Source organism: Equus quagga, chromosome 14, assembly GCF_021613505.1.
Source record: "Equus quagga isolate Etosha38 chromosome 14, UCLA_HA_Equagga_1.0, whole genome shotgun sequence".
NCBI classification, from domain to species: domain Eukaryota; kingdom Metazoa; phylum Chordata; class Mammalia; order Perissodactyla; family Equidae; genus Equus; species Equus quagga.
The window spans coordinates 21,059,180-21,131,268 of NC_060280.1; the positions used below are offsets into that span (position 1 = coordinate 21,059,180).

Below are 72,089 nucleotides of genomic sequence, written 5' to 3' on the forward strand. Positions count from 1 at the left end.
ATTTTTTATTGTAAGCAATGTTGCGTGTAACATAATTGACATTCCATTTTTGTCAGGATATAGGCAAAATAGAAAGTTCATTAGGTCAAATTTGTCCTTAGAGAAATCAAAGGATTTTGTTAACCCTTTACCATAAATAAAATGATACATGTCATCTGCAATCTTAAATTCCATGTAGAGTTCTGAACAAATGCACTGCTTAGGATTCTGTACTGGATCACAGGCAGAACATAAGGACCCTGTATGGTGGTATTTGAGAAATGGGCCACCTACCCTGCATAACACACACAGGGTTCTCAAAGAAATTATGAAACGCCTTTGGGTTTTATAAAAGGCGAACTACTACCAAGTTTTTGACAATCTTCTAGTGTTTCTTTGGCAAAGTTGTCAAGTCTTTTGCCAAAACTATGTACCTATTTACTGGTGAGCCCATGCTGATAATATAAGTTTAACAAAATATTTACTTGGTTGGTCTTGATGGTTTTTATAACAATTACTCAGGATGTCTACACAAATGTTATTGGCATATGTTACCTCTTTTAGTTAAGAAAAAAATTAATAGCTGGGGAAAAGTCTAAAACTCAGCTAAACCAAATTAAAAGGTGAAAATCTGATTTTTCACAATAGATTTTAACACAACTTTCCTAAGTAGTATGATGTGCAAAATCTGAACCACAAGATTGACAATATTGAACACATATAGAACATACATGGACACAGCAAGCAACTAGACAATACATTATTTTTCAATAAACAGTATATCATTTTAATCAGGCAAATATTAGAAAATAAATCTAATCTCAATCTATTTTCATAGTTTTCAGTTTCATAAATATCTTCTCCAAATATAATGCAATAAACCCCGAATTAAATAACAAAAAGATAACTAGAAAACACCTATATATTTGGAAATGAATTAATTCACCATTAAGTATACCATGACTCAAAGAATAAAAATCAAATAGAAATTAGAAAACTGGATGATACACACAAAAATTTGTGCTATAGTTATGTCAGTTCTTGGAAGGAAACATACTAGAAATACTAGAAAAGGGAAAAGTCTAAAAATTAATAATATTTGCATTCATTTCAATAGGTAGAAAAGAATAGTGATATAACAACCAGAGTTTTAGAAGGAAAATGATCATAAAATTAATAGTAAATATCGATCACATAAAAAATCAACACACAATAGGAGGACCAAAAACGCCAAATATTTGGTTTTTATAGTGATTTTTACTGGACTTATCATTAAAAGTTTTTTAAAAAGAAAGTCCAAATAACCAATATAAGGAAGGTAAAGATGGTATAAATACAGATTTTTAGATTTTGATAAGAATATAAGAGTAATTATGAATCCCAGAGCAATTAGGCAAGAAAAAGAAGTAAAGGCACCCAAAGTGGAAAGTAAGAAGTAAAACTGTCACTATTTGCAGGTGACATGATGTTACATATAGACAACCCTAAAGACGCCACCAAAAAACTGTTAAAACTAATAAACAAATTCAGTAAAGTTGCAGGATATAAAATCAATATACAAAAATCAGTTGCATTTCTATACAGTAATAATGAGCTATCAAAAAGAGAAATTAAGGAAGCAATGCCATTTACAATTGCATAAAAACGAATCAAATGCCTAGGAATAAATTTAACCAAGGAGGTGGAAGTCCTGTACATTCAATAAGATAGTAATGAAATAAACTGAAGGCACAAATAAATAGAAAGATGTTCTGTGAGGCGTGGATTAGAAGAATTAATATTGTTAAAGTGTCCATACACTCAAATCAATCTACAGATTCAATGGACTTTCTATCAAAATTCCAAAGGCATTTTTCACAGAAATAGAATAACTATCCTAAAATTTTGTAGTATGGAATCATAAAAGTCCTTGACTAGTCAAAGCAATCTTGAGAAAGAAGAATAAAGCTAGAGCATCATTTTTCAAACTATATTACAAATGATAGGAATCAAAACAGTTTGGTCTTGTCATAAAAACAGACACATGGATCAATGGAACAGAATAGAGAGCCCAGAAATGAACCCACACATTTATGGCCAGTCAAGTTGTGACAAAGGAGCTAAGAATATACAATGCAGAAATGGATGAATAAATGATGTTGGGAAAACTGGACAGGCACATGCCAAAAAATGAAACTGAACCCCTATCTTCCACGATACACAAAAATTAACTCAAAATGGACTAACGACTTGAATGTAAGACCTGAATCCATAAACCTCCTGAAAGAAAACAAGTGTGGTAAACTCCTTGACATTGGTCTTGGCAACAAGTTTTTGGATTTGACTCAAAAGTGAGGCAACATAAGCAAAAAACAAGTGTAACTATGTCAAACTAAAAAGCTTCTGTATAGCAAAGGAAACCATCAACAAAATGAAAAGCCAACCTACCAAATGGGAGAAAATATTTGCAAACCATATATATGATAAGGGGTTAATATCCAAAACACGTGAAGAACTTATACAACTTAATAGCAAAAATAAACAATCTGATTAAAAAATAGGCAGAATTTGAAGTATGAACAAGGCCTAGACATTAGAGAACTTAATAAAAAGATGAGCAGAGGATCCGAATAGACATTTATTTTTGAAAGAAGACATACAGATGGCCAGCAAGTACATGAAGAGGTACTCAACATCACTAATCATCAGGGAAATACAAATCAAAATCACAATAAGATATCATCTCACATCTGTAAAAATGGTTATTATAAAAAATACAGGCTATAACAACTGTTGGCGAGGATGTGAATAAAAGGGAACCCTTGTGCATTGTTGGTGGGAATATAAATTGGTGCAGTCACGATGGAAAACAGTATGAAGAGGTTCCTCAAAAATTAAAAATAGCACTACCATATGATCTAGCAATTCTACTTCTGGGTATTTATCTGAAAGAAATGAAAACACTAACTCAAAAAGATATCTGCACTCTCACGCTCATTTCTGCATTATTTACAATAACCAAGACACAGAAACAACCTAAGTGTCCACCAATGGATGAATGGATAAAGAAAATGTGTATATATGAATGTGTGTATCTATAGATAGATATAGATATACACACAATTGAATATTATTCAGCCATAAAAAGAAGGAAATCTTGCCATTTATGACAACATAGATGGATCCTGAGGGTGTTATGCTAAGTGAAATAAGTCAGGCAGAGAAACACAAATACTGTATGATTTCCCTTATATGTGGAATCCAAAAAAAATAAGCTCTTAGTTACAGAAAACAGATGGGTAGTTCAGTGCTGGGGGTTGTGGGGTGGATGAAACAGGTGAAGGAGGTGAAAAGCTGCAAACTTCCAGTTACAAGAAATAAGTCCTGATGAAGCAATGTATAGCATAGTGGCTACTGTTAATAATACTGTATGGCATATTTGAAAGTTGCTAAAAGATTAGATCTTTAAAGTTCTCATCATAAGAAAAAAATTATAACTATGTTTGGTGATGGATGTTAACTAGAGTGTGCTGATCATTTCACAATATATTCAAGCATCAAATCATTATATTGTACACATGAAACTAATATAATGATATGTCAATTATATCTCAATTAAAAACAACCAAAAAAATATTCTAAAACACGAACAGAAATTTCGCAGAACAGGATATACAGATGGCAAATAAGCTCAGGGAAGAATGTTGAAAATCCTTAACCATTAGAAATACAAATTGAAACCACCATGAGAGTTCGCTCAACAACAATCAGAATTGTTGGCTAAAATAAAAAATAATGAAAACACCAAATACTCACAAGGATGTAGAGAAACTGAATCACTCATACATTGCTGTTAGGAATGTAAAATAGTGCAGCCATCCTGAAAAACAGTTTGGTATGTTTTTATATAAAAACTAAGCACATAATGATTATGTGAACCAGCAAATGTGCTCTGACATTTCTCCCAGAGAAAGAAAAACTTACGTTCACCAAATACCTGTACATGAAGGGCTGCAACAGCTTTATTTGTAACAGCGAAAACCTGGACACCACACTGATGCCCTTCAATGAGTTTTTAGTGAGATAAACTGTGTTATAGCTATACCATGAAAGGCCATTCAGTAATAAAAAAGAAATGAACTATAGATATGCACAATGACCTTGATGAATCTTAAGGGAATTATATTGACCGGAAAAAGCCAATCCCACAAGGTTACATACTGTATGATTCCATTTATGTAACATTTTTAAAAAGACAAAATTTTAGGGGGCTGACCTGGTGGCACAGTGGTTAAGTTCGCACGTTCCACTTCGATGGCCTGGGGTTTTCTGGTTCGGATCCCGGGTGCAGACATGTCACAGCTTGGCAAGCCATGCTGTGGTAGGCATCCCACATATAAAGTAGAGGAAGATGGGCACGGATGTTAGCTCAGGGCCAGTCTTCCTCAGCAAGAAGAGGAGGATTGGCAGCAGATGTTAGCTCAGGGCTAATCTTCCTCAAAAAAAAAAAATGACAAAATTTTAGAACTGGAGGAGAGATTAGTGGTTGCTAGGGGTGAACGACTGGGCCAGAGTCACGGGATGGCAGGGAAGGAGATGGAGGTAGATATGATAATAAAAGGCCAACATAATGGAAGCTTGTGATGGTGGAGTGTTCTGTATCTTTACTGTAGTGACTGATACAACAACATATACAAGTGACAAAATTTTTTTTTTTAAGATTTTATTTTATTTTATTTTTTCCTTTTTCTCCCCAAAGCCCCCCTGTACATAGTTGTATATTCTTCGTTGTGGGTCCTTCTAGTTGTGGCATATGGGACGCTACCTCAGCGTGGTTTGATGAGCAGTCCCATGTCCGCGCCCAGGATTCGAACCGACAAAACACTGGGCTGCCTGCAGCGGAGCGTGCGAACTTAACCACTTGGCCACGGGGCCAGCCACGAGTGACAAAATTTTTTAGAATTAAATACATTCATACACAAATGAGAGTATTACAATGGGAGATCTGAATAAGATCATTGGATTATATCAATGTCAATATCCTAGTTGTAATAGTGTGCTATAATTTCACAAGATGTTCGCATTAGGAGACATTGATACACAAGAACTCTGTATTATTTCCTAAAACTGCATGTGAATTGACTATTATTTCAAAACAAAAAGTGTACTTCAAAAGGAGGGCCAAGCTGAGGAAGACGCAGGCACGACGGTGTTGTGAGAAGCCATTCCTGCTTTTATCTACTACAGCACTCATCCAGTGAGGTCCTTGGGGTAGGAACCAGATTAGAGTCACAATGTATCTATCCATACAGTTTAGCGCATTAGTTGCTCAATAAATGCTTGTAAATAAGAATCACAGGGAGAAGGCAATTCTAACCAAGGGAAGTCATTGCTGAAAGTTGAACAAGTGAGAGCTGGAAGAGATCTCTTTGGGGGAGGAAGGGACAGTGTCTTCATTAAAAGTGTTGAAGTCATAGAAGAGCTCCAAAGGCAAAGATTACTTGAGGGTCCAGAATCCTGGAGAGCAGAAAAAGCTCACATCAGGAGCCCACCATTTTCTATGATTTTTCACCTTGAGGAATTTGCTAAATGAAAAGTAGTGTCTGAGAGTCTAAAAAGCAGATAACCCAGATTCGTTGCTGATAAAATAGAGATTTTTAAAGCTGTATGAGGCTGGGAAATAAAAATTGTGGTTCAGGCTCAAGCATGGAGGGAAGGCCCTAGTAAAAACACCTATGCTTCCAATTGGAAGACCTGAAGTGAAACACACTCAGAGAGCAGGGGCAAGCAGGAATTAGTTCAGTCATCACAAAGATTAAAACTTGAAGTTCAATAATCTCAATATCATTTTAGATACATTGTTCTACCCGATCCTGAATACCTGCCAGGGCCAAAAATAAATAGTCTCTGGATGAAATTTAAATTATCCATAGTTTCAAGTTTCCTCTATGACTTTTTTTCAATTTTATTCAGGTATAGTTAAGAAATAGGAATTGTATATATTTAATGTTTACAGCTTCATGTTTTCATATACATATTCATTATGAAATGCTCACCACAATCAAGTTAGTTAACATATCCCTCACCTCATGTAGTAAATCACACAGGATTCTTTTCTTCTACTTCATATTTATCTTCTCTCCTTCCTGGGTTTCTTCTCTCGTCCATCCTTCTTTCTTTCCTCCATCCCTCTTTTATTGTATTATTAGAGCCAACTGATATAAAATTACCATTAAATTGTTATTAATTTTTCTAAGTACCAATTCTCAAAATTCTCTGTACAAGAACCAGGACACTTTATACATAGACTATCATCCCCTTGGCTAGAAGTCATGAAGGATATTGGGGGAAAGTCATTGTGGGAACTGGGCCCTGGGTCAGAATGTTCTGTACAGAGACTAGGATTTAGAGTAGCTAAATTTATGGCTCCTCCAGTTATTCACTGTTCTAAATTGGGCAAATGGTTTTACCTCTTGTGCCTTAATTTCCTTATCTGTAAAGCAGGAATAATAGCAATAATTCCTGACCCAGGTGCCCTGCCCCAGGAGGGGAGGAGTCATGGTCACCGTGGGCCTCTCACTTCTGCTCAGGTGCAGAACCTGTAGATTCGATGTAAAGATTAAATTTGGTAATTATAATCATGCGAACTTAGCCTGAGGTCTGAGAAGTGACAAACAGGGCAAATATCCTGGATGTGGGCCAAATAGCACTGTGAGAATTAGGGTGTCAACAATGGAGATCTCTCTTTTCTTCCTCTCCACATTTATTTTTGGATCTTTCCTGGCTTCTTCCTTCCCTCCCACTTCCTTCTTTCTTCTGTTCTTGTTTTCGTATTTTCTTCCAACTCCATTGCCACCTAACTTTCTGCTTTCCCGTTTTCCTACCCTGAGAATATCACAGTCTTGTAGGGACAAGACATATAAACAAGCCCCGTGCCAAGAGAGGAGACAAATTGAGAAGCAGGGAAAGGAGGTGGAGAAAGCAGATATCAACAGCAGTGAACTATGAATTCTGGCTACCATTTAGTCCTTGGAACAATACAAAATGTTTTTGTGTGTGTGAAAATATATAACAATGGCTACTGATGATCCCCAGCTACTGAACATTGGAATTTCATTGCCCTCCTAACCAAACAAGAAATTCTTAAGTTTCATTTATTCCTTGTATAAGTCCTCTGATCTCCAGAGTCAGCTTAGCTCCAGTTCTATTCAGACATCTTCACCTGTCATTGTAAATCACCATATATTTTGAAACTGCTGAAAATGAAATTTATAGTTTTTCAAGATACATGTTGTACTCAAGATTTTGGGGGGCCGGGGGATAAAAATATATTTTTATGATTCTAAAATTGCAGTGTTGTGACTTGAAAAGAATGGCTGGGTATAACTTAATATCTGTTTCAATATACATCTTTTTCACTTAATTAAATACACTCAATTTGTTGCAGCAAGTATCAGAGACTTACTGTAAATTAGTACAAATCTATAATATATAAAACTTTTATTTCAGTGTAAAAGATAGCTAACAAAATGATTCTAAAATTTTTCTTCCAAAACAGTATGATCTTCTTTATATATAAAATTAATAAATGAAACACCAGAGTGCTTCCAAGAGTTTCACTTTCTTCATGTCTCTGGTTTTTAACCTTTAGAGAATTGGACCTTGACGTAGATGTAAAAGACTTAGATATGGTGCAAAATTGAGCCTCAAAATAATCAATGAAATGAAAAAGTTTAAAAAATTATATGAGGACATTGAGGATTTAGTGCTTTTCAGGGAGTATTTGTGAAAATGGAATGATGAAGTTTATGAAATGGGCAGTCAGAGAACTTCTAGCCAAATTATAATTCAACATTAAACAAAGAGAGACCTGGAGACCCAATGGGCTCTGACACCATCTCTAATCAATGAAGTTGTGTTAAGAATCCCAGCTGCATGCTTTTCGGAAGCTCTCCTTAGCTGCATTCACTCCAGCACAACTCCATGCTTCCTCTCTTGAGATTATTCTTTCTTTGCGGGGGTTTTCCAAAGTTTCTTTCCCTAATAATTTTATTGAGATTATAATGGTTTATAACATTGTGTAATTTCAGGTGTACATTACTATTTATCCATTTCTGAATAGATTTAATTGTGCTCACCACCAGTAGTGTAATTTTTGTCTGTCACTGTACATACTTGGCTCTTTAGCTGTTTTCCCACCCTCAGCCCTTTTCCCCTCTGGTAACCACTAATCCGTTCTCTTTATCAACGTATTTGTTTATCTTCGACATATGAGTAAAATCATGCAATATTTTTCTTTCTCTGTCTGGCTTATTGTGCTTAACACCATACCCTCAAGGATCATCCATGTCATTGCAAATGGGACGATTTTGTCTTTTTTATGGTTGAGTAGTATTCCATTGTATATATATATATACCACGTCTTCTTTATCCACTCATCCATACAAGGGCACTTGGGTTGCTTCCATATCATGGCTATTGTGAATAATGCTGGAGTGAACATATGGGTGCAGAAATCTCTTTGGATCATTAATTTCGAGTACTTTGGATAAATACCCAGTAGTAGGATAGCTGGATCATGTGGTGTTTCTATCTTTAATTTTTTGAGAAATAGCCATACTGTTTTCAACAGTGGCTGCACCAAGTTGCATTACCAAGAAAAGTGTATGAGGGTTCCCTTTTCTCCACATCCTCTCCAATAGTTATTGGTTTTTGTCTGGGTAATTATAGCCATTCTGACTGGTGTAAGGTGATATCTCATTGTAGTTTTTATTTGCATTTGCCTAATAATTAGTGATGTTGAACATCTTTTCATGTGTCTGTCAGCCATCTGTATATCTTCTTTGGGAAAATGTCTGTTCGTATTCTCTGCCCATGTTTTAATTGAGTTGTTTGCTTTTTTGTTGTTGAGTTGTATGAGTTCTTTATATATTTTGGAAATTAACCCCTTGTCAGATATTCGATTTGCAAATATATTCACCCAATTCGTGGGTTGTTTTTTTGTTTTTTTCACGGTTTCCTTTGACTTGCAGAAGATTTTTTAATCTGTTGTAGACCCATTTGTTATTTTTTCCTCTGTTTCCCATGCCCAAGTAAACACGGTATTTGAAAAGATGCTGCTAAGACCAAGGTCAAAGAGTGTACTGCCTGTATTTCCTTCTAGGAGTTTTATGATTTCAGGTCTTACATTCAAGTTTTTAATCCATTTTGAGTTAATTTTTGTGTCTGGTGCAAAATAATGGTTTACTTTCATTCTTTTCCATATGACTGTCCGATTTCCCAGCACCATTTATTGAAGAGAATTTCCTTCGTCTATTGTATGTTCTTGGCTCCTTTGTCAAACATTAACTGTCCATAAAGGTGTGGTTTCATTTCTGGGCTTTCAATTCTGTTCCATTGATTTGTGTGTCTGTTTATTCCTAGATATTTTATCCTTTGTTGGGATTGCAAATAGGATAGTATTCTTGACTTCTCTTTCTGCTAGTTGACTATTAGTGTATAGAAATGAAATTGACTTTTGCAAGTTGACTTTTTTACCCTGCCACTTTGCTGTAGTTGTTGATTATTTCTAATAGTTTTCTGATGGATTCTTTAGTGTTTTCTATATCTAGAATCATGTCATCTGCAAACAACAAGTTTCACTTCCTCTTTTCCAACTTGGATTCCTTGTATTTCTTTTTCTTGCCTAATTGCTCTAGCCAAAACCTCTAGGCCTATGTTGAATAGGAGTGGTGAGAGTGGGCACATTTGTCTTGTTCCTGTTCTTAGAGGGATGCCTTTCAGTTTTTCACCATGGAGTATGATCTTGGCTGCGGGTTTATCATATATGGCTTTATTATGTTGAGCTACTTTCCATCTATAACCATTTTATTCAGAGTTTTTATCTTAAACGGATGTTGGATCTTGTCAAATGCCTTTTCTGCATCTACTGAGATGATCACGTAATTCATATTCCTGATTTTGTTAATGTGGTATCTCACACTGATTGATTTATGGAAGTTGAACCACCCTTGAGTCCATGGAATAAATCCCACCTGATCATGGCGCATGATCCTTTTAATGTATTGCTGTATTTGTTTTGCCAATATTTTGTGGAAGATTTTTGCATCCATGTTCATCAGTGATATTGGCCTGTAATTTTCCTTCTTTGTGTTGTCCTTGTCTGGTTTTGGTATCAGGGTAATGTTGGCATCATAGGAGGAGTTAGGAAGTGTTCCGTCTTCTTCCATTTTTTAGAATAGTTTGAGAAAGACAAGTATTAAATCTTCTTTGAATGTTCGGTAGAATTCTCCAGAGAAGCTACCTGGTAATTTTGTTTGTTGGGATGTTTTTGATGACTGTGTCAATCTCTTTACTTGTGATTGGTCTATTCAGATTCTCTATTTCTTCTTCATTCAGTTTTGGGAGGTTGTATGAGTCTAAGACTTTATACATTTCTTCTAGGTTATCCAATTTGTTGGCATATAGTTTTTCACAGTAGTCTGTTATAATCATTTGTATTTCTGTAGTATCTGTTGTAATTTCTCCTCTTTCATTTCTAATTTTATTTATTAATTTGAGCCTTCTCTCTTTTTTTCTAGGTTAATCTGGCTAAGGGTTTGTCAGTTTTATTTATCTTCTCAAAAAAGCTCTTAGTTTCATTAATCCTTTCTACTAGGTTTTTGTTTTTATGCTTTTGGAGTGTTTTTTGGTGAGGAATATTGGCTCTGAGCTAAAATCTGTTGGCAATCTTCCTCTTTTTTTTTTTTGGCTTGGGGAACCTTGTCCCTGAGCCTATATCTGTGCCAGTCTCCTCTAGTTTTTATGTAGGATGCCTCTGCAACATGGCTTGGTGAGTCATGTGTATGTCCACACCCGGGATCTGAACCCGTGAACCCCATGCCACCTACACTGAATGTGCATACTTAACCACTATGCAACCAGGCCAGCCCCTTTTCTACTGTTTTTCTAGTCTCTATCTCACTTATTTATGTTCCGATTTTTATTATTTCTCTCCTTCTGCTGACTTTGGACTTTGTTCTTCTTTTTCTAGTTCTGTCAGGTGCAGTTTAAGGTTACATATTTGAGATTTTTACCGTTTGTTGAGGTGGACCTGTATTACTATGAATATCCTTCTTATGACTGCTTTTGTTGCATCCTATAAGAATTGGTAGATTGTGTTTTCATCTTCATTTGTCTATTTATTTTTAAATTTCTCTTTTGATTTCTTCATTGATCCAATGGTTGTTCAGTAGCATGTTGTTTATCTCCACATACTTCTGACTTTCCGTTTTTTCTTATAGTTGATTTCCACTTTCAAAGCATTGTGGTCAGAAAAGACGCTTGAGATGATTTCAATCTTCTTGAATTTATTGAGGCTCATCTTGTTTCCCGACATATGGGCTGTTTATGAGAATGATCTGTGTGCACTTGAGAAGGATGTGTATTTTGCTGTTTTTGGATAGAATGCTCTCTATATATCTATTAAGTCTATCTGATCAAGTGTTTCATAAATCCACTATTTCCTACTTGACTTCCTGTCTGGATGATCTGCCCATGGATGTAAGTGGGGTGTTGAGGTCCCCTGCTATTATTGTGTTGCTTTTAATTTCTCCCTTTAGGTATGTTAATAGTTGCTTTATGTACTTTGGTGCTCTTGTGTTAGGTGCATATATATTCATACATGTTCTGTCCTCCTAGAGGAAAGTCCGTTTTATCATTATACACTACTTCTCATTGTCTTTTTTAACTTGAAGTCTGCTTTGTCTGATATTTGGTATGGTGACATCTGCTTTCTTTTGTTTGCCATTAGTTTGGAGTATTGTCTTCTATCCCTTCGCTCTGTGTCTATGTTTGTCTTTAAAGGTGAGATGTTTCCTAGAGGCAGCATAATGTTGGTAGTTTTTTAATCTACCCAGTTACTATGTGTCTTTTGATTGGAGAATTCAATCTATTTATATTTAGAGTGATTATTGACATATGAGGGCTTAATACTGCCATTGTGTGTCTTGTTTTCAAGTTGTTCTGTTTCCATTGCTTTTCTTCCTTTGTGTTTCTGACTGCTATTTCATTTTAGAGGTTTTCTGGGGAGGTGTTCTCAGTTTCCTCTCTTTTTATGAACTTTGGATCTTCTCCAATGTTTTGTTTAGTGGTTACTGTGAGGTTTGCAGAAAAGATCTTGTAGATGAAATAGTCCATTTTCTTATAGCCTCTTATTTCCATTAGCCTAGCAGTTTCTATGCCCTCCCTCTTCCACAAATTATCTGTTTTGTGTCATGAGTTTGTGACTAAGTTTAAGCGTTTATTGTTACTTTTAGTGCTTTTCTGCCCTTATCTTTTAAGTTATAATTGAGTATTTTCTTCCCTGTTCTGATAGAGAGCTTCAGTTTTTTAATTTTGTCTGCCTATTTATCTCCTTGCTCAAGGCTTTGTAGACCTTTGCCTTTTTGTTTCTGATATGAGTTCATCTTTAATCATTTCCTGTAGGGGAGTTTTAGTGGTGATAAAATCCCTCAGCTTTTGTTTATCTGGGAAAGCTTTAATTTTTCCATTGTATCTGAAGGAAAGTTTCATTGGATAGAGTATTCTTGGCTGAAAGTTTTTGTCTTTCAGTATTTTGAATATGTCATTCAATTCTCTCCTAACCTGTAAGGTTTCTGCTGAGAAATCCGCTGAAAGCCTGATAGTGGTTTTATATAGGTTATTTTCTTCCACCTTGCTGCCCTTAATAATTTTTCTTTGTTGTTGACTTTTGCCAGTTTTACTAATATATGCCTTGGAAAAGATCTTTTAGTATTGATGTAATTAGGCATTCTATTGGCTTCATGCATTTGTAAATCTGGTTTCTTCCCAAGGTTTGGGAAATTCTCAGCTATTATTTGTTTGAACAAGCTCTCTGCTCCTTTCTCCCTCTCTTCTTGCTCTGGGATACTTTAATCCTTATGTTGCTTTTCCTAATTGAGTTGAATATTTCCCAAAGAATTCCTTCATTTTTTAAAAATCTTAGTTCTCTTTCCTCCTCCACCTGTGGTATTTCTATATCTCTATCCTCTAACTCACTAGTTTTTTTTGTCCATAGCATCAGCTGTATTTTTTAAGGATTCTAGATTATTTTTTATTTCACTAATAGTGTTCTTCATATCCAGATTTTCTTCTTGTTTTTTTATAGTTTCTATCTCTTTTAGAAAGTATTACTTCTCATTAATTTTATTCCTGAACTCATTGAACTGCCTTTCTGAGTTTTCTTGTAGTTCATTGAGTTTATGACAGCTATTTTGCATTCTCTGTCATTTAGATTGTAAATTTCTGTGCCTTCATGTTTGGTTTCTGGAGAATTGTCATTTTCCTCCTGGTGTGAATTGTTGCTGTAGTTTCTTATGGTGTTTGGTGAACTAATCTTATTTTGTCAGCACTTTTGTGGTAGTATTAGTCACAGATTCCACCTGCTATGGCTAGGGGGATGCAGGAGCTGAGTTTCTGATCCTACCCTGTCTACTGGAAGTTGTCAGGGTACTATGCACACTTGTACGAGCTGGGAGAGTGTTTATCTTTATCAATGTTCTAACTCAATTTAAACAGCACTTGAATAATTTGTTTTTTGAGAGCTTAGGGAAGTTAATTATGAAAACTTCTAGCCATATGGTTTGTTGTGGAATGAGAAGAATAGTTCTTAGACAGATTTTTCTATATTATTCCTAGATTTTGGTATGGAATAGACTAAAGAGACCAGAAATAACCCCAAACATATACAGTCAGCTAATATTTGACAAGGGAGCCAAGAACTCTTGATAGGGGGGACAATAGTATCTTCAACAAATAGTGTTGAGAGAACTGGATAACCACATGGAGAAAAACGAAGCTAGACCCCTATCTTGCACCACTCACAAAATTTAGTTCGAGATAGATTAAAGACAATCTCCTTAACATTGGTCTTGGCAATGATTTTTTAGATATGACACCAAAAGCACAAGTAACAAAAGCAAAAGTAAGCAAGTGGGACTACAACAAACTAAAAAGCTTTTGCCCAGAAATTGAAACAATAAAAAAAATGTAAAGGCAACATACCAAATGGGGGAAAATATTTGCAAATCGTGTATCTGATAAGGGGTTAATATCCAAAGTATATAAAGAACTCATACAACTTAATAGAAAAATACCCCAACAATCCAATTAAAAAATGGGAAGAGGGAGCTGGCCCAGTGGTGCAGCAGTTAAGTTCACATGTTCCACTTTGGTGGTCCAGGGTTCCCTGGTTCGGATCCCGAGTGAGGACCTACCCACTGCTTAGCAAGCCATACTGTGGCAGGCATCCCACATATAAAGTAGAGGAAGATGGGCATGGATGTTAGCTCAGGACCAATCTTCCTTAGCAAAAAGAGTAGGATTGGCAGTGGACATTAGCTCAGGGCTAATCTTCCTCAAAAAAAAAATTTTTTTAATGGCCAGAGGATCTGAATAGACATTTTCCCAAAGAATACATACAAATGGCCGGCAGGTACATGAAAAGGTGCTCAACATCACTAATCTTCAGGAAAATGCAAATCAAAACCACAATGAAATATCACCTCACACTTGTTAGAATGGCTATCATCAAGAGGACAAGAGATGACAAGTGTTGGTGAGGATATAGGGGAAAGGAAACCCAATTTGGGAATGAAAATTAGTTCAGCTACCATGGAAAACAGTATGGAGATTCCTCCAAAAAATAAGAATAGAGCTACTACCTAATACAGCAGTCCCACTCCTGGGTATACACCCAAAGGGAATGAAAACAGGATACTGAAAAAGTATCTGCACTCTCATGTTTATTGCAGTATTATTCACAATAGCCAAGACAAGAAAACCACCTAAGTGCCTGTCAATGGATGAATGGAAAAGAAGATGCGGTATATGTGTGTGTGTGTGTATATATATATATATATATATATATATACACACACACACAATGGAATATTATTCAGCCACAAGGAAGAAGGAAATCCTGTCATTTGTGACCCCATGGATGGACCTTGAGGGCATTGTGCCAAGTGAGATGTCAGAAAGAGGAAGACAAATACTGTATAATCTCACTTATATATGGAATCTAAAAAAGCTGAACTTGTAGAAACAGAGTAGAATGGTCGTTTCCAGGGGATGGGATTGGGGGAATTGGAGGGATGTTGTTTGAGGGTACATACTTGCAACTAGTAGATAAATAAATTCTGGAGATTTAATGCACAGCCTAGTGATTATAGTCAGCAGTACTGTATTATAATCTTCAAAGTTGCTAAGAGACTAGATCTTAATTGTTTTCACAACAAAAAAGAAATGATAATTTTGTGCGTGATAAATGTGTTAACTAATCTACAGTGGTAATCATATTTCAATATGTAAATGTATCAAATCAACACATTGTACAGCTTAAATTTACCAAATTTTATATATCTATTTATCTCAATTTTTACAAAGTTTCTATCTTCTAGGTCACTTTAATAAGTTAATTTTTCCAGAAATTCCTCCATTCCAATCTAGTTTCCATATTTGTTTGAATAACATTGAAAAAAGTATTTTTGAAAATTCTTCGAAATTTTCTCTGTATTGTGGTCCTTCCTTTATTTCAACTCCAAATTTGTGTACTTTCTCCTTTTTTGATTAAGTGAATTAGTGATCTTTGTCTCTACTCTCCCTCTCCTTCTCTTTCTCTCTCCCTTTCATTTTTTCTTCTTTTCCTTTTAGACCAAACTTTTCCTTCCCAAAGTCAACCAAGATAACAAAAATACAGACTTCCAAAACATGTTTTGATATGTTTATTACAAAAATGTGTGTCCATGTGTGTAGACATATATATCTGTATATATACATGTATATGTGTAATACATTTTAAAATATATCAACACTGTATCTGGCTTTGTAGTAGAACAGTGAGAGTAGCGTATATCAGGCAATTAGAACACACTTTAATTGCTTTGTGCACAAAGTGATGGTTTTTATTGGAATTACTCCACTTTTTCCACTTTTATTTATGAATTCTCTTTAAATCTTTTAAATGTCCTAGGCTCTTTTATTTACCATCTGAGGGGAAAAAATATACATACCTTGCCTAGTACTTTCCTTATCTGCATTTCTTTGTTTCTTAGACTGTAAATGATGGGCTTAAGCAGAAGTGTTAGCACTGTATACATGGAATGAGTTACTGTCCTTGGGCTTCAAATAGACAAATCCAGCAAATACATATGTAGGGACATCACAGTGAGATGAGAGAAGCAAGTTGAGAAGGCCATACGCTTCCTCTTTGAAGAAGGAGTCTTCGTAACTTGAACCCAATGGAGACACAGGAAATCATATGTCAAAGGTGCCCAGAAACACAAAGGTAGGGAATGCAAGAAGAACCATTTTCTGACAAAAGGTGTAGTCACAGGAAAGGGACCACAGGTGCAATGTCACAAAAAAAAGTGCTAGATAGTGTTGGAGTCACAAAAAGACAAGTTGAATACCATGAGGACAATGCCCAGACACATCACAATCCCAGTGACACAAGAGGCCATCATGAGCTGAAAGCAGATCTTTTAGGTCATGTAGATGGGGTAGTGCAGTGGGTTGTGAATGGCAGTGTAACGGTCATAGGATATGGCAGCCATGATGAAACAGTTAATGCCTCCCATGCCCAAGAAGAAAACCTTCCATGTGGCACCCTCCGGAAGAGAAAATGTCTTGCTGTCTGAAAGCAAGTCCACTAACATGCAGGGGATGATTACCATAGTGATACAGGTATACTAGAAAAGGACAGGACACACAGGAAACAATACATGGGGGTGTGAAGGTGGTAACTGAGTTTGATGGCCACCATTATAGACACATTTGCAGCTAGGATGGTCACATAGGAGAAGAACATCACCACAAGGAGGAGACTCTGCAGGTCTGAGAAACTGGAAAATCCCCAAAGAGAGAACATGCTCACTGTGATATGATTGCCCATCCTCCAGTTTGGCTTGTTATCTTTCCCCTAGAAGTGCCAAGGTGCTTGAGGTCAGGACTTTGAAATAATGCAAAATTCTCCTTCTGCACTGATGCCACCTGGACTTTAATCAGGGTACCTGGACAAGTGTAAGACAACTCTTAATGAGAGAGCCTGAGAAAAGGGAGCCAATTCCTTTTAATTCAAGGTTAGGACACAGAGTGATGAGGAGAAAGGTTCTAGTAAGAGAATCTGTATAAACGCCATAGGTTAAGCAAGTATACCTTCTTGAAGCCTTCTCATTTGGTATCCATTCTCTAATCGAAAGTCAGAATCTTCATAAAGAGGGAAATATGAAAAAAGTGCTTATGTTTTCACCTACAGGATTATGAGAAACATCATCTGTAAAATGTTTATTTGTTGTCTAATCATAGCCTGGCACATGGAAGGGATCAAAATGTTAACAGTACCAATAAAATCAATTCCTTTTTTTTTCAAATTTTGGAGAAGTAAGGACAATTTTCTGAATGGCTTTCAAAACTTTTTTGCAGGTAATTATATCTTCAGATGTGTTCCCCAGATTTTAGTGACTGCTTGGCTAACATACCAATGAATAGACATGATAAATAAATTTATAGTGTTGAAATTTGTACAGTTGTCCTATCCTTGACAATAAATTAAGGGTTGAGCTATTTAATGAATGTCTTCTTTCCAGGCATACCTTGGAAGCAAAATTGTTACGGAGAGACCACTCCATTCCAGGATGGCATATCCTTGTTCTGATGTCCTGATAAAATCTTGAGCTGTCAGGAAAACTTCCAGGATAGTTTCTGAATGACATACTGATAGAAAGGATTGCTTTGCAGCACAGACTTGACAAAAACTAACTCAAGTTCCTCAGAATATTTTACCTAGTCATATTTTTATTTCTATCAGTTCTTAAAATATCTACCTGTGTCTGAGATGGCAGCATGAAAGTAACACAAGAACTTTCCATCCAATGTGAAGTTCAGTTTCTGGCGCTGTTGTCAGGGAAGGAAAGGAAGACAGCAAGGAGATAGGGATGTGGGATTGAGGAGTTGGGAACGAAAGAAAGTTATACATTCTCACTCCCACCCATTCCATTTTCTGCCAAACCTTTCCAATAAGAAAAACCAAAAGCTTCAGGAGAAATTGACACATCTAGGTTTTGAAACTCTCACTATGATTCTGTTACTTCCTTTTCCATTTGTACTGATGATAAATTCTACTGTCCTCATAATACTCAGGAGAACTAGTGATGGAGAATGTGACAATGTAACATTTTCCCCATTGTTTCCTGTAGCCTTCTCAGTCCTTGAGGAGAAAAATCTGTGGGAGATGTTTGTGGCCCAGCATTTTGTGATAAATTCACCATGCTTGTGTTGTACCACTTCTGTATACTGAAAGAGACAATTATATCTATCCCTGGAAACTCCATTTCCAAGTTTTGACAAACTACTACTCTTGCAGGGAGATCTATTGGGCTTAAAATGTCTAATTTCTTTGAGATGGCAACAAGACCTCAGGAATTTGAGGCCGCTTCTTGATTGTAAGCCTCTTACAAAAGCTGACTCTTTTGTCCCTTTCCCGTTCCAAAACTTTGGACAGTGGCCACTGTAAATTAATCTACCTCCAAAGGGGCACCCTGGGGATGGCTTAGTCTACCTTATCAATCATCATTCCCTATCCGACTGAACTGGAGGATTGTTCTGGTAGCTCCACTTAATTGCTGCTCATGGGTCAATGTCTGAAGGTGGAGAAATGACGCATATTTATCACCAAGTCTTTGGAAAAGTGCGTTAACTTTCTTCCAACCCAATCAGAATAAAAGTCAGCATTGATCAGCTTTTTAATGTTGTTTCCTACAAAGATACTGTTATTTTAAATATTTAAATAAAGGGTACATTTTATTGAGTTGTAGTTGTGAATTCTGATCAGCAAATTTGGCCAAATATATGTAAATTAGACGTTCATGAGGTTTAGGCTCTTTCAGGTTAGATTTGGCTTCTCAAGTTCCCTACATATATGTGAAAAACGTATTTCCTGTACCTTCCTACAGTTCTGCTGTGAGCCTTAAAGTGCTCTAAAAAAAAATACAGTTTTAATAAAGATATCAATTTCCTCATAAGGTTGTTTTAGATCTACCAAGGGAATTATTGTGGCTCTTATAAACCACAAATGCATAATTATAAAATTAAATCGTCACATTGATTAGCCGAAGAAGAAACACAAACAACAAAATTGCTAATGTTTTACAGTGACAATGTTGCCATGAAGTGTGATGCCCGCAAGTTTAGATTATGGGTAAAACTGGAAATTGCATGAGGAATTTATCCCTATTTTTTCTTTGCCGTTTTTTGCTTGGTTCTTTTGATACAATGGTATAAGTCAACTGGGCTTTACATTAGACCTGTAATTACAACGGCATCCAATGTGTATTAAGATAGGGGATGGAGCAAAATTAGAGGCCTGGGTTCAAATCTCAGCTGCGCTCTTTTGCGCAGGTATGAGCAAGTAATTTAATCTCTGTGATAATCATTTTTCTCATCTGTAATGGACATGAATACCTGTTTGCTGTGGTGACATGGCTGCATACATAAACGTAACACAGGGTATGTGCTCAGTGCTTCCTACTTCCATTCCCATTTCCGAAAACAAATTTATAGATGACAAAATTATAGACAAATCTTCCACAACAGATGCTCAACAATACTTTCCTCCTCATAATTTGCCTGTAACTTCATAATTTACCTTCTTCTTCATCTATGCTGCCTAACTTCTTGCTGCATTTGGCTGTTATCTGGAGTTTACAATCCTATTCTAGATCTGCAGGGTTTTTAAGCTCCCCTCTCTGTTGTTTGTAGGCCAAATATGCCAGGAATAGGAAACAACAACAGTATTTATCTCAAGTCTAATTGTCCCCTTAATTTTATCAGTACATTCTAATCGATTGTTAATTATTTTACACTTTTTCTGGTGAGGAAGATTGGCCCTGAGCTAACATCTATTGCCAATCTTCCTTTTATTTATTTTTTCTCCCCAAAGCCCAAGTACATAGTTGTATATCCCAGTTATGTCATTCTAGTTCTTCTCATCACAGAATGGCTTGATGAGCGATGAGTAGGTCCACGCCCAGTATCCAAACCGGTGAACCCCGAGCCACCAAAATGCAGCATGTGAACTTAACCATTCAGCCACTGGGCTGGCCCCTGACTGTTAATTTTTAAAGCTACTTGATTATTAGTGGCTATAGCACTACACACATGGTATACAGAAATATAAAATTCCCACCTTGTACCAGAGAAGAAGCACATTCAGACCTCTTAAAACCATGAAAAATTAAGCTGTAGGAAGACGTTGGAGTCTCACAAATCATCCTTAGTTTTTTGCAGTTCTTTATACATGTCATTTAAGAACAAGTTCTTAAGCCACTTGTGATCTTTGAATGCCTGCGGTGAGTCGTCTCTGTCTGAATTGTGGAGTCTCTTATGAAAATAGAGTAGTGGATTCTCTGTTCCTCATGGCTGGAGCTCAGTTCTATGTGGATTCCAGTGAGAGTTTGGGGGTCACCCGAGAACATTACACCTTGACACTACTTAGAGTTTCTTTCTTTCCATTAGCTATCAGGAGGATTGTCCTCTGTGGACGTAAAACTCATTGTGAGGTCTACAGAACGGTTTTTATTCTGACATATCACAGTGATTTTTCAGTAAAGTTTGTTCTTATTTAACTGAATAGCAAATCAAGTAACTGAAATTCAATTTGTCAAAATGTATTTTTGAATGTGGATGATTCCCCCAGGTGTATTTACTTTGTACTCAATATCATTTATTTTACACCTCTGAAAATTTGCCAAGTCCCATTGGTCTCTTCTTCCCTATTTATAGGGTTAGGGTGAGGGCTTATCATATAGGTTTCTGCCCAGGGAATCAGTCAGAAGAAAGGTTGATGAAAGAAAAGGAGCAGAGAATGATTGTTGTGATTGCTTTTGCATGTGACAATTGCTATAAAAGGCCTTGCTGAAAGGAAAATCCTCTCTAACTGAAATTCCTAATGACTCATTGCCACTCAAAACATTCTTCTAATATCCTATTATGAAATTTTTAAAACATAGAGTCTAGCTGAAAAAATTTTACTGCAAGCATCTGTACATACATTACCTAAATTGTACTGGATATCTTCTATTGTGTAATAAACCATTCCAAAACTTAGTGGCTTTAAAGACAACCTCTATTATTTATACAGACAAAGCTCACTAGAGATATTAGGGGATATTGAAATTGTAGTTCCTCTAATGTCTGATTATTGATGCTGGCTGTTTTCTGAACCTTAGCGGGGGATTCAGCCTCCCTGCATGGCCATGGTGACTCTGTTCCACAGGCAAACATCTTTCAAGAGTCAGGCAGATGCGGTATCACCTTTTATGCCCTATCTCACTAGCATCCACTCTATTCATTGAGGCAGCCAGAGTTCCTGCCCAGCCTATAGCAAAGAGAAATAGATTCCTACTCTTGATGAGGATGTGGCAAATTTCTGGAAGACTGCATGGGAATGAAATGTTTTTTATTGAGATATAATTGACATATAACATTATATGAGTTTCAGTTGTACAACATGATGATTTGATATTTGTATATATTGTGAAATGATCATTGCAATAAGTCTAGTTATGTCCATCACCACTCATAGTTACCAATTATTTTTCTTGTGATGAAAACTTTTCAGATCTACTCTCTTAGCAGCTTTCAAATATACAATATGGTATTCTTAACTATGGTCACCAAGCTGTACAATACATACCCAGGACTTTATTTTATCATTGAAAGTCTGTACCTTTTGATCACCTTCATCTATTTTGTCCATGCCCCACCTCTCACCTCTGGCAACCACCAATCTGTTCTCTGTGTCTACGAGTTTGGAGATTTTTTTGTTCATTTTTTTTTTAGATTACACATATAAGGGAAATCATACAGTATTTGTCTTTCTTTATCTGACTTATTTCACTTAGCATAATACCCTGAAGGTCCATCCCTGTTGTCACAAATGTCAAGAGTTCCTTTTTTAAGGCTGAATAGCATTCCATTGTATATATATGCCACATTTCCTTTATCCAGTCATCCATCAATGGACACTTTGATTGTTTCCACGTCTTGACTGTTGTAAATAATGCAGCAATAAACACAGAGGTGCAAATATCTTTTTGATTAGTGTTTCATTTTCTTCAGATAGCTACCCAGAAGTGGAATTGCTGGATCATATGGTAGTTCTGTTTTTAATTTTTTTAAGGTAAATTCATATTGTTTTCCATAGTGGCTGCAACAATTTACATTCCCACCAACACTGTAGGAGGGTTCCCTTTTCTCCGTGTCCTTGCCAACACTTGTTATTTCTTGTCTTTTTTATGACAACCCTTCTAACAGATGTGAATGATATCTCACTGTGGTTTTGATTTGCATTTACCTGATGATTAGTGATGCTGAGCATCTTTTCATGTACCTGTTGGCCATTTGTATGTCTTCTTTGGAAAAATGTCTATTCAGATCCTCTGCTCAGTTTTTAATTTAGTTGTTTGTTTCTTTGCTATTGAATTGTATAATTTCTTTATAAATTTTGGATATTAACCTCTTATCAGATGTATGAGTTGAAAATATTTTCTCCCATTTGGTAGATTGCCTTTTCATTGTTTTGATGGTTTCCTTTGCTGTGCAGAAGTTTTTTAGTTTGATCTAGTCCCTTTGTCTCTGAGCCTATGGTGGGGTCCACCATTGGCAGGCTTATTACCAGAGACTCAGGTGAGAGTGTGTGTTGTCTGGTGCCTGGGGGGATGCAGCTGTCTCCAGTACCTTGTTCAGCAGAGTGGTGCTGGGATAGGGGTACACTTCAAAGTCCACAGTTGGATCCTCAGATTATGGGCTTATTACGAGATGTGTGAATGAGTGTGGCTCCTGCCAGGTCCTTGGGAAAGCTGCTTCCTGGTCACTGGTTAGTCCCCTGGGTGGATGCCACTAGCCCTGGACCGTGGCTGAGAGGAGCTGGAACTGAGCCCAAGGTTCCACAGTTTCAGGTTCCATAGCCAAGACTGAGGTGCTCAGGTCTAGTTCTGGAGGCGTGGATGGGCATTTCTCCTACCAGGTCCCTGTGTGGCCTGGAATGATCCCTGATCATGGCTGAAGGGGCTGGAGATGAGAATAGCCTATCTCCAGCTTACTCCCTGTGCTGGTAGGACCACTCATGGACCGTGGTTGGGAAGGGCTGAAGCCTAATATTTGGCCATTTGAAGATCTCCAGGAGTGCAGACAGGAGCATCCCTAGGCTGACAGGTCTGCTGGTGGGCTGCAGTATTGATGGTATTGGAGCCAAATATAGGGCCCTTACAGGATCTCCACGGGTGCAGATGAAAGAGTCTGCTGTTTGGTCTCTGTGTCAGCAGGACCGTTCAAGGACTGCAGTTGGAAGGGGCCGGAGATGAGCATATGGCCATTTCTGGATCCCCAGGGTACAGAGAGGAAGGTCTCCAGCCTGGGTCCTGTGCCAGCAGGCCTGCTTGCCGACTGCAGCTGAGAGGGGCCTGGCGTCTAGTATAGGGCCCCATCAGGATTTCATGGGGTACAGACAGGAGTATCTACTTCAGGATCCCTGTGTCACAGGACTGTTTGCGCAGGCTGTGTGTAGGACAGCCTGGAGCAGTTACAGGGCCCTTTTAAAATTTATAGTCTGACAGAATTTGATGGGTTTACCTTCCAGGGTCCCCAGACTGTGGCCAAGAGGGCCAGAGCCGATTCACAGACCACTTCATGGTTCACAGCCAGGACAGTAATTTGTATGTCTATTACCTGATACGTGAGTGGGTGTGATTCCTCGCAGATCTCTTGGCATATTGTAATGGTGACAAGCCCAAAATCTACAATACCAGCAACATGGGATTGCTGTTAAAATGAAATGGAGAAACATAGTGGTTTTGGACCCAGACTTTCTGGATTCGAACACTGGTCCCACAACTTTCTAGCTGAATGATTTGAGACAATCTACTTAATGTTTTTGTACCCCAGATGATTTATTTTTGAAAAGAAATAATAGTACTACTTGATAGGGTTTTTGTGAGGAATATACCAGTTATATATGTAATGCTCTTAGAATAAGGCCTGGGACATAGTAAGTACAAATTATTGTTTGCTAAATAAATTAAATTTTAAAAAGTGTTTGGCACCTACAGGTGTTCAACAATATTTATAACTATTACTATCATTATTACTGATTTCAAGGTTTTTCTCAATTAGTTTACAGATGTATAAAAGTGAGAGCTAGCAGAAAATTTTAATTTAAGCAATAAGCAGCATTGGCTAGGTCCTAAGTATGATGCTGGTAAGCAAAAATTTTATATGTCACCTGAAATGCTAAGAATGGATCCTAAGAATATATTCTGACAATTGTCTTTCTCAGAGCCTCCTTTACATCTCTGTTCCTCAGACTGTAGATGAGGGGGTTCAACATGGGGATCACCACTGTGTAGAACAGAGACACCACCTTGTTCTGGTCAGTTGAGTAGCCGGACTTGGGCATGACATAAATGAAGGTAATAGTTCCATAGTAGAGAGCAACTGCAGTGAGGTGGGACGTGCAGGTGGAGAAGGCCTTGTGTCGTCCTTCAGTGGAACGCATCTTCTGGATGGTGATGAGGATGCAGACGTAAGTGAGAGCTATGACAAACACAGTAACCACGATGATGGAGCCAGAAGAAATAGAAGGGATAATTTGAATAATGGAGATATCCGAGCAGGCAAGTTTCAACAAAGGGGAGAAATCACAGAAAAAGTGATCTATTTGGTTTGGTCCACAGAAAGACAGGCTCAATAGACAGCTAGTAAATGTCCAAGCATTTACACACCCACCCAGATAGGAGGCACCTACAAAGAGAATGCAAATTCTGGGGGACATGCGGGTGGAGTAGAAAAGGGGAGAGTAGATGGCCACATAGCGGTCACAGGCCATGGCAGCCAGTAAGAAGCACTCGGCCATCCCAAATGTGACCCCAAAACAGAGCTGGGCTTCACAGCCAGCGAGAGGGAGGGCTATTCCATGTCCAAGGAATCCTACAAGCATTAGAGGTGTGATTGATGTGGAAAACCCGATGTCCACAAAAGCCAAATGGCTTAGGAAGAGGTACATGGGAGTGTGAAGCTGAGAACAACTTCTTATTAAAGTAATTATGCTGATATTGCCTGCTAAGGTGACAACATAGATTCCTAGAAATATCACAAAGAAGATGGCACAAAGTGTAGGGTCCTTTGTTAACCCCAAAATGATGAACTCTGTCACGCTGGTGTGGTTTCCCACCATCTCCTTTGTAAATTGTTCCTGTTGAGGAATATGGAAATATTCATTTGTTTTGTACTTTTGTCCCACACACTCCTGATTTTCTGACTATTCCTCAGACTCATTCACAGTGATTTCTTCCTCTGCACAGCCTATAAATTTGTGCTCTACAGGATTTTTTTTGTCTCTTTCCTCTTTTGCATAAAATGAGAATGATTCAATGTCACTCTCTGGAATCTCAGTTATATTCTTTTATTTATCTAATATTTATTTTAAAACATCTCTTTGATCTTGACTCCTAGACATATATCTCTCCAAAGGTCCAGATCTACAGTTTCAACTATCTATCTGAAATCTCTAGTTGAAAATCTGACAAATAACTCAAAACTCAGCCTCCTCCATACTGAACTCATCCTTTTCTTGGGCCCCTCTTCCTACATTCTATATCTGTGAAATTATACCACCATCCACTCAATCTCTCATGTCGGAGATGTGGAAGTCATCCTAACCTTCCTCCTCTCTTTGTACTACATCTATTAAAATCCTATTCAGTCTATCTATAATTTAGTTCCCAATTTTATTTCTTCATCTCCTCACTTCCATTCCTAGTGTCCCTGCTTTGGTCAAGGCCTCTTCATTTTATTTATCTATTTACTTACCTTCCTTCCTACCCCCTTCTAATTTGCATTACATCTGCCAGAGTGATCTTCTGCCGAAGTGAAAAGTAGGTGATGCCAAAGGGATTACTTTAAGTCCTTCAGTGCTTTCTCAAGCCTTCAAGATGAGACCCAACCTCTTTAGCACAGCACAGTGCACACTTTCTGATATATCCCTGCATATGACTCTTTGCATTCTCTCAGGATATTTCCATCCAACAATTGCACTCATCAATCCTCCTGAACCACTTCAAGTCCCTCAATACACTCTATTCTCTTTAGCTTTTGACTATTTTTCTCCTACTTGAACTCCCACCATTGTTGCCCTGGGTGACCTACTGATCCTTCAGATTGATTTCTCTCCAAAGCCTTCTCTGACTTCTGAGGGTTAATCAGTCAACTTTCCTTTGTGTTGACATCACACTTTGAAGATGTCTAGATTGCCATTATTTATACTGGATTATGGTTTTTGTTGTTGTTTGTTCATTTACATTTCACTCTTCCAAGTTATTAATTAGATATTCTGCTCAACAACCGTGCATTTTATCACTACATTACAAATAATAACTAGTGCTTGAGAATAAAATGTGCTGAAGAAAAACTTTTTAAACGAATGAGTGAATGGTTAGTGAGTAGGCTGTGGGAAGCCACAGAGAAATATAATTTAGGTTCCCTGTCCAGAGAAATCAGGCTGGTAGAGAAGAAAGACAGTGAAGATATTATTAATGCATAGGAAGTCTGTAATAGTAGTATAAGTAAAGAAATGTCTTATTTTGTTTCTAAAAAAATATCATATAACCATGCTAATGAAAAACAAGAAAATTTGAAAATTCCCCTCAAATCTCGGTACTATCACACTAGTTAACTACTATAAATTTGGTAATTTATTGACAGGATTTTTTCCTGTTGGATATATTTTAATATAGCTTTATAACAATGTAGATAAATTTTTAATACTGATAATTTACTTTAGTTTTTAATATAAGAATATTATCACATTATAATTCCTCACAAATAAGAGTTCTTGAGATCTGCATGATAATGCATTGAGTGGCCAGACCTTAATTTAACTACTCTTCTGTTAATTTCGCACATTTAACTGTTCACAACTTTTTACTATGGGCACTAGTAATCTCACAAATTGGATAGAGCATCAGGAGGATAACAAACAAAATATAATCAATTTTCTATGTAATTCCATTACTAGGTATTTTTCTTAAGGAATAACTCAAAGAAGTATGTTTTGTGCTCTAAGGTAAGTGTATCCCCATGATTTGCAATCACAAAAATCCTAAACCAAGGTGCTCAATGTTCAATGTTTTGTTAAGTCTTGGCTGCATTTTCATTAAAGAGCTTAATACCGTCTCCATGTTTTGCCATTATGTTTTGACAAAGGCAAAGTCCCTGTGTTTTGAGGCAGTCCTGAGAAAGCAAAATTAATGATAAATAATAAGGGAAGACCCAGAGAAATACTGAAGTCTGATGCAAAAATTTCAGGGCATTCTAAAGCTTTAGTGAAAAGTAGCAAAGAGAGTTATATTTATCAGAATGAGAAAATAGAAGTATAAAAAATATTTCTTTTGAATATTATAAAATTTTAAAAAATCTAATTGCGATTTACTGTAATGATTTGAAAACTTCTCTCATGCACATGTTTTCTTTCCATTAACTTCAGCTAAATAACAATCCCTGCAGGTGAGTTGCACAGATTTACAAATCCTTTCTGCATACACTTTCTTTTTCTTTTTTTTTTTTTTTACATATAGTTAACAACTAAAGAAACACACACCTCTTTAACAATGCCTCACAAATTATTTTGGTTTATTTTAATTTAGGGGCATATGTCTTTACACATTTGTAATCATATATGTTATATAATTTATGTTTTCACAATATTAACAATAAAATATTTCCCGTTCTACAAGTAACCTTCATAAATGAAACGCTGGATGGAATGCACGTCCGACTCCTTAGTATGGTAGTCATGGGGCTTCATAATCTATCCTGTTACTCTTCTAGGTGTATCTCCCTATACATGCGTCCTTGCAACTTCTTTTTAAAAGATTGACACCTGAGCTAACATCTGTTGCCGATCTTTTTTTTTTTCTCTTTTGTCTTCTCCCCAAAGCCCCCCAGCACATAGTTGTATATTCTAATTGCGGGTCCTTCTAGTTGTGCTATGCTGGACGCCGCCTCGGCATGGCCTGATGAGCAGTGCTAGGTCCCTGCCCAGGATCTGAACCCGGGAAACCCTGGGCCACCGAAGTGGAGTGCAGGAACTTAACCACTCAGCTGCTGGGCCAGGCCCTCCTTGCAACTTTTGTGCTTTTAAGAGACATGTTAACATGACACTGAAATTTTACACTCAGTGTTATTGGTTCCAATATTCATATAAAGACAATTTTCTTCTAACAACTTTATTTCAGTTCTTAAGGTTTTAAAAATTTACCATAAGTGATAAATATCAATACAAATGTCTTCAAAATGCCTTTATTTCTTAAAAATTAAAAATTTCTTACTTTAGAATAAGAAAGCATTTAATATTTCCGATGGTGGGATTTAGTTCTTTGCTTGAATGAATTGTGAGGTATAATGAACCAATAGGTGAGAACCTGCAGCTCATTAAAAAATATGTTCTATCTCTTTTCTGACTGATCTTCATTAAGTGCACTTAGATTACTGTAATGACAGGCAGCTTACTGCCATTGGTGTTAGCTCTATCATTAAAAATCTGCTTTTAATCTTTATCAATTGACCCTACATGAGTTTAATGGTACAAACCATCTCTTTTCTATATAAAAACTTGGAAATATTTGAATATAATTGCCTGCCTCCATTGCCTCCACTTTCTAAAACTAAGCATCTATAGTTCATCATTCCACCTGTGGCATACTTTTCAGATCCCTCACAATTCTCTTTGAAAGCCTCTGAACACTCTGGTCTGATGAGTGGGGCCAGGCACTGACCAGCATTTATGCTCTTTGCCTTCTGACTCAAGCAGAGTTCAGTGGGGCCAACACTGTTTTCATCGTGCACACAGTGTGAACTCGAATCTGTGCTGACAGCAGAATCATGGAGACTGAAGAGAGAAAACTCAGATCCTGGGCCACCACTGGACAGCTATTTTACCTTGCACATGATACTTAATCTTGCTGACTCCCAGTCTTTTTGTTTTTAAAATGGGAATAATTGTCTTTTTAATGCATCTTTCTTGTGAGATTTTAAAAAATGATATCAGTAAAGTTCTTAAAGATGTTTGGTCATACACCAGAGCTAAGTAACAATTTTTCATTAAGTAAAACTGGAGTATTAGTAGATTTTCAATTATTTAAGTTTTTGATGAGAAGTATAGTAAAATCTGTCTTTCAACACTTGTCAGGAGAATTTTACCACAAATCCAGAAAAAGTCAGGAAGTACAGTATCTGATGCCTTCTTAGCTCTGGACTATGCCATTCAGCTACATAATATGACAGCTGATTTTGCCCTTCCCTTCCTCTCCACTGGCCACCTATAGTTCTTTCTGAAGATCTTCATTTTGTGATCTCATTCATGCCTGTCCATCAGGGTCAGGAACTATGGTTCTCAACTATCTTTCCTTCAGTGCATGGGTCAGTTTTGGTGACGAATAGAGGGCATAGGTGAGCCTCATCCAATCTGACGATCAGGTGATTTCTTCTTGATTTCTTTTTCAGAGATTCAGTTACACAAGCTTAGCAGCGGCTTTGGCTGCTGCAGACCATCCACACCGATCTAGGGACTCCTGGGCAGCCTGACTTGGGTGTCTACAATGACCATTATGCAGTGCTCCTCTTGCTGAGGCCACAGTTTCCACAGGGTCAAGATCTAAAGTTGGTGAGTTTCTTTTATTTTTAATTTCTCACTGAACAAATACAAATTTTAAATTATTTAAATAAAACCCATGAATATTGCACTCACCTTTCAGAAACAGAATTGTTCATGCTGAATTCCAAAGAGAACTTTATAAAGCAGATGTTCTCCACTTAGCTTTATAAGTAGTTGTGGACTGAATAATCAACAATCTAAACTATTGAATGCTCCCCTGGGTCAAAAAACAGTTACATACATGCTGTGAGAATGAGGGTGGGCATCTTTGTGTGTGTGGTGGGAGGCAAAGGAAGGTTCTAATAGGACATGACAAATCCCTTAGGGCCGTTATTGCTAGCCCCTTTGAGAAAAAAGTTCTTGAATTTGTTGTACAGAAACGACTTATGGAGCCAGGTGTCTCATTAAGGCCAGGTTACCCTCCCCCAAGGGACATCTATATGTCATGATGTCCTTTGGAATTCCTTCTCCCTTGTTTAATGAAAGCGAAGGAGAGAGTTCTTGGTTTCCCAGAAGCACGTCCAACATTCAGAACAATTAGCGTATCTGCTTGATTGGTGTCAGTATATGATGTCAGGATACTTTCCAATTAAAATAACATTTGAATCAAATTGAAAAGGAGCATTGGAGTTGAAGGAGGGAATAGTAAGGAAGGAAATTATTACTTTGACTTAGTGACTATTTAGCTGTAGAAAAAATTAAGATGATTCATCCTGGAATTCGGTATACGTAGGATTGTCCCTTATTTAAGTGTCTTGGAACTCTTTTCTTCCCGCCATTCAACAGAACAATTCAAGCTCATCTTATGCATCTAAGAACCCACAATCCATTGAGGCAGCAGGCAACAGCCAAGTACGTTAGATACCTCATCTTCCTTTACATGTCTCCAAGGGATGCCATTGGGATCCATCATTCCTACAGCTCTTTTGACAAGTTCTGGTGAGCAGAGGCATCCCAAAGTGATTTATTTTGCTATATGTAACCATCATTTTCCACCCTCAAGTTCTACTCAGGGCTGAACTCCTTTACATCTTGCACCTTTCATTTTTACTGTGCCCTTGCCAGGATTGTTTAACCCCACGTGGGAATATGTCCTTCAACCTAAAACCATCAAAATATTTTTCTGAAACATACAAGCTTCCTCATTTCATCAGTCCAATTCAAAAGTACTAAAATTGCTATCAAAAAGCAGAGTGGATTGCAACACTAGAATAAGAAGAGACAGGTCCCAAATCTCCAGAAATGTGTTAAAAATAGATCTTGGGATATAGATGATTCCATCAGGGATATTTTACTTCCTGTACTATATCATTTATTTTATAATTCTGACAATTTGCCAAGTCCAAAGGACTTCTCTTTCCTATACACAGGGCAAAGGAATGGTGTGTCATGAGGAGCTATTGCCTGGGGAAACATTCAGAGGATCAGTAGGAAAAAGATTAACACGCTATATGGGCACTATGATTTCTTTCTCTGCTAGGGAAGACATTGCTGAAAAAGAAAGTCCTCAGTTACTGCACTGCCATTCATGATATCCCCAAATGGCTCCTAATTGCCTCTCCTCAGCTTAGCCTTCAAAGTCGTCCACCATCTGTACTATCTTCCACATAATGTGCTATCAAGGCTCATCTCCAATATCTGCTTTTATGACCTCAATACTTGTGGCAAACCAGTCAATACATTGTCTCTTGATTACGTTTTGCACTTTCTCATTCTCTACTCTGTGTTTTGTTTTGTTTTTTTTTTGTCTGAAAATGCCTTTTCCTGAGTTTACCCATCCAAATTCTTACTGATTCTTCAAGGTTCAGGACAAATGCCCCCTTATCCAAGATGCCTCTTGCTTGAATAATATATAAAAACCAAGAGAGAAGTTATAGTCATTAAGAAGGGATTCTGTAAGGAGAGACACTTACTTTGGATGGCTTCTGCTGGATTCCAGAACCTCTTTGCTATCAGGTGTGCTGTAGCGACCTAGGTGGCTGTATATGATAGTAAATTGGGACTTTGCAAGCTAGGTAAACATTTTTGCGCCTTTCCTAGATCTCTCTTATCAGGCATTGAATACATCTCCAAGCTTCTTTGAGAGCTGGCTTGTAATGTTCATAGCCACAGTGTTTTGAGAATTTCTCTTCACTGAAAGGAACATAATTGACTGGAAATATCTGGGCATGCATGCCCTCACTCCCAGGAAGGCCCATGGCCAACAGTTGACCCAATCATCAACAGTGGTTTAGAAACATCAACAACTATAACACCCTATTGTTACAAGATAGGACAACTCTGAGGTGCCTTTCATGCTCCAGTGCTCCCTGTGGGATCAAACTAAAGTTACACTTTAGCAGAGCCCACGTCTTTATGTAGCTTTTCTGCATGCCTTATGCTTCTCTCTCATCCTTACAGTTTGCCCTGAGATCACTTCTTACTAAAACACTTGCAAAACAGTTGCTGTCTAAAGCTCTGCTTTTGGAGAATTTGTCATAAGACAGAGTCTCAGTGCATACACAGGAATGAGGACTGTGTATACTTTATTACACACACTCAAAATTTTTTAAAAAACAATGGAGTATAAGTGTTAGGTTCTGATTTCTGGCCCAGATTCCTTCTCCCTTGAGGGACTAGTTATAACCCATAACCATCATTTCCAGTCATATAGTCATACAGACTGAATTTCTTCTTCTTCTTGTGGGTCTTATTGTATTTGCTCCTTATGGTGCTAGGATTTCTGCTTCCTGCTAAATGGCCATGATTACTAGAGATAAATATTTTTTTTCTCATGCATCTATTCAGAGGACGGGTAGTTAATACTGAGTTCATATCATTACTCTTCTATGGATGCCTGTGGTAGGATCTGCAAAGACAGATGGGGAGCATGATGCTGCTGCTGCTCTGTGTTTCTCTAACCTAAATCATCAGTCTATCTTTGCTGTTACCTTCATCCACTGCTCTTCCAAATGCAATGTTAAGTCAGCCACAGGGAGGGTAATGGAAATAACAGCGTTATTTCCTTCTAGAAAATGGACTTTGAGACACCATCAGTCCTCCCGTCCATTATGAATAAATTTGTGCATGTTGCATCTTCTTCATAGCACTATTTACTATCTTGCAGGAAATAGTACCATACAGCATTAATCAATTCATTCATTCCAAAAATTATATTGCCTGCCTCTTATATCCAGACACTGTCCTAGGTAGGCTATGGGAAATATAAGTAACAGCCAAAGATGTCTGCCTTCATGGAATAAATCTTCTAGCATCTTCAAAGCAGAATGAGAGGAAACTATGGTGTAGCATTAACTTACTATTTGAAAAAATTAAAAGAGGAAAGAATATTTCAATACCCTTGTCAAGCAGAGTAGTCACCAATTAACCTCCAATCGTTTAAACTTCCTCTACCAGCTTTCAGCAAGGGACAGAGAGAGGAAGATGAAAAACGGAGATGCAGAAAAAAGTAGAGAGACAAAACATAGGAAAATGTGGTGGGAATAGGAATTATTTGTTTGATCTTAGGGCCCATTTTCTTGAATTAAATAATAATTCATATAATTGATGAAACTGTTCTGCAACAGAAAAGAACAATCTTATCTGATAGTATTGGTCCTTATTATTCATTTCAATAACTTAAAAAAAAATTTCCATCACTCTTTAAAGATTCCTCATGTCAATTTGCAGTCCATACCTCTGTATGCCCCTGGCCCCAGGTAACTGTATTTCTGCCTTTTACAGTTTGGCAATGTAGATTAATTTACTTTTTTCTAGAATTTTATAATTTAGAAACACATAGCGTACTCCATTGTATGTGATGTTTTTCTATCAACATAATTATTTTGAGATTCATTCATGTTCTGTATATGAATGATTTGTTTATTTTTATTTCTGAGTAGTAGTATTCTATTATATGGATATACACTTTTTTTATCCATTCACTTATTAGTGGGCTTCGAGTTTATTTCCAGTTTGAGGCTTTTGTGAATAAAGCTGCCATCTATGAATATTCAAGTAGTCTGGGCATGCATGTACATTTTTACTTGTCTTGGGTAAATATAAAGTGGAGCATGCTGGGTCATATGATAAGTGCATGTTTACACTTTTAATAAACTACAGATAGCTTTCCAGAATGGTTGTATGGTTTTGCATTCTCACGTGTGGTATTGAGAATTCCACTTGCTCCAAAACCTTGCTAACATTTCTTGTTTTTTAATTTTAGCTATTCTAATGGTTGTATAATGTCATTTTTTGTCATTTTAATTTTAATTTCCCAAATAACTCATGGTGTTAAGCATCTTCTCATGTGTTTACTGATCTTTTGTGTATCTCCTTTTTTAAATAAAGTATAATTGACATACAACATCCTATTAGTTTCAGGTGTACATCATAGTGATTCAATATTTGCTTATATCATGAAATGATCACCACAGTAAGTCTAGTTACCATACAAAGTTATTAAAATATTAATGACTATATTCCCTATGCTGTACATTACATCCCCACAACTTATTTGTTTTATAACTGTAAGTTTATACCTCTTAATCCCCTTAGTCTTTTTTTTTTTTTTTTGCTGGGTAGCATTCGCCCTGAGATAACATCTGTGCCAATCTTCCTCTATTTTGTAAGTAGATTACTGCCAGACCGTGGCCGCTGATGAGTGGTGTAGGTCTGTGCCTGAGAATCAAATCAGGCCACCGAAGTGGAGGGCACTGAACTTACCCACTAGGCTGTGGGGCTGGCACCACTTCATCTATTTTGCTGGCCTTTCCACTGCTCCCCCCTCTGGTAACCATGAGCTTGTTTCTTGTATCTTTGAGTCTGTTTCAGGCTTTTTTTGTCTGTTTACTTTGTTTTTTAGGTTCCACATGTAAGTGAAATCATACAATATTTGTCTTCCTCTGACTTATTTCACTTAGCATGGTACCCTCTAGGTCCATCCATGTTGTTGCAAATGACAAGATTTCAATCTTTTTTATGACTGAGTAACATTCCATTGTATATATACACAACATCTTCTTCATCCATTCATCTAACTATGGACACTTAGGTAGCTTCCATATCTTGGCTATTGTAAATAATGATGTAATGAAAAAGAGGTGTACATACCTCCTTAAATTAATGTTTTCTTGTAAGATAAATATCCAGAAGTGAAATTTCTGGATTGTATCATAGTTCTATTTTTAATTTTTTGAGGAACCTCCATACCGTTTGCCGTAGTGGCTGCATCAATTTACGTTCTTACAAACAACGTACCAGGATTCCCTTTTCTCCACATCCTTAACACTGCTTGTTATTTTTTGTCATTTTGGCAGTAGCTCTACTAACAGGTGTAAGGTGATATTTCATTGTGGTTTTGATTTACATTTCCCTGACGGTTGGTGATGTTGAGCATCTTTTCATGTGCCTGTTGGCCATTTGTATGTTTTCTTTGGAAAAATGTCTATCCAAGTCCTCGGCCCACTTGTTATTTGAGTTGCTCATTGGATATCTCCCTTTTTAAGTATGTGTTCAAAGCTTTTCCTCATTTAAAAAATTAGGATTTTGGGGGCCGGCTCCGTGGCCGAGTGGTTAAGTTTACGCACTCCGCTGCGGAGGCCTAGGGTTCGAATCCTGGGCGCGGATATGGCACCGCTCGTCAGGCCACGTTGAGGCAGCGTCCCACATCCCACAACTAGAAGGACCTGCAACTAAGATATACAACTATGTACCTGGGGTGGGGGGCGGTTTGGGAAATAAAGCAGGAAAAAAAAGGAAAGATTGGCAACAGTTGTTAGCCCAGGTGCCAATCCACAAAAAAAAAAGAAATTAGGATTTTTGTCTTATTCATATTCAATTCTAAGAGTTCTTTATATGTTCTACATACAAGCCCTTTGTCATGTATTTGTATTACATTTTCTCCTTTTTAGTGTTCTAGATTTCTTTTTGCATGTTTGAAGAGCTAACACTTTAAAGTTTGATGAAGTCGAATACGTCATTTTTATTTGGTATTGCTAGTGTTTATGTGCCCTATTTAACAAAATCTTTGCCTACTCTAAAATTACAAAGATTTTATCATATATTTAGCCCTAGAAATGTTATAGGTTTGCCTTTTACATTTATATCTATGATAGGTTTTGAGTTAATTTTTGTGTATCATATGAAATAAAGGTTATTGTTCTTTTTCTTCATAGAATGTGAAGTTTTTGAAGTAATATATGATGAAAACTCTTTCCCCATTGAATTGCATTTAACATTAGTCCAAAATAAACTGACTGATGTATATATGTACATATCCAATACATATGTGGATCTATTTTTGGTCTGTCTTTTCTCTTCCTTTGATAGGTATGTCTATCATTTCACCAGTACCATACTGTCTTGATTACTTTAGTTTTATGATAATTCTTGAAGTCATGTAGTGTTAATGCTACAACTTCTTTTTTTGTTTTTTTAACATTACTTCCACTATTTTGTCTAGTTTGCAAATCCACATATACAGCTTGTCTATTTATATAAAACTCCTTGTAGAATTTTTCACCATATTGCATAGAATCTATAATCCCTTTTTGAAGAATTGGTCCCTTACTGAAATTGGGTCTTCCAACTCATTTATTTGTGTTTTCTTTATTTCTCTCAGCAGTGTTCTATATTTTTTTTTGAGGAAGGTTAACTTTCAGCTAACATCTGCCACCAATCCTCCTCTTTTTGCTGAGGAAGATTGGCCCAGAGCTAACATCTGTGCCCATCTTCCACTACTTTATATGTGAGACACCTGCCACAGCGTGGCTTGATAAGCAGTGCATAGGTCCATGTCCAGGATCCGAACCAGCAAACCATGGGCCCCCAAAGTGGGCCACGTGTACTTAACCGCTACACCACTGAGCTTGCCTCCCAGTGTTGCCTAATTCTTAATAAAGTATTGTGTAACTTTTCATAAATTTATTCCTAAATATTTATAGTTTTTGGCATATTATAAACGTATTTTTCTGTTTTAATCTTTCCATTGTTTGTTCCTAGTATACAAATATAAAATTACTTTTGTATATTATATTTTTATCCTGCAATCTTACTAAATAAGTTATAGTCTATGTTTTGTAGATTTCTTAGAATTTTCTACATGGACATTTATCTACAGGTGGAGACAATTTCACTTCGTCCTGTTTCGTTTTTAATATTTTTATTACTTTTCTAGCCTTATTTCAATCCCTGGAAATTCCTGTATAATGTAACTTCCATAGAGGTGCTGAGGATGGACCACCTAGCCTTTTGAAAATATTTATATGAAAGTCATTTAATATTTTGCCATTAATAATGATCTTAGCTGAAAGTTTTTCATAGATATTCTCTATCAGTTTTTGTTGTTTGTGTTATTATTCAACTCCTCCCTCTTTCGGCTACTTTTAGATGATTTCAATGTTAAAAATCCCATTTAAATTTTTCCATTGACCTTTCAGGCATACCTCTTTGCATTACTTTTTTAGTGGTTGTTCTCATGATAAGAATATATGTTCTTAAATTTTCAGTTTACTTAGAGTTAATAACATAGTAATTTACAGATAATAGAAGGACTATGAGTCCTTATATGTTTATTTTTCTCCCTCCATCTTTATGTTATAGTTATCATATGTCTTATATCTTTATACATAAAGTCTCCAGAAGACAATATCATAATTTTTATTTCTAGAGTTTTATGCATTTTAAAGGGATTAAGAGGAATACAGTATTTTTTATTAAACCAGCTATTTACCATTTTAGATTCTTTTCAAGTATTCCTGCAAATCAGAGATTTCCGTTTTCCCATTGATGTCCTCCTTCCTGGTTGTATGATCAAGAACACTTCTATAGCAACAATGGCTTGATTCCACTAAGACATCTGAGAAGCTCAGAGATTGCCTTTTAGAACTGTCCAGCTGAAGGATGGGGGAAGAACGTTTATGCACTAAATTCCTGTCTCCATTGGCTGGGGTTGCTCCTGGGAACTAAACTGCTTCCACACTGGGATGCACTTGTCTGTGGACTGATTAGGCAGTTCGTGATTTCCAGAAGGTCTTAGTTTTCAGGGGAGGACTTGAGCGTTGAAGTGGAGATGTTGTGGCAGCACTGAAAGTGGGAAACTGATCGTGTGGGTCAGAATCACCCACCACAAGCATTTTAATTCCTCAGTCTCAGTTCTCCCATCTGATCAATGAGGATAACACATGTACTTACATCATGAAATTCTTGTGAGGATTAAGTTTGCATAAACTGTTAATCATACTTCTTGGAAAAAAGGAAGCCCTGAATGAATGTTCTTATCATTTTGTTGATGGCAAGCCCAAGTTCCTCAAAAGTAGGTCTTCAGGGGTTGAGATAGATGATAATAAAGTTAGGATTAGCAAGCGAATTAGGGTAATATTGAATCTTAGGGTTGTAGATCCCTGTATTCCACCACCATCCACCTACACCAGAAGGCACTACTCAGGAGGCAACACTTTGAGGTTATTGACACAAGAGAATATTTCTTGTCTGGAAGTCATACAAACCCTTTTTTCCTTTATAGTTCTCTACATGACTTTAAAGGCTTTTATTTTCTTACTTTTGATCTGACAGTTAATGTATATGTCTCAAAAAATTTTGTCATTTAGAATTCAACTTTACGTCAACTTCCATCTCGTATTCCCCCAAATTAATCAATGGTATGTCTCACAGATATTGATACAAAATACCTATCAATAAACACATATTGAATGGATAAAGCTACAAATATCTTTTTATACCTGAAAGTTGGAACCAAGTATTTCTCAATCAGAAATAGCAAAATAAACTTCAGACCAATGCTTACCTTTAAGACAATTTATTATATTATATTCTCTAATGATTATTAAATGAAAGTTATATAACTATGCACCTAGATAGAAGCAAAAGAATAAATTGGCCACTTGAGAATTGACAGAATTCAGAAAGAGTAATTGTTTTTTTATGTGTCAATTCAATTGCTCAATATCCACTACAAAACATAAGGATGCTCCATGATGCTTTTGATCTCACATTTGAATCTCTAGAATCTTCAGAGATTTATCCCCAAAGGCATACAAAAATAAAAGAGAGCTATATATCCACAATGACTTTAATCTGCTACTGAAAGGTGAATGAGTTCTTATTCTAAGAGGTAAGATTTTAACTTTTGTTAATGAATCTGATGTACTGATTTTCATTTACCATTTGAGAACACTTTACTCCCTGAAATTATATCTGTTCTCAGAAGTCATGCTTGGGAAACAGGGAAGATTTAATTAAACAATCAGCTAGTTAGCAACTTTGGCTGAATTATTGTCTCCACCAAGAGTTCATGTGAATAAACAGGCATAATCTAAGTTACCAGGATTCCTTGTTTGTCCCCAGTAAGATGGAAACTCATATGGTCTTTCAATACTATCCAAACTCAAAAGTCCCCAATTATGCTAATAAATCCAATATCTTTTAAATATTCTGGGAATTTATTGATATGTAAAGATTTACAGGTTTAAATTGAGATTAAAAAATTGATATTGTAAATATCTTTGCAGAAAGACTGACTTTATGGGTCAGAATGCTTTAGCTTCAAAGCAGTAACACATTAGACAAAACTTCGGATATAAAGTCAGATAATTTGGAGGTGAGGATCAACCTGGCTATAAACTGGATGATCCTTTTTCAGTTTTTAAGCTATACTTTATTCAGCTACATATTATGTTGAAATTAATATTATTTCAGTTGGAAACTCCAATTGGAAAATATCGTTTCAGTAGGAAGTGATCTGATTTGTTCAAATAAATGTGTTTTAATTTTTTGAATATCAACCATGCTTTTTGCATAGTGATTACACTATTTCAAATTACTTGATAAAAATGATATTTTGAAATACAAATATTTTTTAAATATTCAATAAATTTACAATAAATGACCTCATTTATAACTGCAATTTGAAATTCCTTTGTGGGTTAGTATCAAGAACAATTTTATTTCTTCTTTTAAAAAATTTTTATTTAACTGGTTGATATTGTGAAATATGTAAATAACCAAGTGCCTCTTCTATACATAACTGCTAGAAGGCTTAAAGGAAAATCTGTTTTCCACTTATTGTCAGATGTACTGACTTCATGATAATTTTATTTAATTTCATTTATTGTATAGTTTCTAGAGGAATAGACAGTCATTCTTCCTGGACTTCGTACTTTGACTCCACCACTTGCCATGTAACCTTGTGCAAGTTACGCTACCTCTTTCACAGTTAACTCATATATGAAATAATAAGGAGAGTAATTAATACTATTTTATGGATAGTGAAACAGAAATATACATCTATATGTATATATAAAATTCTTAACCCTATGCTTTCCTTTGGTAAACATGTAGTGTTAGGTATTACTAAAATCTGTATTACAAAATCCTGTGTGTGTGTGTATATATATATATATATATATATATATATATGAAGTTGTACATATATATGCATATTTGATCTACTCACTGGGCTTATTTGTAATTTTCTTCTGTCTTATGTTATTTATACTTTGACCTCAAAGCCACTTTAAGCGCACATGTGGAAACAATATGATATAAAAAGAAAAAGTGACATTATTTGAAGGAAGTTTCTGGAATTTCTGTTAAAAATAATTCTAAAAATACAGAGCCTCGTCATTGCATGTAAATATGCACTGATGATTCAATATCTTTATTTATAATGACTTCCCATATGTGTATCAACAAAATTGAAACCATAAAGTTTACAACCTTTTTAATGTAATGTTTCCTCACAGCCTCATTTTGGTAGCAGCTACACTGTCTCATGGATTCCCTGGGGGATGGGAACCACACTGAAGTGACAGGGTTTATTTTATTGGGCTTAACTGATGACCCAATCCTTCAAGTCATCCTCTTCATGATCATCCTATGTATCTACCTGGTGACTGTATCCGGCAATTTCAGCACAATCATTCTTATCAGAATTTCATCTCAGCTCCATCATCCTATGTACTTTTTCCTGAGTCACTTGGCTTTTGCTGACATGGGTTTATCATCTTCTGTCACTCCCAATATTCTTGTAAACTTCCTGGTGGAGAGAAATACCATCTCCTACCTTGGATGTGCCAATCAGCTTGGTTCAGTCATTTTCTTTGGGACAGTGGAGTGCTTCCTCCTGGCTTCCATGGCATATGATCGCTTTGTGGCAATCTGCAGCCCACTGCTTTATTCCACCAAAATGTCCACACAAGTCTATGTCCAGTTACTCATAGTGGCTTATGTGGGTGGTTTTCTCAATGCTTGCTCTTTTACTGTTTGCTTCTATTCTTTACTCTTTTGTGGACCAAATCAAGTCAATCATTTTTTCGGTGATTTGGCTCCTTTAATTGAACTCTCCTGTTCTGATATCAGTATCCCTGCAGCTGTCCCCTCATTTACTTCTGGCTCCATCATTGTGCTCACGGTGTTTGTCATAGCCGTCTCCTATATCTACATCCTCATCACCATCCTGAAGATGTGCTCCACTGAGGGGCGCCACAAGGCCTTCTCCACCTGTGCCTCACACCTCACAGCAGTCACTCTGTACTATGGGACAGTCACATTCATTTATGTGATGCCCAAGTCTTGCTACTCAACTAACCAGAACAAGGTGGTGTCTGTGTTCTACATGATGGTTGTCCCCATGTTGAACCCCCTCATCTACAGCCTCAGGAACAATGAGATTAAGGGGGCTCTGAAGAGACAGCTTACTAGAAAAACATTTTCTTAATTAATGTGTTACTTTATAGTATTTGGTGTAGTAATATGCTGTATATAATAATAAAAGGTCAAAGAGTGTCTGTGGTCTAAATATATTGGTCCATATGTCATTAGCCAGTGTGAAGCTTTTTTAGTAATGGTATGGGGTGCAGTTCCTAATATCAAATTGTAAATCAGAAGCCTATAGTGAATTACCTTTAATAAAATTCAATTAAATTCATAATGAGAAACACATATTGGTTCACCAAAAAAAATCTAATGTGTTGAAATCTTTCAAAAATTTTATTCATGTTTTTTGTTCCATAGCTGTTCTCTGATAAGTTAAGGTTATTTTACCCCCAAACCTTTAAGATATTGTCCATTTTTTTGACAGCAATTTATCCTTTAACTAGTGTGATAATTATAGTTATGACTAAGTACATTCAGAGAGGAAAGAAAAAAGTGGAACCAGATAGAAAATTGGTGGATGTGATTTCTTGCAGGAAGGTTATCGGCTGAGGATGGGCTTTGTGGACCCATAAAACTCTGGCCTGTGTACCTGATCTCTGGTTCCAGTCACCATATAGGGGGTCCTCAGAGAAGAACAGAATGGATGTCTCTTCTGACCTGTGAATTCTGTCAGGTTAAAACAGGTCACTTCTCTGTGGGAATAAACAGGGTTCCCGAACTCCTCAGGGACTGAGTGGAACAAACTCTTGGAGTGACTTTTTCATGGTTAGGCCTACAGCATGCTCAGGAAGCTGGAAGGAACTGGATTGTCTCTCCCCTGAATATGTTACTGCTGTCTGGAGAGGCTTAATCAATCTCTATGTACAGACGACAACCACATTTATTTATCGTTCCTGTCCCCTCTTTATTGTTTCAGACACAAATTCTATCTTTTTGCTGACAGACTCATAAGCCATTAATCATTTCACGCATTCATTTGTTCTTTCATACATTCAAAAGTTATACTGGGTTATTCTTATATTCCAGAGACTATCCAAGGCCATTGAAAATATAAGTGATAAGCATTCAGTATATCTGCCCTTGTGGAATTTATCATATAGCAGCAGAGAGGCAATAAAACTAACAAGTTAGTGATTCAAACTATTCTAAAGGGATACGTGCTATGGAGAAAGAAAAAACGAATCAAAGTAACAGAGATTAACATGCTGGGGCCGGAAGTGCAAGTGCAAACCTTACTGGGAAGATAACATCTGAGCAGGGATGCAGGAGGTTAAGACACTTCTTGTCAGATACAGTGTTACCTGTGTACATTTGTGCATATCTAATCTTCCACTCACAAGCATACAATTTACCTTTCAGGCTTTTGTTCCAACTATGGCAGGCTTGGTAATTTTAATCAATCCCATGGTGAGCACAACTAAAACAAATGATAAAATGTTAACCATGTCTTAAATATCACATTAGAGTTTACAGAATAATAAGAAATTGCCTCACAAGAAACTGGCCCCAGAGAAGTAGACCCAAAACTCAAAAATGCTTTTGCAATGAGAGGATTTGACAAGCCAGAAGGGAGTGTTCTCAACCTGGGCTGTGGATTTAGAGTTCTTCTGGAATGAGAGGAGATCATGTCAAAACCCAGCACATGTCCAGATGAGAATTCTGACTGATACGCCTCACATACATCCTCAGATAAGAGGAAACTTGAAATGACCAAGTCTTGCCCAGGTGTGCAGCCCTGAAGATCTGGAGCGTCTCAAGCCTTGAACTTGGATATAAGATGGACAGGGACGGGTGGTGACTCAGGGTGAACTGAATAAGCAAACAAACAACTCAAGCCTCAATTATTCCTACCAACAATTATCCAAATAGAATAACCAGCACCCAGTGAGAAATAATGACTAGCACAAAAGGAAGCAAGATACCAAACATGAGAGCTAGTGGAAACAACAGACAACAGAAACAGAACCACTAAGATTTAAGATATGTGAGTTAATAGACACAGACTATAATGTTACTTTGTTTGAAGAGATAAAGGGCAATTTCTGAAAATACAAAGAATCAATGAAAACCAAAAATAACCATTAAAGTATGCAAAACAATCATATAGAACAGCATAACTGAAAAATGCACCTTGCTAGCAGTTATACCAGGCATTTCTCTGTGGTGAGCATAATCCTAACAGATTTTCACTTTGGATCCCAAGAGACAGCGGAAGCACATCCTAGCTTTGGAGCCTCATGACCATAATTGGAACTAATATATCTTATAATACTGCCAGGTATAGTTCCAGGGTCCCTACAAGTATAGTTTCCAGTTATCAAAATCACTGCAGTCAAGGAGACATAAAGCATAAAACAGAATATATTTCATATATTGTCCTACCAGTCTAGATGCATTTTCCAATTAAAGAATCATGTTGATTACAAGCAATGTTGCATTTTCATCAGGATATAGGCAAAACAGGAAGTTCATTAAGGTCAAATTTGTCCTTAGAGAAATCAAAGTATTTTGTTAACTCTTTACCATAAAGAGGATGATGCATGTCATCTGGGGTATTAAATGCCATGTTGTCTATAGAGTTCTGAAGAAATGCACTGTTTAGGATTCTGTACTGCATCACAGTCAGAACATAAGGGCCCTGTGTGAGGCTATTTGAGAAACTGGCCACCTACCCTGCATTCAACATACAGGGCTCTCAGAGAAATTATGAAATATATTTGGATTTTATAAAAGAGGCACTACTACATAAAATCTTTGACAATCTTCTAGTATTTCTTTGACAAACTTGTAGACTCCTTTGCCAAAACTACATACTTATTTACTTGTGAACCTATGCTGATAATATAGGTTTAATGAAATTATATTTTCTTGGATGGTCTTGATGGTTTTTATAACAATTATTTGGGATGTCTACACAAATGTTATTGGTATATGTTAACCTTTAAGTTAAGAAAAAATTTAATAGCTGGGGAAATGTCTAAAATTCAGCTCTTAGCTAAACCAAATGAAAAAGTAAAAATCTGATTATTCATAATGGATTTTAAGCAGTATGAGGTGCTTCTTAAGCAGTATGATGTGCAAAATCTGAACCACAAGATTGACAACATTGAACACATATAGAACATACGTCAACACAACAACCAACTGCAGAAAATACATGATTTTTCAATAGTGTATTTTTTAATTGATCAGATGTTAGAAAATAAATCGTCTCAACCTACTTTTAGTAGTTTTCATTTTCATAAAATATCTTCTGTAAACATAATGCAATAAACCTGGAAATCAATAACAAAAAGATAACTAGAAAATACCCATACATTTGAAATGAATTATTACCCAATTAAATAACTTGAGTCAGAGAAAAAAAATCAAATAGAAATTAGAAAACAACTGGATAATACATATAAAAATTTGTGCTGTAAGTATATCAGTTCTTGAAAGGAAACTTATACTAGAAATACTAGAAAATGAAAAAGGCTAAAATTAATAACATTTGCATTAAATTGAATAGGTAGAAAATAATACTAATATAAAACCTAGAGTTGTACAACGGAGAGAATTATAAAATGAATAGGAAATATTTAGCAAATAAAATATCAACATGCAATAGAGAGGTCCAAAAATGACAAATGTTTGGTTTTTATAGTGAGTTTTATTGACCATATCATTAATTTTTTAAAAAGAAAGTCTAACCAATATAAGGAAGGTAAAGATGGATATAACTATATATTTGTGTATATTGATAAGAATATAATTATGAATCCCAGTGCCATTAGGCAATAAAAAGAAAAAAAGTCATCCAAATTGGAAAGGAAGAAGTAAAACTGTCGCTATTTGAAGAAGACATGATGTTATATGTAGAAAACCCGAATAACTCCACCAAAAAGCTGTTAGAACTAATAGATGAATTCAGTAAAGCTGGAGGATATATAATCAATATAAAAAATCAGTTGCATTTTTATACACTAATAGTGACCTATCAAAAAGAGAAATTAAGAAAACAATCCCACTCAAAATTGCATCAAAAAGAATAAAATATCTGGGAATAAAATTAACCAAGGAAATAAGAGCCCTGTACATTGAAAACTATCAGGCAATAATGGGAGAAATTGAAGATGTAAATCAATGGAAAGATATTCTGTGAAATGGGTTAGAAGAATTACTATTGTTAAAATACAATATACCCAAATCAATCTACAGATTCAATGCAATTTCTATCAAAATTCCAATGGCATTTTTCACAGAAATAGAACAAACTATCCTAAAATTTAGTGGTATGGAACCACAAAAGACCCTAAGTGGCCAAAGCAATCTTAAGAAAGAAGAACAAATCTGATGCCTCATGCTCCCTGATTTCAAACTATATTACAAATTACAGGAATCAAAACAGTATGGTATTGGCATAAAAACAGACACATATGTCAATGGAACAGAACAGAGAGCCCAGAAATCAACCCACACATTTATGGTCAGTTAATTTGTGACAAAAGTCCTAAGAATATATAATGGAGAAAGGACAGTTTCTTCAGTAAATGATGTTGGGAAAACTGGACAGCCACGTGCAAAAGAATGAAACTGGACTACTATCTTACACCATATACAAAAATTAACTCAAAACAGGCTAAAGACTTGCACATAAGACCTGAAACCATAAAACTCCTAAAAAAAACAAAGGTGGTAATCTCTTTGACATTGGTCTTGGCAATGATTTTTTGGATTTGCCACCAAAAGTGATGTAACAAAAGCAAAAATCAACAAGTGGAATTATATCAAGCTAAAAAGCTTCTGTATAGCAAAGGAAATGATCAATAGAAGAAAAAGGCAACCTACAAAATGGATATTTGCAAACCACATATCTGATAAAGGATTAATATCTAAAATATATAAAGCACTCATACAACTTAACAGCAAAAACAATCTGATTTTAAAAAGGGCAAAATTTATAGTGTGCACCAGGCAAATCAAAATGCAAATCAACATCATGAGATATCATCTCACATCTGTTAGAATGGTCATAATCGAAAACACAAGATATAACAAGTGTTGGTGAGGATATGAATAAAAAGAAACCCTTGTGCCCTATTGTGGGAATGTAAATTGGTGCAGCCACTATGGAAAATGGTACAGAGGTTCCTCAAAAAATTAAAAATAGAATTACCATGTGATCCAGCAATTCTACTTCTGGGTATTTATCTGAAGGAAATAAAAACACTAACTCCAAAAGATATCTGCACTCCCTTGTTCATTGCCATGTTATTTACAATAACCAAGAAATGGAAACAACCTAAGTGTCCACCAATGGATGAATTGATAAAGAAGATGTGTGTATATATATACACAATAGAATATTGTTCTGCCATAAAAAGAAGGAAATCTTGCTATTTGTGACAATGTGGGTGGACACTGAGGGCATTATGCTAAGTGAAATAAGTCAGATAGAGAAAGACAAATGCTGTATGATTTCACTTATACATTGAATCTACAAAAAGAAACCTCATAGATACAGAAAACAGATTGGTGGTTGCCACAGGAGGGATGTGGGGCGTGGGTAAAATAGATGAAGGTGATCAAAAGGTACAAACTTTCAGTTAAAAAATATATAAGTCCTGGTTGTGTAATGTATAGCATGGTGACTACAGTTAATAATACTGTATTGCATATGCAAAAGTTGCTAAGAGATTACATCTTAAAAGTTCTCATCATAAGAAAAAATTATAATTATGTATGGAGATGGATGTTAACTAGACTGTGCTGGTCATTTCACAATATATTCAAATATCACATCATTATGTTGTACAACTGAAACGAATATAATGCTATATGCCAATTATGCCTCAATTGAATACAATAAACAAACAAATGAAAAATTCCAAAACATGAACAGACATTTCACAGAACAGGACATACAGAAGACAAATAAGCTCAGGGAAGTATGTTCAAAATCCTTAACCATTAGTGAATGCAAATTGAAACCACAATGAGAGATCACTAAACAGTGAGTTGTTGTTAGTGATCCAAATTGTTGGCTAAAATAAAAAATAATGAAAACACCAAATGCTGGCAAGGATGTAGAGAAACTGAATCACTCATATATTGCTGTTAGGAATGTAATACAGTGCAGCCATCCTGAAAAACAGTTTGGTATGTTCTTATATAAAAACTAAACATGTGATGATTATGTGAACCAGCAATTGCACTCTTTGACATTTTTCCCAGAGAAATAAAAACTTATGTTCATCAAATACCTGTACATGAATGGTTGTAACAACTTTATTTGTAATAGCCAAAACCTGGGCACCACACTGATGCCCTTCAATGAATGTGTAGTGAGACAAACTGTGGTACAATGCCACTCAGTAATAGAGAGAAACGTAGGGTTGATATGCACAACAACCTTGATGAATCTCCAGGGAATTATGCTGAGTGGAAAAAGCCAATTCCACAAGGTTATGTACTGTATGATTCATTTATGTAACATTTTTGAAAAGAAAAATTTCAGAACTGGAGGAGAGATTGGTGGTCGTGAGGGGTGAATGACTGGGCCAGAGGCATGGGATGGCAGGGAAGGAGATGAGGTGGATATGATTATAAAAGGACAACATAAGAGAATCTTGCGATGATGGAGTGTTCTGTATCTTTACTGTAGTGGCTGATACAACAACATATACATGCGATGAAATTGTTTAGAATTAAATACACTCACAAAAATGAGTAATATTACAATGGGAGATCTGAATAATATCAGTGGATTATATCAATGTCAAGATCCTAGTTGTAATTTTGTACTATAGTTTCACAAGATGTTCCCATTTGGAGACATTGATACACAAGAACTCTATATTATTTGCTACAGCTGAATGTGAATTTATTATTTCAAAATAAAAAGTGTACTTCCAAAAGAGGGGCAAGCTGAGGAAGACATAGGCACCAGGGCATTCGAGAAGCCATTTCTGCTTTCATCTACTACAGCACTCAGCCAGTGAGGTCCCTGGGGTAGGAACTGGATTTGAGTCACAATGTATCTATTCATAGAGTTTAGCATGTTAGCTGCTCAATAAATGCTTGTAAACAAGAAGTACGGGGAAGAGGCAATTCTAACAGAAGGAAGTCGTTGCTGACAGCTGAACAAGCATGAGTTGGAAGAGATCTCTTTGGAGAAGGAATGGACAGTGTCCTCATGAAGAGTGCTGAAAGCACGGAAGAGCTACAAAGGCAAAGAAGACTTGAGGGTCCCAAATCCTGGAGAGCAAAAAAAGCCCATATTGGGAGCCCACCATTTTGTTTCACTTTTCACCTTGAGGAATTTGCTAAATGAAAAGCAGTGTCTGTGAGGCTAAAAAGCAGATAACCAAGATTCTTTGCAGATAAACCAAACAAAGATTTTTTAAAGCTGTATGAGGCTGGGAAACAAAAATTGTAGTTCAGGGTCCACCAAGGATGGAAGGCCCAAGTAAAAAATCCAATGCTTTTGATTGAAACACCTGAAGAGAAATACATTCAGAAAGGACAAAAAGGAAGTAGTCCTGGCATCAGAAAGACTAAAACTCAACATCCAATAATCTCAATATCATTTTAGAGTGCTACAAAGAGTTTCATTTTCTTCATGGTTCTGGTTTTTAGCTTTTAGAGAAATGGACCTTGATGTAGATGTAAAAAACTTAGATATAGTTCAAAATTGAGCCTCAAAATAATTAATGAAATCAAATAGTTAAAAAAATTATATGAGTAGATTTAGAATTTAATGCTTAGCAGGGAATATTTTTGAAAGTGGAATGAAGAAGTTCGTGAAATGGATGGTCAGAGAACTTCTAGCCAAATTATAATTCAACATTAAGCAGAGAGAGCTGGAGACCCAATAGGCTCTGACACCATCTCTAATCAATGAAGCTGATAAGAATTCCAGTTGCATGCTGTTTCGAAGCTCTCTTCAGCTGCATTCAATCTAGCACAACTCCATGCTTCCTCTCTTGAGATTCTTTTATCTTTGCAGGGATTTCTCCCAAGTTGTTTTGCCTTCATTCTGAAATCTTCTCTGCACTCCACCCATCAACTTTTCACAGAGTACAGTCTCTACCTCTTCCTCTTAACTAAGCCTAGCTGTTTGGGAAGGGCACATCTGCTTCTCAGCTCTGTTGAAGAGAAGTTGCTCACTGTCATATTCTACAGGCACCAGCACACAATGCTGACATTCTCCTAACTTCTTACCGTATTTCTAAATTATTTATTTGCATCTTTATGACAAAACATTTCACTCGTTGATGCCAATATTATCCAGCTACGAAACAATAAACAATAAACAATCGTCCTCAGAGTCCTTTACTGACTACTCACTTTCTTCTCATTTATTAAAGATTTTGCCACTGGCTTCCTGGTCCTTTCCATGTATCAGCCCTTGAGGCCCACCACAGTGTTAGTAATGTTCTTCACCATATGGATGTACCATTAGGCAATGTGACCTCAAAATGCCTGGATCTCCTTGCAGTTTCTAACACCTTCCACAATCTACATGAGAACCTTACTACAATGGCATCAATCAGACTGCAGTTACATATAAAACCTACCATGGATGTAGATATCATAAATTAGAAGCTATTTATCTTTACCTGTGTTCTAACTCAATAGAACAGCATTTGAATTATTTGTTTTTTGAGGGCTTGAAGAAGTTAATTATGAAAACATCTAGCCGTATAGTTTATGTGGAAGGAGAAGAATAGTTCTTAGACTTTTCTATATTATTTCAAGATTTTGACATGGGAAAGAATGAACAGACCAGAAATAACCCCTAACATATACAGTCAGCTAATGTTAGACAACGGAGCCAAGAACACTCAATAGGGGAAAAAACAGTGTCTGCAACAAGTGGTGCTGGGAAAACTGGATAACCACGTGAAGAAAAATGAAATTAGAACCCTATCTTACACCACTCACAAAAGTTAATTTGAAATGGATTGAAGACTTAAGCATATGACCTGATACAGTAAAACCCCTAGAAGAAATCAAAGGGAAGAAATTACTTGACACTGGTCTTGGCAATGACTTTTTTGGATATGACACCAAAACACAAGCAACAAAAGCAAAAATAAACAAGTGGGACTACATAAACTAAAAAGCTTCTGCACAGCAAAAGGAACAATAAACAAAATGAAGAGGCAAGCTAGCAAATGAGAGAAAATATTTGCAAATCATATATCTGATAAGGAATTAACATCTAAAATATATAAAGAAATCATACAACTTAACAGCAAGAAAACAAACAATCCAATTAAAAAATGGGAAGAGGATCTGAATAGACATTTTCCCAAAGAAGACATACAAATGGCCAACAGGTACACGAAAAGGTGCTCAACATCACTAATTATCAGGGAAATGCAAATCAAAACCACAATGAGATATCACCTCACACCTGTTAGACCGGCTATCATCAAGAAGACAAGACATAACAAGTGTTGGTGAGGATACAGGGAAAAGGGAACCAAATTTGGAAATGCAAATGGCTCAGCCACCATGAAAAACAGTATAGCAATTCCTCAAAAAAAAAAAATAGAACTACCATATAATACAGCAATCCACTCCTGGGCATATATCCAAAGGGAATGAAAACAGGATATTAAAAAGATATCTGCACTCCCATGCTTATTGTAGTATTATTCACAATAGCCAAGACAAGAAAACCACCTGAGTGTCTGTCAACAGATTAATGGATAAAGAAAATGTGGTATATACATACGCAATGGAACATGATTCAGCCATGAGTAAGAAGGAAATCCTGCCATTTGTAACAACATGGATGGACTTTGAGGGGATTATGCTAAGTGCTGTGTCAGACAGAGAGAGACAAATAATATATGATCTCACTTATATGTGAAATCTAAAAATGCCGAACTCATAGAAACAGAGACTAGAGTGCTGGTTTTCAGGGGCTGGGGTTGGGGGAATTGGGGTGATGTTGTTTAAGGGTACACAGCTGCAACTAGTAGATAAATAAATTCTGGAGAGTTAATGCACAGAATAGTGATTATAGTTAAGAATACTGTATTTTAAACTTCAAAGTTGCTAAGAGACTAGACACAACAAAAAAGAAATGATAATTATATGTGTGAAAAAGGTATTAGCTAATGCTACAGTGGTAATCATATTGCAATATATAAATGTATCAAATCAACACATTGTACACCTTAAATTTACAAAATGTATATAAATTATATCTCAATTTTTTAAAACTTTTATTTTCTAGGTCACTTTAATAAGATAATTTTTCCGGAAATTCATCCATGCCAATCTAATTTCCATATTTGTGTGAATAGAGTTGAAAAAAGTATGTTTGTAAAATTCTTCAAAATTTCTCTGTACTATGGTCATTCCGTTAATTCAACTCTAAATTTGTGTATTCTCCTCTTTTTATATGAAGTAAATTAGTGATCTTTCTCTCTACTCTCCCCCACTTCTCTCCCTTTCTTTCTTTTTTCATTTTAGAATAATTTTTCTTCCCAAAGTCAACCAAGGTAATAAAAATATAGACTTCCAAAACATCTTTTGAAATGTTTACTACACAAATGTGTCCATGTGTTTATTCATGTATCTTCTATATATGTATATGTACACATATATGTGTCATACATTTTAAAAAATATTAACACTACATCTGGACTTTGTAGTAGGACAGAGTGAGAGTAGGGTATATCAGGCAATTAGAACACACTTTAATTACTTTGTACACAAAATGATTTCTATCAGAAGGACTCCACTTTTTCCACTTCTATTTACCAATGTTCTGTACTTTTTAAATGTTCTGGGCTCTTTTATTTGCCATCTCAGGAAAATGACACTAATGACGCTGTCTAGTGCTTTCTTATGGCTATCTGTATTTCTTTGTTTCTTATACTGTAAACAATGGGGCTAAGCAGTGGTGTCAGCACTGTATACATCACAGTCATCAGCATATCTTCATGGAATGAGTCAATGTCCTTGGCCTCAAATAGACAAAGCCAGCAAATCTATAGTATATGGACACCACAGTGAGGTGGAAAAAGGAAGTGGAAAAGGCCTTATACATCCTCTTTTCAGAAGGCTTCTTCATAACTATGAACACAATGAAGACATAAGAAATCATAATTAAAATAAACCTGCCCACCAACACAAAGTCAGTGAATGCAAAGAACCATTTTCTGACAAGAGATATAATCACAGGCAAGGGAGATCACAGGTGCAATGTCACAAAAAAAAGTGCTGGATGCTATTGCAGTCACAAAAAGACAAGTTGAATACTATGAGGACAATCCCCAGAGACGTTAAAATCTCAAAGACACAAGAGGCCATCATGAGCTGAAAGAAGATCTTTCAGGTTATCAAGATGGGGTAGTGCAGTGAGTTGTGAATAGCAGTGTATTGGTCATAGGATATGGCAGCTATGATGAAGCAGTTGTTGCCTGGCAAGCCAAAGAAGAAAATCATCCATGTAGCTCACTGAGGAAGAGAAATGGTCTTGCTGTCTGACAGCAAGTCCACTAACATGTGGGGGAGGATCACCATAGTGATACAGTTTTCTGAAAAGTACAGGCCAAAGAGGAAAAAATCCATGTGGGTGTGAAGGTTGTGATTGAGCTTGATGGTCACCATTATGGGCACATTTACAGCCAGGATGTTCAAACAGGAGAATAAAATCACCACAAAGAGGAGACTCTGCAAGTCTGGGAAGGAATGTGCTCACTGTGGAATGATTGTCCATCCTCCAGTTGGCCTTGGTATCTTTGCCCCAAAAGTTCTGATGTTCTTGAGGTCAAAACTTTGAAATTATTGTAAAAATGTCCTTCTGGACTTGAACCAAGGGCACCTGGACAAGTGTAAGACAACTCTTAAGGAGAGAGCCTGAGAAAAGGGAGCTAATTCCTTTAAATCGAAGGTTAGGGCTCAGAGTGATGAGGAGAAAGATTCTAGTAGGAGAATCTGTATAAATGCCATAGATTAAGCCAACATATCTTTATGAAGACTTCTCATTTGGCATCCATTCTCTAATTGATAGTCAGGATCTTCATAAAAGAGGGAAATATGAGGAAATTGCTTATGTTCTAACCTACAGGAATATAAGAAACATCATCTGTAAAATGTTTACTTGTTATGTAATCATAGTCTGGTACATGGGAGGAATCAAAACGTTGACAATAACATCGATTCCTTTTTTTCAAATTTTGGAAAAGTAAGAACAATTTCTGAACGGCTTTCAAAACTTCTTTGCAAGTAATTGTATCTTCAGATGTCTTCCCCAGGTCTCAGCAGCTGCCAGGCTACCATGTCAATGAGTAGACATGATAAATAAATTTATAGAGTTGAAATTTGTACAGTTATCCTATACTTGACAGTAAATTAAGGCTTGAGATATTCATTGAGAGTCTCCTTTCCAGGTGTATCTTGGAGGCAAAATTGTTATGGAGAGATTCCTCCATTCCAGAATGGCATATTTTTGTCTTGATGTCCTGATTAAGTCTTGAGCTGTCAGGAAAACTTCCAGGATAGTTTCTGAATGATATACTTATGGAAAGCATTGCTTTGCAGCACAGCCTTGACAGAAATTAACTCAAGTGACGTAGAATATTTTACCCAGTCACATTTCTATCTCTATCAGTTCTTAAAATATCCACTCTATGTCTCAGATGGCAGCATGTAACACAAGAACTTTCCATCCAATGTGGGGTTCAGTTTCGGGCACAGTTGTCAGGGAAGGAAAGGAAGACAGCAAGGAGATAAGGACGTGGGATTGAGGAGTTGAGAAGAAAAGAAAGTTATACATTCTCACTCCCACCCACTCTGTTTTCTGCCCAGCTTTTCCAATAGGAAAAACCAAAAACTTCAGGAGAAACTGGCACGTCTAGATTTGGAAACTCTCAGTATGATTGTTATTCCTTTTCCATTTGTATTGATGATAAATCCTACTTTCCTTATAATACTCAGGGGAACTAGTAATGGAGAATATGACAATGTAACATTTTCCCCATTATTTCCTGTGGCCCTCTCAGTCCTGGAGGAAAACTTCTGTGGGAGATGTTTGTGGCCCAGCATTTTGTGATAAATTCACCATGTTTGTGTTGTTCCACTTCTATAGACGGAAAGAAACAGTTGATTTCTATCCCTGGAACCCCATTTCCAAGTATGGCAAACTACCACTCTTGCAGGGAGATGTAGTGGACTTTGAATTCTAATTTCTTTGAAATAGCAACAAGACCTACAGGAATTTGATGCTGCTTCTTGATTTTAAACCACTTTCCTGACTCTCTTGTCCCTTCCCCTTACCAAAACTTTGAACAGTAGACACTGTAAATCAATCTACCTCCCAAGAGGCACCCTGGGGACAGCTTGGTCTGTGTTATCAATCATCCTTTCCCACTAGACTGAACTGGAGGGTTGTTCTGGTAGCTACATTTAATCACTGCTCATGAGTCATTGTCCAAATGTGGAGAAATGGTACATATTTATCAAGTCTTTGGAAAAGTACATTTAACTTTCTTCCAACCTAATCAGAATAAAAGTCAGCACTGATTCAGCTTTTTAATGTCATCTTCTATGAAGATACTGTTATTTTATTTTATTTGTCAGAAGCTTCCTTTTTTATTTATAATATTACTTTTTTATTGTGGTAACATTAGTTTATAACATTATATAAATTTCAGGTGTACATCATAATATATTTCAAATGCTGTGTGGATTACATCATGTTCACCAGCACAGACTAATTATAAGCCACCACATACATGTGCCTAAATACTTCTTTTACCCTCCCGCCTCCCACCTTCCCCTCTGGAAACCACCAATCCAATCTCTGTTGCCATGTGTTTACTTGTTGTTGTGTTTATCTTCTACATATGAGTGAGATCATATGGTATTTGACTTTCTCCTTCTGACTTACTTTACTTATCATAATACTCTCAAAGTCCATCCATGTTCTCACGGCTGTATATCATCATTTCTTATGACTGAGTAGTATTCCATTGAGTATATATACCAGATCTTCTTTACCCATTCCTCCCTTGATGGGTACCTAGGTTGCTTCCAAGTCTTGGCTATTGTGAATAATGCTGCAATGAACATAGTGGTGCATGTATCTTTTTGCACTTGTGTTTTTAAGATCTTTGGATAAACACCCAACAGTGGAATAGCTGGATCATATGGTAGATCTATTCTTGATTTTCTGTGGAATCTCCGTACTGTTTTCCATAGTGGCTGTCCCAGTTTTCACTCCTACAAGCAGTGTCTGAGGGTTCCCTCTCCAAAACTTATTGCTTCCTGTAATATAAGAGCACACAACATAATTTTTTGAATGAAAGAATGAATGAAATTACTAATGTTCTATGTGAATATTTCCAGAAAGATGGTTAATAGTGTTATGAAGAAAATGTAGCATGCACATATCTTCAAAATTGAGGGGAGGGTTTCTGCTGTCTGTAGCTCCATTTTCTAGAATGAAATGACACTGTTATTTACATTACTCCCCTGTAACTGACTTTCATTGCATTTGGAAGAGCAGTGGATGAAGATAATAGCAAATATAGACTGGCGATTTAGGGGAGAGTGACACAGAGCAGCAGCAGCATGTGCCCCCTCTGTCTTTTCAGGTCATATCACAGGCATCCATAGCAAATCAATGATATGAACTCAGAATTCGCTAACTGTCTTCTGAATAGATGCATAAGAAAAAATACCAATTTCTAGTAATCAAGACCATTTATTACGAAACAGAAATCTGAGCACCAGGAGGAGCAAGTGCAATAAGGCCCACAGAAATTCAGTCTGTATGAGCATATGACTGGCAATGATGGTTAAGGGTTATAAGTAGTCCCTCTGGGAGAAGTAATCTAAGCCTGTAACCAGAATCTGATGTTTATACTTTATTTTTTTTTAAATTTTGACTGTGCATGAAAGAGTATATACAGTCTTCATTCCTGTGCATGCATTGAAACTTAAGTTCTCCAAACCTCAGAAAGTAATTCTTATGCATATGATTTAGTGAGAAATGATCTCAGGGAAAACTTTAAGGGTGATAGAGAAGCAAGATGAGGCATGAGGAGAAGCCAAAGATGTGGGCTTTGCTGAAGTATACCTTTAGTCTGATCCCACAAGGATCAGAGTTGTCCTACCTTGTAACAATAGAATTTTTTTGTGGTTGTTGTTTCTAAATCACTGTTTAATTCAATTGTTGGCCATAGCCCCCCCCCCCCCCCGGGAGTGATGACATGCATTCCCAGATATTTTCAATCAATTACTTTCCTTTCAGCCAAGAGTAGTTCTTGAAAGAATACATTAGCAGTTGGCTTTCAAAGTTTAGTGAAATCTTCACTGAACTTTTAAGGGAGATCAAGGAAAGGCAAAAAGCTATCTATATAATTTAAACAGTCCCAATTTATTATTATCTACAGCTACCTAGATTGCTACACCACACTGGTTAGCATTGAGTTCTGGTATCCAGTGTAGACCGTTCAAAGTATGTGTCTCTCCTTGCAAAATTCATTCTTAATGATTGTAATTTCTTTCTTGTTTTTTATACATTATTCAAGATTCAAGCTTCTTGGATGAGGTAACATTTGTGCTAAGCCTTAAAGAATGGGTGAGAGTTTGAGTGAGTGAAGTTAGGAGAAGAGATTTTCAGGCAGAGCAGCATACAGAATAAGGAACGTGCACAATTTAATCAGGAGGTAGTGTGTTAACTGCTTTGCCTCAAGTATCGAGGTTAGGAGAACAGACACTGGAGATAAGCCTTGGTAGCACATTAGGTGGAAGATGGTGGAAGACTTTGAAGGCCAAGCTGATGAGAGTGGCAATTAGGAGCCATGTGTGGATATCACGTATGGCAGTGCAGAATTGGGGATTTGGATGAAAGGGGATTTTCCTCTGCAACAAACTCTTCTACAGCAGAGTTGCCTCTGAGAAAGAAGTCACAGTGCTTATACTGTGTGTTGATCTTCTTCCTACTCATCTTCTTCTGAATGTTTCCCAGGCAATGGCTCCTCATGACATGCCATTCCCTTGTCTTGTGTATAGGGAAGAGGATTCATGAGGGATTTGGCAAATTTTCAGAATTATAAAATAAATGATATTGTGCAGGAAGTAAAGTATCCCTGAGAATAGACCTACATCCCCAAAAAGATTTTTAACAAGTTAAAGTTCCATTATTTCAGTTTTTATTCAGAGAATAAGTGCAAATATCACTAAAAAGTCTCTGTGGAATATCAGGATTTTAAAACATTTTTGAAGACATCACATTGGATAATAAATCCACAGAGCATAAAAGTGCTGGTTTCTAAAGCAGCAGTCTCAAGATAGTAGTCTCCAGTGGCCTAAGGACTCTCATTAAAACCTTCATCATATTGAACTCCATCCTTAAGGAATGCAGAAGACACAACCTTTTATGTTGTGGGAAACTCTAATGTCAGAGGGGACTCATCACAGGCATCAAAAGGGAAAAACTGCCTTAAAACTTATGTGTGAATTATGAGATAATGAAATCAAAGGAAGAATTGCAGAAAGCCATACCTGAGTTGTGAGACCGTAAATTCTTCTTCCAGCTTAATACCTCATGAGTTTAATAGATTGGTAGGTGATTTTCCTTCTGTACAAGGTGGGAATTAGATTTTTTTCTCTTTACAGTGAATATTATTCTACATTTTCTAATAATCTAGTACCTGTAGATGCTAATAGTCTTTTGGTAAATATTAAGGAAACTATTGGAAAGATAAGTTGGAAATTAAGAGTGTTGTCAATTCCCTGCTTCTGGTGGAGATGGAATCCAGAAAACTGCATGGGCGAAATTTTGAAGAACTGCAAATAGAGAATAGGATGGCAAACTCAAGGCAAAATCCAGGTGAGTAAAGAGGGGATGGCCTGGGAAAAACAAACAGGGCTGAAAAAAATGTTATAGCCCTCTTGTTCTCCAGTGCCTGACAAGGTCATTGAGAAGAATGGAAAGAATGCCATGCTAACATAATCTTCTATCACTACGCCACTATTAGAATATGAAAAAAAAACAGAGTCTTAAAGTCAAACGTATGAAATGAAAAAGATCACAAAATTAAAAAGTTCTTGACCAAAATTAATGAGAAATATGGTGAAAATTACATATATTCTAATATCCTGGAGATTTCTCCTTGCAGAGTCTTGCCAGGAACTTGCAGTAAATATGGATGGAATCTCCTGGGCATTCTGATATGCCCCTTAGTACCTAATCACTTGTATAAGTCAAATGTGATTTAATAGTACAGTAAATTAGGGGAGTAGTTAAAATGAAAAATTATAATCTGTTTCTCTTATACTGTAAACAACTACTACTGGCATTTTCAGAGGTTTCTTTGTTCACCATTCACAAATTCAACTAGTGAGCATGTAGAAAGCTTCTATACAAGCATTTACACTGCTGCGTGACAAGATTCTTAAAACTTCTTTAGAGAGCAGCCAGCTATCTTTAGTATGTGTCCAAGTAAAATAAATGGTAAATAGAGCAAAGGTAAAGGATTATGGAGGAATTAGTAAACGAACCACAATAATTATTATGAATGGATTTCTGGAGAAGATGGAATTCCATTTTTTTCTATGGTCATTGAAAGAATCTTATTTAAAAACCTACATTCACTAGACTTATGAACAAGACAGGGGATACAAAATTTTAAAGCTACTCACTGCTTATCTACAATAGGAGTCAAGCTTTAAAAAAAGGAAAAAAGGAAAGAAAAAGAAAACCTTATTTCAATAAAATAGGATGTGAATCTAGAAGAAATGACTAACATAGGCAGGGAAGTTTGGGTAGACTTTTGAGGGGAAGTGACATTTGAATGGTCTTTTCAAGAATGCTAGGCCTTTAGTTTCCAGGTCTTCAAAACAAAAGGGACTGTATTGGAAGAGGAGTAGCCAAAGAATCTCACCCATGCCAGAACCTGGTTTATATCTCATGATGATGGACTCAATACTGATTCTTTAATGGTATGATATTTGGGGGGGGAACGTGAGAGGATATGAATGTATTTTGGCATGTGGTAAGTATGCAAATTATTGTGCTCAGAAGGACTGTGATAGATTGGAGATGGTTGCAAAGTCTTTCTACTTCTCTCATTGAAAGGTGAGATCTAATTTCCCTCCTCTAGGATATGGTCTGATGTTAGTGATTTGTTGTACCAATTGGAGACACTGCAAATGATGTACTGGGTCTCCTGAGGCTAGGTCATAGGAAACACTGAAGCTTCCTTTTTAGTCTCTGGGGACAGCTGCTATTGGAGTCCTAAGCCACCATGTGAGAAATTCAACTACTCTGCTGGTAAGACCATATAGAGACACTCTAAGACTGCATGGAGAAGGACAGGCTTTCAAGTAATCCTTGCCAAGGTGCCAGACATACAAGGGAAATCGTCTTGGACTCTCTAGACATGCCAGATACCATCTGAATATAACTGATTCCTGTTAATGCCATTTGGAGGAGAAGAAATGCTGAGTCAAACCCAAACTTAATTCCTGATTCACAAAATAATGTAATATAATAAATTGGTTTTGTTTTAAGTCACTTAGTTTTGAGTGATTTGTTATGTAGTAATTGACAACGTGAACATCATTTTTCTCAGCTAATAAATGACATCCCATTCACATTCACTGGTTAATCTAAGCCAAAATTTTCTGAGGTTTCCTCAACTCCTTTTTTAAATATTTAACCTCCAGCACTAATCCATCAGCTAGCCCTTTCTGGTTCTTTAATTAAACCATTTCTTGAATAGACTGATTTCTCTCTAATCACACAGCTGTACCCTAGCCCAATGCACCATCATCTCAATTCTTGACAATTAACTCATTGGTCCCCAGCTCCCACTCTTCCCTGCTATAATCAATTTTTCATACAACAACCAGAGTGATCTTTAAAAACAGTCACATTCGATTAGACCTACTTTTTTAAAACCACTCAATGGCTTCTCATTCCTTTTAGAATAAAATCCAAATGCTTTCCCACGGTCTATGAAGCTCCCCATAATCTAACCCTTTTCAAGTACCTCTCTCCTCCTGGTTTACGATGGCCCCTTTATTTCTTGAAATGATTAGGATCTTTGCACTTATCATTTTCTGTCTGGCAGCTTTCCCCCACTCTCCATCTCAATAGGTCTTTCTCATCTTTCAACTTTCCACTCATCTATACTCTCCTCCAAGTGGCCTTCCTTGTCACTTTCTCTAAGGTAACGCTACCCACACCTCCATAGTTACCCTTTATGCATCATATCAACCCAATCGACTTGTCTCTTTCATACCACTTATCATGTTCTGTATTTATAGTGTTTATTTATTCCTTAGTCTCTCTCCTACTAAAATCTAAACTGCATGAGAACTCTGTTCTATTCATCAACATATCTTTAGTGTTTGCTGAGTTCCCAGAATATAATAAAAGCTCAATAAGTATTTTTGAAATGAATGGATAAATGACTATTACATATCTACCTGTAAAATGACTTCAAGGTCTTGATCAAATATTTCTCAGAGACGTTGAGATCACAATGTCAGGAAATTATCAATGTTTAAGGTCCCTACCCCTACCTTCTCCCTGAATTATTCATAAACATGCCAATAAGTACACGTAAATCTTAACAGATCTGGAAATTACAGTTTGTCACTGGTCTTTGACTCAAATCAATTACCAGTTAGCAAAACCCAAATGATACCTGAGGTAAAACACAGAACACCTATGAACACTCTGATCTCTGAGATATGGATCCAAAGTGTCCAGAGGAAAGTTAATCTTTATATTCAGGACTTTAGGATTCACATAATTGAAGCTCTGAGATGTCATGGGAGTCAACATATGCCTGGAATTTTTACAGGATAATTTCAAATGCTGTTTGTAAAAAATCAATATTACATTAACACCTCAAAAGAGGCTCAGAGCAAGAGATGATATTGTCTCTTAGCTCAATGGTACCAGATGCCTGAAAGGGTGAAGGCCATATATTGCTGAAACCATTCCTGCTTTTAGAATTCAACAATATCAAGTGGAAGTCTGTAAATCTGAATAGCCTTGCCCTGGTAAACATTTTCATATGATATGATAATGGAGCAAATAATCATTAATGACTCAATGGGATTCTAGTAATATGTCAGTATCTTTAGACTTTTATGATCACCAGGAGGTAGAGTGTGACGTAATAGAAATATATCTTTGGTTTCTGCCCCTGGTTCTGGAGACAGAGCTCCTAAAATCCTTGTAATTTCTTGAGTGATAGGGGTGCTAGGAGTATCAATTGTTCTAATATTTGGTCTTTGACCCCAGTACCGGACACAAAGCTCCTAAATCCTCTGCAATATTCTGGGTGATAGGAGCATCTTTCGTTCTAATGAGATGACTCTTGGTGGTCTCTGGGATAGCCTCAGGATGGAGACTGGTCACCAGAAAGACCAAACTATGATTAGAAGCTTGAAATTATTTGCCCACACCATATTCTGAGGGCGGGCGGGGGGGGGGGGGTAGGACAAGGGCTGAAGATTGAGTTAATATTTGTCATAGAGCCTCCATAAAAATCCTAAATCACAAAGTGGAGAGTTTCTGAGTTGTTAAATACACCCACGTGCCAAGAGGGTGGTACACTTCAACTTATGGTGATAGAAGCTCCTGCCCTGGGGACACTTCCAGAACTCCTGCGATGTATTTCTGCATCTGGCTGCTAATTTGTATCCTGTATAATATCTTTTATAATAAACTGGTAAATGTAAGTAAATGTTCCCATGAGTTTTGTGAGCCATCTCAGCAAATTATCAAACCTGTAAGAGGATTGTGGGAACCCTTCACTTTGTAGCCAAGTTGGACAGAAGTGTGGATACCCTGGGGACCCATTGCTTGCTATTGGTGTCTGAAGTAAGGGCAGGCTTGTGGGACTGAGTCCTTAAACCTGTGAAGTCTGACACTACCTCCTGGTAGTTACATCCAATTGAATTAAAGACTAGGGCATCAGATTAATGTTAGGATACTTAGAAAATATTGGTTTTCCACTTGGTTGATAGAATGGAAAAAACACCACATATTTGCTGTTAAAAGTGTTGTGAGTAGAGAAATAGTTTTCCTTCACCCATTATTTAATCATTTCACATTTTAATTTATCCATTCGATCTTTTAGTCTTTGTTAGGTATTTTCCACTTAAAATTTGCAAAAATATTGTAGATACTCTACATTTTTACTTAGCAGTATATTATAAATATTTTCCATTTTGTTAGATTTTATTCTTATATCTTCCAATCTTCACTTCTCTCACTCCTTTACCATGAGACAAAGACTTTTATGGTCTAAATCTTGCTTTCCAAAGCTCTAAACAGTTGTCCCAGTATATGCTTTGAGTAGGGAGTTCCTGTATTCCAGAAAAATCTCTCCTCACTCTTTCCTGTCTCATAGTGATGATGTAAATGAGGGCAGACCATTACTCAAGAAAAACATTTAGTGCAATCTTTGACAACATTTCTATCTTTTTCATGTGTTCTAATTTCTTTATAAATCCACACTATAGAACTATGATTTTTGTTAACATATTAATTGTAATGCTTAGATTTAAAGTACCATTTTCAATTCCTACAAATAAAGGAGACTACCTTATGCCAAATGGGACTATTTGTTTTTCACATGTGTTTAATTATGGATAGACCTCTAGTCAAATCATATAATTGTGGTGTCCAGACATGATTTCCTAAGAGATGGGAATCAGTCCAGTTTTCCCAACCTCATATTTTTTTGGAGTCTTCACAACCTGGACATTCTTAGAGGTGGAGTTTGTTCAAAAGAATGATACACAGTAACAGCTTAGTCTTGATTACCCTGCTCAAAGCCTCTAGATCAGTAATAGTGCTAAAGTCATTAGACCACCTGTGATGTTATAGTATAAAGTGCATAGAACCAGAGGATTTGCTTACACGTTTCTCCAAATTATTTGATCTCTCTAATATTTAGTAGTCTAATTTGTAAATTGAGGTAAATTACAATAGCAACATCATGGGATTGCTATGAAAATTATATGGAGAAACATAGCAATTTTGGACCCAGACTTTCGCATTCAAACACTGGTCCCACAACTTTTTTTTTCCGCATTTTATTTATTTATTTTTAGTTGCAGTAACATTGGGTTATTACATTATATAGCTTTTGGATGTACATCATAATATATTTCAAATTCTGTGTAAATTACATCATGTTCACCACCCCAAAACTAATTATGGTCCATCCCCTCACATGTGAGCCTAATCACCCATTTTGCCCTCCCCACTTCCCCCATGGTAACCACCAATCCATTCTCCGTTGCTATGTGTTTGTTTGTCATTGTTTTTATGTTCTACTTATGAGAGAAATCATACAGTATTTGACTTTCTCCCTCTGGCTTATTTCACTCAGCATAGTACCTTCAACGTCCATCCATGTTGTCAGAAATGGCCAAATTTCATCATTTCTTATGGCTGAGTAGTATTCCATTGTGTATAAATACCACATGTTCTTTATCCATTTGTCCTTTGATGGGCACCTAGGGTGCTTCCAAGTCTTGGCTATTGTGTATAATGCTGCAATGAACATAGGGGTGCAGGTATCTTTATGCCTTTGTGTTTTCAAGTTCTTTGGATAAATACCCAGCAGTGGGATAGCTGGATCATATGGTAGATGTGTTCTTAATTTTCTGAGGATACTTCATACTGCTTTCCATAGTGGCTGCACCAGTTTGCACTCCCACCAGCACTGTACAAGTGTTCCCATCTTTCCATATCCTCTCCAACATTGGTTGTTTCCTGTCTTGTTAATTATAGCCATTCTGACCAGAGCGAGGTGATACCTATTGTAGTTTTGATTTGCATTTCCCTGATAGCTAATGATGTTGAGCATCTTTTCATATGCCTGATGGCCATCCGTATATCTTCTTTGGAGAAATCTCTGTTCAGATCTTTTTCCCATTTTTTAATTGGATTGTTGGTTTTATTGTTGTTGAGTTGTATGAGTTCTTTGTATAATTTGGATATTAACCCCTTATCTGATATATGGTTTGTAAATATCTTCTCCCAATTATTAGCTTGTCCTTTTGTTTTGTTGATGGTTTCCTTTGCTGTGCAGAAGCTTTTTAGTTTGATGTAGTCCCATTTGTTCATTTTTTCTTTTGTTTCCCTTGCCTGGTCAGACATGGGACTTGAAAATATGCTGCTAAGACTGATGTCAAAGACCGTACTCTAGAAGTTTCATGATTTTGGGTCTTACATCCAAGTCTTTAATCCATTTTGAGTTGATTTTTGTGCAAGGTGTAAGGGAATGGTCTACTTTCATTCTTTTGCATGTGGCTGTCCAGTTTTCCCAACACCATTTATTGAAGAGACTCTCCTTTCTCCATCGTATGCTCTTGGTTCCCTTGTCGAATATTAGCTGTCCATAAATGTGTGGGTTTATTTCTGGGCTCTCGATTCTGTTCCATTGATCTGTGTGTCTGTTTTTGTGCCAGTACCATGCTGTTTTGGTTACTATGGCTTTGTAGTATATTTTGAAATCAGGGAGTGTGATACCTCCAGCTTTGTTCTTTTTCTCAGGAATCCTTTGGCTATTGGGGGTCTTTTGTTGTTCCATATAAATTTTAGGGTTCTTTGCTCTATTTCTGTGAAAAATGTTGTTGGAACTTGGATAGGGATTGTGTTGAATCTATAGATTGCTTTAGGAGGTATGTGGTCCCACAACTTTCTAGCTGCATGATTTGGGGCAATGTTCTTAACGTCTCTGTACCTCAGATTATTTGTTTGTAAAAAGAAATAATAGTGCTATTTCACAGGGTTTTCATGAGGGATAAACCAGTTAATATATGCAATGGCCTTAGAACAAGGCCTGGCACATAGTTAGTTCAAATTATTGTTTGCTAAATAAATTAAATTTTAAAAAGTACTTGGCACCCAAAGGTGTTCAATAATAATGATAATTACTCCTATCATTATACTGATTTCAAGGTCTCCCTCAAGTAGTTTACAAGTATATATAAGTGAGAGTTAAAAAACGTGTGGTTTCACTTTAAGCAGTTAGCATTTTGTAGGTCCTAAGTGTGATGCTGGTAAGCAAAAATTTTACACGTCACCTGAAATGCTAAGAATGGATCCTAAGAATATATTCTGACAATTGTCTTTCTCAGAGCCTCCTTTACATCTCTGTTCCTCAGACTGTAGATGAGGGGGTTCAACATGGGGATCACCACTGTGTAGAACAGAGACACCACCTTGTTCTGGTCAATTGAGTAGCTGGACTTGGGCATGACATAAATGAAGGTAATAGTTCCATAGTAGAGAGCAACTGCAGTGAGGTGGGACGTGCAGGTGGAGAAGGCCTTGTGTCGTCCTTCAGTGGAACGCATCTTCAGGATGGTGATGAGGATGCAGACGTAAGTGAGAGCTATGACAAACACAGTAACCACGATGATGGAGCCAGAAGAAATAGAAGGGATAATTTGAATAATGGAGATATCCGAGCAGGCAAGTTTCAACAAAGGGGAGAAATCACAGAAAAAATGATCTATTTGATTTGGTCCACAGAAAGACAGACGCAATAGACAGCTAGTAAATGTCCAAGCATTCACACACCCACCCAGATAGGAAGTCCCCACAAAGAGAATGCAGATTCTCGGAGACATGTGGGTGGAGTAGAACAGGGGAGAGCAGATGGCCACATAGCGGTCATAGGCCATGGCAGCCAGCAGGAAGCACTCAGCTGTCCCAAATGTGACCACAGAATAGAGCTGAGCTTCACAGATAGTGACTGGGAGGGCCATTTCATGTCCAAGGAATCCTACAAGCATTAGAGGTGTGACTGATGTGGAATAGCCGATGTCCACAAAAGCCAAATGGCTGAGGAAGAGGTACATGGGAGAGTGAAGCTGGGAACAGCTTCTTATTAGAGTGATTATGCTTATATTGCCTACTAAGATGGCAGCATAGATTCCTAGAAATATCACAAAGAATATGACACAGAGTGTAGGGTCCTTTGTTAGCCCCAAAATGATGAACTCTGTCACACTGGTGCGGTTTCTCACCATCTCTTTTGTGAATTTTTCCTGTTGAGGAAAATGGGAATGTTCATTAGTTTTGTGCTTTCTTTCAACGCATTCCTGGTGTTCTTTGATTATGCCTCAGACTCATTTACAGTGATTTCGTCCTCTGCCCAGCCTGTAAATATGGTGCTCACAGGACTTTTTTTCTTTGCATAAAAGGAAAAAGATATGATCTCACTTTCTGGGATCTCAGTTATATTCTTTTCTTTATCTAATACTTATTTTAAAACACATCTCTAACCTTGTCTCCTAAACAGATCTCTCTCCCAAGGTCCAGAACTACAGTTTCAATTATGTATTGGAAGTCTCCAATTGGAAATCCAACAGATACTCCAAACTCAGCTTCCTCCATACTAAACTCATCCTTTTCTTGGACCAGTTTTCCTATATTCTATATCTGTGGAATGACAAGACTGTCCACCCAATCTCTCACGTCTGAAATGTGAGAATCATCCCAGCCTTCTTCTTCTCATTGTCCCACATCTAATAAAAATCCTACTGATTCTACCTACATTTTAGCTCCCAATTTTATTTCTTCATCTCCTCACTTCCATTCGTAGCGTCCCTACTTTAGTCAAGGCCCTGGTCATGCTCCTCTTTATTGTATTTATCTGTTTACCTTCTGTATTCATTCTTATCCCCTTAAAATTCACAGTACATCTGCCACAGTGATCTCTTGCCAAAGTGAAAAAAATAGATGATGCCAAAGGGATTCTTTTAAGTCTTTCAGTGCTTTCTCAAGCCTTCAAGATGAAACCTAAGCTTTTTAGCACAGCACAGTGCACACTTTCTGATACATGCCCTGCTGTAATTAATGATTGGGAAGTGTGAAGTGTAAATAAGCAAACAACAACAAAAACCATAACCTAGTATAAATAATGGCAATCTAGACATCTTCAAAACTGTATGTATGTTTCTGCTGTATGTATCAGAAAGTGCTACATACATACCAGAGAGATTGCTGGTCTCTCAGGTTATTTCCATCCAACATGCACTCATCCAACCTTCCTGAACCATTTAGAGTCCCCACAAGGCAGTCCAGTCTCTTTTGCCTTTGTTCCTTTTTCTCCTGTTTGGATAGCTCCCAACCTCCCACCATGATTACTCTGGGTTATTTGTACTCATTCTTCAAGATTCGTTTCTCTCCAAAGCCTTCTCTGACTTTTAAGCATTAATCAGATAACTTTTATTTGTGTTGACATCAGTTTTGAAGATGTCTAGATTGCCATTATTTATACTAGGTTATGGTTTTTGTTGTTTGCTTACTTGCGCTTCACTCTTCCCAATCATTAGTTACATATTCTTGTCAATAACTGTGTATTTTATCCCTGTATCACATAACTAGTGCATGGGAATAAAATGCGCTGAAGAAAAATTTGTTAAGAGTGAATGCATGATTGTTGTAATGAATATGCTGTGGGGTACCACAGAGAATATAACTGGGTTCCCTGTCCAGAGGAAACAGGCCTTGTAGAGAAGAAAGACACTGAAGATAGTAATAATAGTATAAGCAAAGTAATAGCTTATTTTGATTCTAAATAAAAATTGTACAACCATGTTGGTGAAAAACACTTTAAAATTCAAAAGAAACATTACTCTCAAATCTGGCTACTATCACACAGGTCAAGTATTATACATTTGGTAATTTTTTCCAGGAATTTTTCGCTTTGGATATATTTTAAGATAGCTTTTTATAACATTGTAGATAAATTTTTCATACTGGTATTTTTACTTTACGTTTCAGAAGAAGAATTTTATAACATTATATTTCTTCACAAACATAATTTTTGAGATCTGCATGATAATGCATTGAGTGACTAGATCTTAATTTAATCATCCACTAATTTTGCACATTTAAATGTTCACAACTTTTTACTATCAGAACTACTAATCCCACAAATTGGATGAAGCGTCAGGAGGATAAAATAAAATGTAATACATTTTTAAATTAATTCCATTCCTAGGTATTTTTCTTAAGGCATAACTCAAAAGAAGTAAATTCTATGCTCTAAGGTAAGTGTATCTCCGTGATTTGCAATCATGAAAATCCTAAACCAAGGTGCTCAATGGTCAATGTTTTGTTGAGTCTTGGCTGCATTTTCATTAAAAAGCTTATTACCTTCATGTATTGCCCTTGTGTTGTGACAAAGGCAAAGTTCCTGTGTTTTGAAGCAGTCCTGAGACAGTAAAATTAATGATAAATAATAAGGGAAGACCCAGAGAAATTACTACAGTCTAATCCAAAAATTCCAGGGCATACTAAAGATTCAGTGAAAATTAGAAAAGAAAGTTATATTTATTAAAAGTATAAATTTTTTAAAATATTTCTTTCAAATATTATAAAATAAAAAGTTTTAAATTGCAATTTATTTTAGTGATCTGAAAATTTCTCTCTTGCCCATATTTTCTTTCCATTAATTTCAGCTGAATAACAATTCCTACAGGTAAGATTTACAGATTTACAAATACTTTGTGCATGCATTTTCTTTTAATTTTTTTACATGTAATTAACAACTAAAGAAAAACTCACCAACAAATCTTTAACAATCCTTCACAATCTATTTGGATTTATTTTAATTTGGGGGCATTTGTAAGTAGTATTTACATATTTGTAATCATAGTATATATTACATTTTGTGACTTACATTTTTCCTTAATATTGTCAGTAAAATAATCCAAAATTCCTGAGTAATCTTCATAACCAAAATACTAGATGGAATATATATATCAAACTCCTAGTATGGTATTCACAGAGTTTCATAATGTATCCCTGATTACTTTTCTAAGCTTATCTCCCAGATATGCTTCCTTGAAACTTTTGTGCTTTTAAGAGTCACGTTAACATGACACTGGAATTTTCTGCTCAGTGTTATTGGTTCTAATTTTCATAGAAAGACTGCTAACAACATTATGTCAGTTCTTAAGATTTTTAACATTTATCATAAATGATAAATAGTACCAATTATCTTCAAAGTGTCTTAATTTCTTAAAAATTTAATTTTTTTTACTTTAGAATAATAAATCATTTAGTATGTCCAATGGTGGGACTTAGTTCTTTGGCTGAATGAATTGTGAGGTATAATGAACTGAATAGGTGAGAACCTGCAGCTCATTAAAGAGTGTGTTCTATCTCTTCTCTGACTGATCTTCATTAAGTGCACTTAGATTACTGTAATAACAGGCAGCTTACTGCCATTGGTGTTACTTCTATCATTCAAAGTCTGTTTTTAATCTTTATCAACTGATCCCTTATGAGTTTAATGGTACAAACCATCTCCTTTCTATTAAGAAAACTTCGAAGTATTTGAATACAGCTAGTGTGCCTATGCTGCCTTCCTTCTTCTAAAATTAAGCATCTGTAATTCCTTTGGCCACTATACCTGTGGCCAACTTTTCAGATCACTCCCAATTTTCCTTGAAAGCCTCTGAACATACTCTGGTCTGAGGAATGGCGCCAAGCACTAAGCAGCATTAGTACTGTTTGCCTTCTGACTGAAGCTGTGTGAGCCTCAATCTGTGCTGACAGCAGAGTCATGGAGACTGGAGCCAGAAAACTCAGATCCTGGGCCACCTTGGGACAGCTGTTTTAACTTGTACCTGACACTTAATTTCTCTGACTCGGTTTTTCCATTCATAAATGGGAATAATTGGCCCTATAGTGCAGCTTTGTTGTGAGATGAAAAGAAATGAAATCTGTAAAGTACTCAAAGGTGTTTGGTCATACGTGGTAGGTAAAAAACTATTTTTCATTAAGTAAAAATGAAGTGTTGGTAGATTTTCGATTATTTAATTTTCAATGAGAAGCATAATATAATTTTTTTCCAACACTTGTCAGGAGAATTTTACCACAAATCCAGAAAAAAGTCAGGAAGTACAGTAGCTGATGCCTTCTTAGCTCTGAACTATGCCATCCAGATGCATAATACGACAGCTGATTCTTGTTTCCTCTCCACTGGTCACCTAGAGTTCTTTTTAGAGCTCTTTCTTTTGGCATCCCATTAATGCTTGTCCACCTGGGTCAGGATCTCTGACTCTCAGCTATCCTTTCATTCAGTGCATGGGTCACTTTTGATGATGAAAAGAGGGCATAGGCAAGCCTCACCCAACCTGAATATTAGGTGGTTTCTTCCTGATTTCCTTTTCAGAGTTTCAGTTACACAAGCTTAGCAGTGGCTTTGGCTGCCGCAGACCATTTGCACTGCTCTGAGGACTGCTGGGCAGTTTGATTTGGGTGCCCAGAATGTCCATTCTGCCGTGCATCTCTTGCTGAGGCTACAGTTTCCACAGGGTCAAGAGCTAAAGTTGGTGAGTTTCTTTTATTTCTAATTTCTCCCTGAGCAAGTAAAAATTTAAAGAAAATCCATGAACGTTACACTCACCTTTCAGAACCAGAATTGTTGATGCTGAATTCCAAAGAGAACTTCATAAAGCAGATGTTTTCCACTGAGTTTTATAAGTATAGTGGGCTGCATACTCGACAATGTAAACCACTGAATACTCTGATGGGTCAAGGAACATAGTTACGTACATGGTGTGAGGATGAGGGTGGGTGTCTTTGTGTGTGTGATGAGAAGGAAAGGAAGGCTTTAACGGAACATGACAAATCCCCTAAGGCTGTTATTCCTAGCCCCTTTGAGAAAACGGTCCTTGAATTTGTTGTGGAGAAATGACTTGTGGAGCCGAGTGACTCATTAAGGCCAGACTACCCTCCACAAAGGGGCACCTATACGCCATGATGTTATTTGAAATTCCTTCTTCCTTGTTTAATGAAAATGAAGGGGAAAGTTCTTGGTTTTCCCGAAGCATGCCCAACATTCAGGACAATTATCCTGTCTGCTTGATTGGTGTCAGTAGGATGATGCCCAGGTACTTTCCAATTAAAATAAAATTTGATTTGAATTGAAACGGAGCATTAGAGTTGAAGGAGGGAACAGTGAGGAAAAAAATTATTACTTTGACTTAGTGACTATTTAGCTGTAGAAAAAAATTAAGACGATGTTTTCTGGAATTCAGTATACACAGGGTTGTCTCCTATTTAAGTGCCCTGGAACTCATTTCTTCCCACTCATCAATAGAACAATGCAAGAAGTTCTTCTTACACATCAAAGCACCCATATTCCCTTGAAGCAGCAGGAAATAGCCAAATACATTAGGTATCTCACCTTTCTTTACATGTCTCTAAGGGATACCTTTGGATCCATGATTCCTGTGGCTCTTTTGACAAGTTCTGGTGAGTAGAGGCATCTCAAAGTGATTTATTTTGCTTATGCAGCCACCATTTTTCACCCTCAAGTTCCATTCAGAGTTGAACTCAATTACTTCTTGCACCATTCCTTTGTCCCAGGCCCTTCTAGGATTGTCTGATCCCATGTGGGAATTTGTCCTTCAGCCTAAAACCATCAAAATATTTTCTGCAGTACATAAGCTGCCTCACTTCATCAGTCCTATTCAAAAGTACTTAAAATTTTTAATAGAGTGGATTCCAACATCAGAATAATAAGAAGCAGGTGCCAAATCTCCAGAACTATGGTTGTCAGAAGATCTGCATCCTGTTCAGTTCTTCTTCAACATGAAATTGATTTATTGGTCTTTTTGGTCAGTGGCAGTGACCAGTACTCTATAAGCTCTGAGAATTTGTACATCCATCATTCTTTTAATCATTGGTTTATACAGCCTGTCAACCAAC

The 72,089-nt window shown here is 36.6% G+C and overlaps 3 protein-coding genes and 2 pseudogenes across 3 annotated transcripts; 1 reads left to right on the top strand and 4 right to left on the bottom strand.

Moving 5' to 3' along the window:
• Positions 1 to 3,672: 3,672 nt before the first annotated feature.
• On the bottom strand, positions 3,673 to 16,891 carry LOC124252229 (olfactory receptor 10T2-like; annotated as a pseudogene).
• Positions 16,892 to 24,298: 7,407 nt separating this feature from the next.
• On the bottom strand, positions 24,299 to 25,228 carry LOC124225195 (olfactory receptor 491-like). Its single transcript, XM_046637705.1, has one exon. It carries the CDS (start codon positions 25,226 to 25,228, stop codon positions 24,299 to 24,301), a length of 930 nt encoding a protein of 309 aa, XP_046493661.1.
• A 15,246-nt stretch (positions 25,229 to 40,474) lies between these two features.
• On the top strand, positions 40,475 to 41,420 carry LOC124225192 (olfactory receptor 502-like). Its single transcript, XM_046637684.1, has one exon. The coding sequence runs from the start codon at positions 40,476 to 40,478 to the stop codon at positions 41,418 to 41,420; it is 945 nt and encodes a 314-aa protein (XP_046493640.1). The 5' UTR covers position 40,475.
• A 10,777-nt stretch (positions 41,421 to 52,197) lies between these two features.
• LOC124252230 (olfactory receptor 10T2-like) lies at positions 52,198 to 53,084 on the bottom strand (annotated as a pseudogene).
• A 12,374-nt stretch (positions 53,085 to 65,458) lies between these two features.
• Positions 65,459 to 66,388, bottom strand: LOC124225204 (olfactory receptor 491-like). Its single transcript, XM_046637714.1, has one exon. It carries the CDS (start codon positions 66,386 to 66,388, stop codon positions 65,459 to 65,461), a length of 930 nt encoding a protein of 309 aa, XP_046493670.1.
• Between the last annotated feature and the right edge of the window lie 5,701 nt (positions 66,389 to 72,089).

Bases quoted from the DNA above. Each gene is read 5' to 3' on its own strand.
- LOC124225195 (XM_046637705.1), bottom strand. From the start codon at position 25,228: ATGGTGGGAAACCACACCAGCGTGACAGAGTTCATCATTTTGGGGTTA.
- LOC124225192 (XM_046637684.1), top strand. From the start codon at position 40,476: ATGGATTCCCTGGGGGATGGGAACCACACTGAAGTGACAGGGTTTATT.
- LOC124225204 (XM_046637714.1), bottom strand. From the start codon at position 66,388: ATGGTGAGAAACCGCACCAGTGTGACAGAGTTCATCATTTTGGGGCTA.